This window comes from Arachis ipaensis, chromosome B4 (genome assembly GCF_059453495.1).
Source record: "Arachis ipaensis isolate K30076 ecotype BB chromosome B4, ASM5945349v1, whole genome shotgun sequence".
NCBI classification, from domain to species: domain Eukaryota; kingdom Viridiplantae; phylum Streptophyta; class Magnoliopsida; order Fabales; family Fabaceae; genus Arachis; species Arachis ipaensis.
In genome coordinates this window covers 119684877-119756965 of record NC_142439.1, presented here as the reverse complement: position 1 = coordinate 119756965, position 72089 = coordinate 119684877, and the positions used below count along the sequence as shown (strand labels likewise).

Genomic DNA, 72089 nt, shown 5'->3' with positions numbered 1-72089 from the left:
TTTTAGTAGAATCTGGTTACTTTTAGGGATGTTTTCATTAGTTTTTATGTTAAATTCACATTTCCGGACTTTACTATGAGTTTGTGTGTTTTTCTGTGATTTCAGGTATTTTCTGGCTGAAATTGAGGGACTTAAGCAAAAATCAGATTCAGAGGTTGAAAGAAGGATTGCTGATGCTGTTGGATTCTGACCTCCCTGCACTCAAAATGGATTTTCTGGAGCTACAGAACTCAAAATGGCAAGCTTCCAATTGCGTTAGAAAGTATACATCCAGGGCTTTCCAGCAATATATAATAGTCCATACTTTGCTCGAGGATAGATGACGTAAAGTGACGTTCAACGCTATCTCTCTACCCAATTCTGGAGTTCAGCAACAGAAATGGATCAAGAACCAGAGTTGAACGCCAGAAATGGATCAAAACCTAGCGTTCAACTCCACAAATGGCCTCTGCACGTGTAACATTCAAGCTCAGCCCAAGTACACACCAAGTGGGCCCCGGAAGTGGATTTATGCATCAATTACTTACTTCTGTAAACCCTAGTAGCTAGTTTATTATAAATAGGACTTTTTACTATTGTATTTGACATCTTTGGATCATCTTTGGACGCCTGGTTCTTAGATCAGAGGGGCTGGCCATTCGGCCATGCCTGGACCTTTCACTTATGTATTTTCAACGGTAGAGTTTCTACACTCCATAGATTAAGGTGTGGAGCTCTGCTGTTCCTCAAAGATTAATGCAAAGTACTACTGTTTTCTATTCAATTCATCTTATTTCGCTTCTAAGATATCCATTCGCACTTCAACCTGAATGTGATGAACGTGACAATCATCATCATTCCCTATGAACGCGTGCCTGACAACCACTTCTGTTCTACATTAGATTGAATGAGTATCTCTTAGATCTCTTAATCAGAATCTTCGTGGTGTAAGCTAGAATGATGGCAGCATTCAAGAGAATCCGGAAAGTCTAAACCTTGTCTGTGGTATTCCGAGTAGGATTCAATGATTGAATGACTGTGACGAGCTTCAAACTCGCGATTGCTGGGCGTAGTGACAGAGGCAAAAGGATAGTAAATCCTATTCCAGCATGATCGAGAACCGACAGATGAATAGCCGTGCCGTGACAGGGTGCGTTGACCACTTTCACTGAGAGGATAGGATGTAACCATTGACAAGGGTGATGCCTCCAGACGATTAGTCGTGCCGTGACAGGGCATTTAGATCATTTTCCCGAGAGAAGACCGAAAGTAGCCATTGACAATGGTGATGCATTACATAAAGCCAGTCATGGAAAGGAGTAAGACTGATTGGATGAAGATAGCAGGAAAGCAGAGGTTCAGAGGAATGCAAGCATCTCTACACGCTTATCTGAAATTCTACCCAATGAATTACATAAGTATTTCTATCCTTATTTTAGTATTATTTTCGAAAACCCCACTACTATTTTATATCTGCCTGACTGAGATTTACAAGGTGACCATAGCTTGCTTCATACCAACAATCTCCGTGGGATTCGACCCTTACTCACGTAAAGTATTACTTGGACGACCCAGTGCACTTGCTGGTTAGTTGTGCGAAGTTGTGAACCATGGTATTGGCATCATGTTTTTGGCGCCATTACCAGGGAAAGAAAGAGCGATGAATTTTACATAATCAAAGTGTAATCACAATTTCTGCGCACCAAGTTTTTGGCGCCGTTGCCGGGGATTGTTCGAGTTTGGACAACTGACGGTTCATCCTGTTGCTCAGATTAGGTAATTTTCTTTTTGTTTTTCTTTTCAAAAATTTTTCAAAAATCTTTCAAAAAAAAAATTTTCTCCTTTGTTTTCGAAAAAAATATAATAAAAATAAAAAAAATAATAAAAATATTTTCAAAAATATATTTTTCTTCAGAATTTTTAAGAATGAATTCTAGTGTTTCATGAAGCATGCGAAGCCTGGCTGGCTGTAAAGCCATGTCTGAATTCATTGGGACTGAGGCTTCCAATTTGTTATCAAGAGCAAGCTAGTTGGTGCTATTCCACCTACTACTGTTCATGATCTACCTGTTAAATGCTAAAGCTTGGCTGGCTATTAAGCCATGTCTGACCCTTTGATTGGAGCTTTAGACTAAAGAGCATAAGATTCCTGGAATTCATATTAAAAATTTTGGAATCCTTATTTTTCTTTTTCAAATAATTTTCGAAAAAAAAATACAAAAAAAATTAGAAAATCATAAAAATCAAAAAAATATTTTTGTGTTCTTGTTTGAGTCTTGAGTCATGTTATAAGTTTGGTGTCAATTGCATGTGCACCTTGCATTTTTCGAAAATTCTCATGCATTCATAGTGTTCCTTATGATCTTCAAGTTGTTCTTGGTAAGTCTTCTTGTTTGATCTTTGCATTTGCATGTTTTGTGTCTTTTCTTGTTTTTCATATGCATTCTTGAATTCTTAGTGTCTAAGCATTAAAGAATTCTAAGTTTGGTGTCTTGCATGTTTTCTTTGCATTAAAAATTTTTCAAAAATATGTTCTTGGTGTTCATCATGATCTTCATAGTGTTCTTGGTGTTCATCTTGACATTCATAGCATTCTTGCATGCATTCATTGTTTTGATCCATAACGTTCATGCATTGCATCATTTTTCTTGTTTTTCTCTCTCATCATAAAAATTCAAAAAAATATCTTTCCCTTTTTCTCTCTCATAAATTCGAAAATTAGATTTGACTTTTTCAAAAAATTTTAAAAATCTAGTTGTTTTTATGAGAGAAGAGAGGAGAGAGGAGAAAACCTAATCCTAGCTCCACCTTCAAATGCTCATAACTTTTGCTACGGAACTCTGATTGACGAGCCGTTTGCAGCCACGCGCCACTCTTCTCATCCTCTACAATTATATCTAAGTTTTTTGGTGATTAATCCACTGTCCTCTGCCCAGTTTTCGTTTTTCTCTTTAAATTCGAATTTGGTTTAGGTTTTGAGGAAATCTTGTGATTTTGGTTGTTTAGGAGTGCTCTAGTATGAGCCATTGGTGAGTTCCATCAACCAATTTCATAGATTAAGGTAAGGAACCTCTAACCCTTATGATTTATCATTTTCATAAACCCTAGGTTAATGTATATATGTAAAATTGGTTATGTTAGTGTATTTGGTGATTTTGGTGCACAATTGGGAGGTTGGTGTTGCTTGTGGAACCTTGGTGAGGTTTGGAGCTAAGGGTTGGTGGAGACTCTCAAGAAGAAGCTCAATTATTTTGGCTATAAGAGGTACGGTTTAAGTTTCATTTAAGTACCGTGTGGTGTGATGAGAATTCCTAGGCTAGATGCCCCTAGAATTAGGTTTGGATTGTGTAAATGGTTGGTACTAATATGCATAGTTGATATGTAATATAAATTAATGATTGGGTTGAGAATTGTGGGAATTGTATGTTTGGTGTGTTGAGAATTTGATGAATTGGATAACGAGTATTGGTTTGTGGAATATGCATTTAAATTGTGAATTTGGGCCGGAGGCCGTGAATTTTGGGTCAGAGGCCGAAAAGAGGTAAGAAAGGTAAGTTGATATGTGTATTGTGTGATGATATAAGAGATTGGATGGATTTTAGATATTGAATGTGTGAATAATTGGTTTGGTTATTGAATAATAAGGTTTGAGGAATTGAGGTGTGAAATTTGATAGTTTTGGGTGAAAATATGTAGAGGAGGTAGGTTTGGTTTGGTTGAGTATAATTATGTGAATGTGGTTGGGTTGTGGTTATTTGGATGAGTAGAAATGAATTTGGCTTGTGAACATTGAAAAAATTAGTGATTTCTATGTTTGGGTAAAAACTTATTTTTGACCAACTTTGGCGGTTCATAACTCGGTCCACAGAGTTCGGAATTCTTCAAAAATAGATTTTATGAAAGTTTATTCAAAGATCTTTCCAACGGTTCAAAAATGGTTGAAAAAAAAATTTTATAGGAGAAATTATGTGTAGTGGAAGTTTGAGGTTTAAAAATGAAATTCTGCAGCTTTTTAACTTAGTAAAATTTTTGGCAGATCGTACTTTCAAATTTCACTCCCCCACGCGTGCGCCTGACCGATACGTACGCGTCGATGTACTGATTCAAGTGGCCAGCCAAAGTTCCCGAGAGTTGTGCGGGTGTTGTGCTGGTTTTGTGCGTGGGGCACAAAACGCAACCACGCGAACGCGTGGCTGACGCGCAGGCGTCACTTTACTTTTCTCCCATCCACGCGTAAACGTGGGTGACGCGTACACGTCACTGTAACTTTTTGCTTTCCATGCGTGCACGTGGGCGACGCGCACGCGTGACCCATTTTCACCCCAAAGCTGATTTTGAGTTTTTAAAACCGAATTTCAGACTTCCAAGTCTCCATTCTCACCCTTTATATCCTAAATACTTATAGTATGCCTAGCGATGGGAATAGACTATGAGATGTGGTAACTTGTGGATGAAGTAAGAGGATAATTAATGATGAGTTATGATTAATGATGATTGTATGAGTTGCTGAGGATAATGATGGAAGTGCGGTGTATGCCATGAGCCAAAGGGCTGTATTTTATAATGATTATTGGCTGGTTATGGTTTATACCATGAGCCAGATGGATACGATAAATATTGATTTATGGCTGGAAATGAAAATATGGCTTTGAATTATTATTTTATCTTGAGCTCTCTTTCTCAGAAGTGCGACTCCAGAGAGATGAAAGAAGGTGAGGATCCCCTTCCTTATTCCTCCTGGTATTGTAAAATCGCCCCCAGCAAGATGGTGGAAGGTTAGGATTCCCTCGTTGGTTCCTCTTGGGCATATGAGAACGTACCTCCTGGGTAGATGCAAGGGTTGTGGTTGCACCCCACTTGCTCCAGGTTGGTTAGTATAGAGGCTCCTCGGGTAGATGCAAAGGTTGTGGTTCCGCCCCACTTTCCCCGGGTTATGATGAGTGATGTATAAATGTGCAATTATGTGATGTATAAATGACGATATGGTCATGATGAATGATTATGGAATGTTATGAATGAATGTGGAATGATTATCTGAGATACGAGTTTTCCTGGATGAAAGCAGTGACTAGCCACCACGTGCTCCAGGTTGAGACTCGATACTCTGCTGACCCGATGTCGTAAGTGTGGCCGGACACTGTGAAAGTTCTGGATGAGCTCGCCCCCGTGGATAAACACCAGTGTGGGTGTTGTATGGATAAATACCAGTGTGGGTGTTGTATGATTATGATTATGATCATGATTATGATTGAGAATAACTCGAGTTGGGAATGCACGACAGAGAGACAGTCTAATGGTTAGCTACCAGGACTTGTCGGGTTGGCTTTATAACTGACAGATGAGACTCATCAGCCATAGGGCAGGCATACATCATTTGCATATGTTTGAATTGTTTGGGTTTGCCTATTTGTTTTGGATTGCTATATCATATATGCTATGTTACCTGATTATGTGCTACTTGTTCTACTTGTACTTTAATTGTGTATTACTTGTCTGTATTGCTTGTGTTTGGACAACTGAGAGGTCCCTCATGCTGGTGTCGGTGGACGCTGAGGGCTGTTCTGGATGAGATGAGTTGTTGATGTAATTGAATAATGATGATGATTATTGAATGAGATAATCTGAGTCTCTTGGGTAGACGTAGTGAAGTGAGTTCCCTTGCTCTAGGTGAGGATATGATGTATTGATATAGAATTGTTGAGACAGAATAACTGGTGATGATTTTGTTTACGTTTCTGATTTGTTGGAGAGTTAGAAAGTTGGAAAGCATGAGGAAGATGAATTAGATTTAACATTCCCTTATGACAGTTGCCTATTTATAGATTAGCAAGAACATAGGGTGAATGTTTGGTGAAAGGAAGTTTAGGATGCTTAGTGAGTTTTTATTACAATGCATTGTATTTATTTGGCACTTACTGAACCGGGAACCCATGGGTCGGGGGTTCTCATTCTGTATATATCTCTTATTTTTCAGATACAAGTCCAGGTGCTCAGAAGTGAGCTATGATTTATCTGAGAGATGGAGAAGATCTTTATATTCTCTACTTTATATTTTGCTTAGAATCTCTGTACCTTTATTTTGAAAAGCTTATAATATATATTGAACTCTTTTGGACTTGCCTATAGAGACTTTTATGTTTCTTTGGGAGAGATTAGGAGATACTGTTGTCAACTACTGTTATACTGTACCCTAGCCAGCCTAAACTTCGCGGGTCGCGACTAGTGGCTATTTACTTATGTTATATATCTATAGATTGTTCTTCTCTTATCTCCTTTATGCCTTTATCCTTATAACGCTTTCGACTTCACGCTTTATCTTTTAGTTGTCGATGCGTGAGGGTTACGACCTAGCGATTTTATTTTTACTCTTTTCAGGCTTCTCATTTAATACTTCTTTCAATTATACTTATATTTATATATAAAAAATCCACCTGAGAATCGTACCACCGTAATAACATTGACTTATGACTCGAGCATAAGGCTTTGAATATTAGGGTATTACAGTCGATTCGGAGAGGAAATGGGATACCAAATTGCAATACTAGGTGCATCTTATTTTGTGCGTATTGGGTCTGTATATGGGAACATTATGTTACTGTCAAGTGTAATCCATTGCGATTTACATTCTGCAATGATAGCTCTGCTGCCTAGGTGATACAATGGCTCCACCCTGAATGTTCCTTCAACCCTATGAAATTAGTGGCGTTGTAAGTACCTGCGTATGAATGTAACTAAAATATGTCCATGTGCAGTAATTTACATCCCCATAATGTTTGTGTTTCGCAGCTTGAGGATTCTACACTCCACGGTAGAACGGCCGTCTCCCTTGCGGGTGGACCCTTTAACGCAATCGGCAGCTTGGTTAAGATGTGGGCAGATCAGTGGCAGCAACGACGGACACCGTGAAATCAGCTTCCTCGCAGGACGTACTTATCGACGGAACAGGGGAGCACATGGTGGGCCAAGGCAATCAGTTGCTTGTGGACAAAATAAGGTTCTGTGGGACTACAACATGCCCTCCAGAATCATTTAGTTTGTCACTTTTGGTATTAGTCAGCGTTATGTATTACCTTAACTTTCAAACCGAATTAACTAGTTTATTAGAACAATGTCTAAGATAGTTATAATTTAAGGAAAAGTGTAATTAGGTGTGGCTTGTTGCAATTAATGCTCTGTTGTGATAGTTGACTCTACCTTATTTGTCCTATGTTGGGATTGTCTTTTTGGCAGTATGTGCAGTGATAACTGGAAAAAAGTTAAGGATGAGACAAAATGAAGGCTGCATAGAGTGCTTCTTTACTCCCGCCGAGGTTTCTAATGCAGCAGCATTAGTTTATTCGTATTTTTTAGGGTGGTTGAAACTAACTTTTTGTCGCTTTAAACCCACACTGGAATAACCAGTTAAAAAATTTTGGATATAGATGCATGCAATTTCGAACTAAAGTGTAACCACATCAAGGTTGCCACTCCTCCCAGAAAATATAATAACCCCGTTTTTCCAATAATAAAAAAATAAACCTTTCTGGAAACATGCTAATATGTACAAGTGTATTAAGCGAAACAGTATCTAAATCATATATGCATAGTTTAGTGCGCTGTAACATGCATAACTGTGTATAACATGCAATTATTAACCCATATAAATGGTTTAATGCATACATGCACACTGTAATACATCATTTAATATCGGTGCATTAGGTGCTTTCCATGAACCCAACCAAGCTTGCCTTTGTCTTGCCACGCATGATGACAATTTGGACATTTAATGAAAGTATAATTGACCTTCCCTCCTGTTCTGAGCTCATCCTCGTCCAATGCATTGACAATGACCAGTGAGAAACTCTGTGAGTCTTTCACCTTAGTAGTAACTCCTTGGTGGAAACTTTATACGATACTCAGATGCAGCGTATACGGCAATGGAACTTCGTTGGAAATGTAGATAGCGCAAGATAACAAAACATTGGTTTCCTCCGGTTTAAAAGGCTTGTAACACAACAGGCATAGACCACCCATATTACTCCCACTAACTTAGTTTTTCACTGAAAAACAATGTTCAACAACATGGCCATTGTCGAGTCACCACTTGCCGATGGCCACTTCGAGATGACCGACGATTTGCCCGATATCCCCAAAGAGGAGACATTGACCCAGCCACCACAAACTATAAGTACAATGGTTAGCCGCCGTCTATTGGATACGTACTAAGGATGGCTACATGTAGATCGTCTATATGTGTTAACGGCTTCTTTTTTCAGAATCTTTCGTACAACGGTGACCTAGCCACCAGCGTAAATGATCTTGTCAAGACCGTACAGGGCATGTTATCCAAGGTTGATGAATGCGAGAGTCGTCAGCAACAGCGCGACGAGGCCGTGGGACTACTGTGTTCTGTCATCCACATGATTCAGCAGAACGTGGCGAAGTTGACATCCGATAAGACTGGGCCTGAGCCGCGACTATGTGCCATTTGCAAGAGAATGCGAGCCGCAAAAGGGCCTCTGACGTAAATGGTTTCTTTGGCGACAGCGCTCTCCCCTTCGTAAAAACATACACCTCTATCTACGGTGACCCTGATGACTACGAGACCATGTTTTTCATAACTATTACGGATGACCACGACACCAATTCTCGCTGGCAACATTCCCCCAAAGGGTGTGACAAACTACCAAAGCCAGACAAGCGTTAGTGGAAACTGGGGTTCAAAGGTAACCAGTCATATTTTCCAAATGATAATGTCTATCATGCCACTGTTTGTTATTCAGTTATATGTTCAGTTATTCAGTATGAGTATAGCCATTATTTGTCATCTTTCGTTCCCTCAATAAAGTCGACATCTTCTACAAATAGAATATCGGATGTATCTAAAGATATTGTCTTCATCCTATTAGGTATAAGTTGTTTTTTCCTTACTTTTGTTCAGGAGGTATAACTTTTTTTACATATGTGATATATTTTTTTATTTTCTTGCAAATATTTCAATTTTGTGTGGTTTCTTGTTGGTATTTCCATCGCCGTTTTCATAGAAGTTAAATCGTTTTTAACATAGGATGTATTTATAAATTTCTTGGCCAATATCCCAAATTTTACTTCATCATCGATGATATTAGTATATCTGTCGCCGTTTTAAAAAAAGACAGAAGGCCTTTTTTTGTGCTAACATTTGTGGTCTACTTGGTTGGCGTCCTGACCCAAACAATAACCCATAACTAACACAGGTTGTAAGGGACAGTTCGTCGTCTCATACAGGACAACCGTCACATTCACGTCGTATTGTAGTTCCAAATCTTATCTCAGGTAATGGGCTCCATTTTCCATCTCAACAGGGAGCATCCTCCTTCCTTCTAGGGGGAATTTATCCGACAACTTAGTCGTGCTGGATCTGCCACGTTTCCTGTTGATTGATCGACCGACCAAGATACAGAGAAAAAGTATCGGGATCTCCCATCCGTTGTTCCCGCGAAAGGGCACTGTTGGCAGCGGGTTGAAGTCCATTGTGTTAGGGGGCATCCATCATGGGAAGGGACTATCCCCAAATCGCCCTATTGGAATGGGTGCTCCAACGTAAAAGGCCTCACATGCCAACTCGCTGAAGCTGTTCGAAAGCCAGCTTAACACTGTGAAAGCACCAGATACAACACTGAGTGAGTTCCGAATTAAGGTCGCCACATATGCATTTAACCTTCAGGCAGACCCAATGTAAGCATTTTAATGTTGTATTGTCTTCACTATAGAATTGGTTGTGTGGCCCAGTTAATCGCGGATTTGGTGCAGGGATGAGCTAGTCAAATTGGGAGACATAATTGTCAGGAGAAAAGAACTCCTCGCACTCCACCCAGGGAAAATGCTTGACGATATCATTTTCTATGCTCTGGCCATGAGACTAACTTTGGGGAGTCAGACTCCGGATGGGCCAACTATCTAGTGCCTGCACATCTCACGTAACTCACATTGTGGCCACTAACAATTTGTTATGCACTTGGAACTTATTTTGTCCCCACTTTGTGTTTTTTTTTTTTTTAAGAATGACATTTTGGAGGCAAAGCTGCTGCCAGAAATGGTCAAGACTTACAAGGACACCTGGATGAAACCCTCCCACAATCTGGCTTATATGAGTTGCTCTGTTTCTGTTCCTTGCATGGAAAACATACCTAACCCTTAACATCCTTTGATGCATATTAGCTGATCTCCTTTACAGGCTTATATTCCAGTCAAAGACATATCAAGGCACTGGTATCTGATGGTGGTCGCGTTTGATGAGGAAAGCACCACACGGAAGATCATCATATGGAACTTAGAAATTTTTCTCCATGCACATTAGTTCTAATTCTTGTTGTGTATAAATATTTGGAAATAACCTTCACTTTGCACCACAGGGAGATGAACTATCCAGGATTATATCCACCCCTGCATACCCCGCCTATTTTCGAAAGAGGGCCAGGGGAGTGATGTGCTTCGGCATAGCAGAGCCAGATGGCCTTGCATCATGCCAACCCTGGTGAGTTTCGAAACATGTATGCAGTTCATGTTAACCAAACATCCTTCATGCTCATGCCTAATACAAATTCTTGTTGTGCAGTCATGTTTCTACTGCATGTGTTTTGGACTGGATGGCCATAGGGGAGATTCCACAGGAAATTCCAACAATAGGTTAAATCTGTTTACTTGGTTTTTCTAATTATGTCACCTCCGTTGCTAGTCTCTCGAATTAATGAACGTAATCGTTATTTCACAGGTGGACGACAAATTCATAAGGATGCAGACCGCCCTTGGCCTACGGTTGTCGCCCTTTAACTAACATACAGGCTGTATTGGAAAGTTTTTGGTCAGTCTCCCAGAATTGACGGTTGCAACCTATTTGCTGCGTTATTCTTCACTCTTTCATATATTTTGTTAAACTTCTATGGATATATATGTTATCCTGAAAACTCTTGTTTTGTTGTTGAACTATGTAATCTGCATTAGCTGTAGTTGTGCTCAGACCTCAGTGACATGTGAACCCACTCTTTTGAATTCGAATTTGTTGTATAATTGTTGTTTTTGTGAAATGAATTAGCATGTTTTGGGCCTAATTAACGTTATGGCATAAATCACGCTTTGCTGGGCCAGATCAACGTAATAATATAAGCCCAACAACTACTACTTACTCAAATACTCCTTTTTGCCCACAATATATGGTTCGATCAGTTTGTTTTGTGAACGGAACGGTTAAAGCCTTTTAATAGAGACTGATCCAACAAAAAAATGGTTTTAAAAACAAAACTCTCGGTAAAAAAAACCAAAAAAATTTAATGTGATCCATCAGGCACCAAACCTTTTGGCTTGTAGAAGACGACTACATCGAAGGATGATGGCACATAATCCTAACGAGTGGAAGTCTGACTACATTAATTAGATAGGATTCACCCATCATATCCGCCCGATTCACACGCTATCCATTGTGTTGGTGTTCTTGTAAGTTGTGACTCTCATCATTTTCCCTAATTCTCCGTGGTGCCTCGACGAAAAAATGGCCACAGGTAAAGCAAGATCCCCGCGTGCACAAGGGCAGAACGATGTGAAAGAAGACGTGGTTAGGGTAATCAAAGCGGCAGGAGAGTCGTCGCGACCGATGGTAGGTTATAGCTTCCTCTTCTGTTTTATCCAATTGTTGTGACTCTACTCTCCACATTTAGTTCTATCTGTTACGCTCTGTCTTAATATACCCATATCTGCAGCATCTACCATTAACAAATGGTCTCCTCGCCAATGCTAGCAACCATATATACATCACAGTCGCCAACAGGTCAGAGCGAACGTACAAGATTGCATGTAGCCCGAAGGGGTTGGGAGAGATCACTCTAGGGAGGGGATGGCAAAGGTTATATCATGACTACAAGCTACAACCTTCTAACATTCTACTGTTTAAGCACAATGGCAGGGATGACTTCAGAGTTCGCATCTTTTAGTCACCCGGAGTGGAGAGGACGTATGTTCTGTCCGGTGGTGACTCCGGCAACACGACAACCCCCCCAGGTGCCAGCGAACCATCTACACGCTCCTCCACCGCCCCAGCGTCTAATGGGGTGCATCAATATCCCCAGGAGCACGGCTGCTGCTGAGGTGGAGTAGACATTTCGATCCAACCACCCCTTCTTCATAATGCACATCACAAGAAGGCTGTTGGGCATCCACTTCCTGGTAATGACTTTCCCTCTCAACTATATATACATCTGTTACGTTGGCAGTATTTTTGGTCCACATTATCTGTTTTGTTCTTGTGCTGTTTGTTCTTTTGAAGGTAATGTGGCGGCTTAGGTGGTCCACATTAACTATTGTTCTTTTGCTGCTCGTTATTTTGTATTTGTTGGGCTATGTGGCGTTGTAGGTAGCAAAGACGGATCCAGAAAATTTTATCAGTGGGAGCAAAATATATATAGTATAAATATAATAATAATTTTATAATTATATTATAGTATTATAAAATATGATTACTCCTCAAATTATTTAACTAACAAATTAAGACAATAAAATAATTTACAATAGTAAATAATTTAAAATTCCATTCTTCTGGGTTTCATATTTTGAAAAGATTGAATAATCTTTTCATTGTCAATACAATCAAATGTCTCTCTTTCTATATAAGTCACTAAACAATCATTTAAAAATTCATCTCCCATACGGTTGCGAAGCCGACTCTTTATGATGTTCATAGCAGAAAAAGTTCTTTCAACTAATGCAGTTGCTACAGACAAAACTAAAGCTAACTTCAAAAGAAGAAACACTAATGGATAAACAATACTTTTTCGAGTCTCAACCAATTTCTGAGAAAGAGCACAAATCCCATTTAAGTTTGAGAATTGATCATCAGAATGCACATCTAATATGAAATTCTCAAGTTGACTATCAAGTACCAAAAGTTGAGTAGAAGAAAATTCTAATGGATAGAATTGAGCTAACTGGATCAACTTCTCCTTATCAAATGCAAGAAATGAATGTCTTGGATTCAGACAAGCTATACAAAGAAGCAATTCAGTATTCACCTCTGTAAAACGATTGTTGAGTTCTTGAAGTTGTCTATGATGGGAAGCAGAAGCTGGTGAATTAAAAATTTATTAAAATGGTTACGTTGCAAGTATAGTTCTTAACTCACCGAAAATCTGCCTATCAATTTAGAAATATGTCACAGAGAGTTTAAATTAAAATTACTGGGAGTTTTAAGTCCCAGGTCGTCTCCCAACGAGTTGCAGAAAAGTGTGCTGTTTTATTAATCAGATGTTCCAAGAAGTTGAGCTAGGTAAATTGGGAATTAAATTGAGGAATTTTAAATAATATAAATAAAAGCCTTGACTGGGAATTGATTGGTTGGAATCTCTATCATTGATGGTGTGATTGTAAGATTAATTTATAATTAATGGTTGTTCTGTTTGGTTATCCTTTACTAGGTAAAGGAAAGTCAAACAAGTGGGAATACCAGATCTGTTCACAAGTTGCAACCCACTTAGTTCAAAGGGATTGGCATCTGTGACAAGATAGCAATCCAACATTTAACCCAATTACAAATTTTCTTTTAATCCTTCCAACTCAAGAGTTCCTTTTAATCAACTCCCCATCAAGTAAGGGAACTACTCACGCATTGTAAATAAAGAATCCATGGCATATGAAAGGAAATTAAAAGAAGACATGATTATTGATATTGAAATTGAATTAAAAAGAAATAATCCTTGCATTAAATAATTATAAAAGTATCTGAGTGACAAAATTAAACATAACAAAGAACATGGAAGATTAGAACCAAGTTAAGAGAACAAACTAGAGTGATGATGTCTTGATGAGGAAATAACTCTTCTCAATGTTCCAATGCTAAGATCAATTGAAAATTAAAATCCTAAAACTAGAGAGAAAAACCTAAGAGAGTGAAAAATTAGATCTAAAACTACTGAATGAATGTCTCTGTTGTTTCTGCATATTCTCTGACTCTAGTCTGCTGTTCCGGGCCAAAAATTGGGCTGGAATAAGGCCCAAAATTGCCCCCAGCGGATTCTGCAGATTATGCAGATCGCACATGTCACGCGATCGCGTCGTCCATGTGGACGCGTCGCTTGCGCTTTTTCCTCTCCACGCGTTCGCGTCGTCCACGCTACCGCGTCACTAGCGCTTTCCAATCTGCGCGGCCGCGCAAACCATGCGGCCGCGTCGCTGCGATTTGCGCTCCTTCGCGCAGTCGCGTGAGCCATGCAACCGCGTCACTTCTCGCTGGTTATCTCCTCAAATTCTTGTGTTCCTTCCATTTTTGCTAGCTTCCTCTCCAATCTCCATCTCATTCATGCCCTATAAGGCCTGAAACACTTGACACATAGATCACGACATCGAATGGAATAAAGGAGAATTAAAAGTAAATAATTTAAGTCTCTAGGAAGCAGTTTTTAAACATGTACTGAATTTAGGAAGGAAATCTAAATGCATGCTAAATTGATGAATAAGTGGGCAAGGATCATGACAAAACCACACAATTAAACACAATATAAACCATAAAATAGTGGTTTATCAACCTCCCCACACTTAAACGTTAGCATGTCCTCATGTTAAATTGAAGGAGACAAGGAAATAAGTATGAACATGCAGAAACTCATGAAATGCAATGCAATCCTACGTATATAAATAAATGCAACTATATGATTATTGTCCACTTGATCAAAAGTAAATAATCCCTTCAAAACAGTTACAATTTAAATTCCACTAATTCTATCATTATACAATAAAACCGATAAAAGTGCAAGAAGATAGCTTATGAAAGCAGAAAACATGAAAATTCAAGCATTGAACCCTCACTGATAATGTATGTACGCTCTAATCTCTAGTGTATAGGGTAATCACTCTATTCTTCTCTAGTCATGTTTTCTAACTTTTGTTTTTCTCTTAACCAATCAACAACAATTAATATACCAATGCAAACATCATGAGGTCTTTTCAGGGTTGTAATGGGGCCAAGGTGCAGGTAAGGATATACATATGGCTAAGTGAGCTTTATAAATTGAATCTTTAATTAACCTAAGCTCTAACCTAATATACATATATTCTATATACTTTTAAATTCATGCTTAGCTACCCATAATTCTCTTTTTCAACCCATACTCATGTTTCAACTTTGTATTTTGATTCTATCATATGTGCATTGATATTTGAATTCTAAATTTAACATTGGGGTAATTTTTCTCCCCTTATTTATTGATATTTTTTTTTTGAATAAATAAAGTTTATCAATGCACATAGATTTTTCATTCTCATATCTTCACATGAGTAGGTATCCAAATTCCCTTTAAATCTTCATGACATATTCCCTCAACAACTTTTGTTCCCACAATTTCCCATACTTAACTAGCATACACAATTCTATCTTAAGCTAACCAAAGATTCAATTTGGGATATGCAATTGTTTTTCAGCTTAAGGTTAGTAATGTGATAAAATATAGAACAAATGGGGTTTTAAAGGCTCAAAGTGGTTAACAAAGGTAATTGAGAAGGGTAGGCTTGATTTGGATAAGTGAGTTTAAACAAATAATGGCCTCAATCATGTGCAAGCATGTAAATATAATAAATATTGGACATATAAGATAAAACAAAATATAGATTACAATCATAAAGAAGTAAACACATAAGAATAAAATGATTATGGTTAAATAATGTAACCATACATAAAGGCTTAAATCTTTCACAGGTTGTGTGTTCTTTAGCTCAAACATCATGTTTCAAATACAACTCAAGCGGATTTATCATAAAAAATTTTGAAAAATTAGTGAAATTTTGTTCCAAAGATAGATTTTTAAAAGAAACTTATTGTCTTTTCAATCAAGTAGAACATGCATGCAACTATTCTAACCTATGCAGTTTATTCTATTCTATAAAAGAAAGAAAATCTAACTAAAATATCCTAATTATTGGTGTCAGGGAAGAGAATTTACCTCCGGAAGTCAGGTACTGACCGACCTCCCCACACTTAAGGCTTTGCACTGTCCTCGGTGCCATCTATCAGAAACAGGGGTGGGCTGGTAGCAGTATCTCCACAGTCGGGACCATCATGGCTCCCAGTGCTAGTAAAGGAAGTGGAGTCCGGGGTGTCTGAGTCTCTGAAGCGTCCCTTGAGTTGCTCCTTGAGGTGTTTGAATCGGCGCTCGTTACGGCGCTCTCTCATCTTAGCTTTCAGTTCATGCCGATCCAACCGTTCGATTATCTACTGGAGCAATTTCTCAGTTGTAGATGCTTGTGGTGTTGAAGAAGGAATACCTTCAACTGGCTCAGTAGGCTGGCTTGTAGTGGCTGCTGAAAGTCTGAGGTATTTCCCGTGAGGGTTATATTGATCATCCCGTGGAAGCATGGCTTTGGTGTCCCCAGCTCTGTAGGAGACTCCGGCTGCTGAGACAAGATCTGAGACTAAGGCGGGAAAAGGTAGGTTGCCCACAATTTGTACGTGTTCCATAGCATTCTGGATATGTCTTGAGAGATTCAGAGGTTGGTCTGTAAGGATGCACCATAGTAGAACAGCCATGTCTGCGGTGAAAGAGGACTCATGAGTGCTCGGAAAGACGTAATGGGACATGATCTGTGCCCATACGCGAGCCTCCAAGGTAAGTGCGGAAGCCAAAATTTCCTTAGGGCGGGTACGGTGGTATCCGTAGATCCAACGGCTGCCAGGTAATGTAATGACTCCGAGAACGGAGTCCCAGTCAAATTGGTATCTCTGGCGCTGAAGAGTGGCTTCTTGAAAAGCGTCCATTCCTGCAGGAATAGGGGGAAGACTCAGAACTTGCTGAATGGCCTCTTCTATGATGGGGACTTGTTTCTGCCGGACATAAACAGACTGCAGGGTCGGTATGTAGAAGTTGGAGTAGAACTCACCTACCCAAGAAAGATTGACCTGCCTTGGCTGTTTCTGTAGGAAACCCCATTGTCTTCGCTCAATTTGCGGCTCAACAAAGGTGGCAATATTGGACGGGAGGATAAGAAGGTATTCATTGTTATAGTTCCTTTCTACTAGGATAGGGAACATCTGCTCACAGTAGCGATTGGGAAATCACGCAGAGTCCTTTGCTGGAAAGGCTTTCTCTTTGTCATCAACCTTTATTATCCTCTTAACTCTTTTTGTCGAGGGCTTGATTGCTGTTGAAGAAGGCTCTGCCACTAATGCTCTTTTAGTTCCTCTTCTTGCTGGTGGTTTGGAAGTAGCTTTCTCTTTTCCTTTCTTGGTGGCCATCCTGAAAGAAGGGAAGAGAAAGGGAATTAAATTCAAAGAGATAGAGCAAGGGAGAGGGTATTGTAAGTGATAGTCAATGCACGATAAAGATAAATGGCATTAACACATGGTCCGGATTACATGTGAAAAGCTCATCAATGGAAATATAACAAGTGCATGTAGGACAAAGGAATGCAAGAGGTTTATTGGCATGCAGGCAAAGGCATGAGTAGCGTAGACGAAGCATTACTTTGTAACAAACCATCACGTTTGTATTGATAATTGAATTCAATTAATAAAATAATAAGGGAAAGTTGTGAAAAGCAAGCATTGAATAGTATAGTAACATAGAGAAGTGCATAATGCTATATGGGCATTTTCACAAACACATGGCGTGCATGTTAAACAAGATATAAAAAGTATGAAATTGAACATGCAAGCAATCCCTTAAAGGTAATAATTGTCAATTGAATTGTAACAAGTCACAAGCATATAATGAGGGATAATGACTCAAAAAATTTCTAACACCATGTAAAAAGGGAAAAGAAGAATAAAGAAAAATAAAAGTTTGAAAAGAAAAAGAAAAGAAAAAAGGATATAATAATATATACATAATATAATAAGAATGATAGAAAAGAGAAGAAGGAAGAAGAAGGTAAAACCTTGTTAATGGGGGAGAGAGAGAGAGAGAGTGAAAGGTGAGATAGAAGGGGGAGGGGGGAAAGAAGAAAGAAGGAGGGAAAAGAAAAATTAGGATTTGGAGGAAAGAAAGATAAGATAATTTGGCAATTGAGGTTTAGCAGTGCGGAGCATGCGACGCGGCCACCTGGGGCACGCATCAGGGAAGGGGACGCGATCGCGTCGGTTACGCAGTCGCGTGACCTATGTTGCGCTGCTGGCGCGAGTGCAGCCTCGCTCCAGCACAACTCTCTGTTTGATTTATTTTAATTGCCAAAACTGGGTGACGTGATCGCGTGAGTGTGCGTCAGAGAATAGTCGACGCGGCCGCGTCGGCGACGCGGTCGCGTGATAAGAATTGTGCTTTCAGCACCAATCCAGCATCACTCTCGCACAATATAGCATTGTGCACCCTTTTAAGTCGAAAATGCAAGGCACGCGGCCGCGTGAGGCACTCGGTCGCGTTAGCGACGCGGTCGCGTGGGATAATTTGTGCCATTGGCACAATTCCAGCGCTCCTCCTGCGTAACTTTCTGTTCATTTTGATTTTTCCTTACTCCTCCTGCCACGCGGACGCGTCGCTGGTGCGATCGCGTCGCGCGGCGAAAATTTTTTTTTTAAAAAGAAATATAAAAACATGCATATGAAAGAGCACGGAAGTACTAATAAAGAGAAGAGTTATTAAAGAAGAAAAACTAAAAGTGAAGAAAAGAACGATCATACCGCGGTGGGTTGTCTCCCACCAAGCACTTTGCTTTTACGTTCGTAAGTTGGACACTCCTATAGCTCAATCTGCTGCGATGTGGGGATCTTCTAGGTGGAAGATCTCAAGCTCCTTATTTTTCTGCACCTTCTCACCATGGTATAGCTTCAGGCGTTGTCCATTAACCTTAATAAGTTCAGAGCTTGAAGGATGGCTTAGGTGATAAACTCCGTACAGTTCAGCCTTCTCTATTCTGTATGGACCTTCCCATTTTGATCTCAACTTACCGGGCATGAGCCTCAGTCGAGATTTGTAAAGGAGAACAAAATCTCCAGGTTGGAACTCTCTCTTCTTGATGTTTTGATCATGCACAGCTTTCATCTTTTCCTTGTATATTCTGGAGTTCTTATAAGCTTCCAGGCGAAGGTTCTCCAGTTCCTGCAGTTGCAACTTTCTTTCAGCTCCAGCACTCTCAATCCCCATGTTGCACTCCTTAACTGCCCAGAAAGCTCTGTGTTCTATTTCAACTGGAAGATGGCAAGCTTTTCCATAAACCAAGCGGAAGGGACTCATTCCAATGGGTGTCTTGTATGCTGTTCTGTATGCCCACAGTGCATCTTGTAGTCTGGTGCTCCAGTCTTTTCTATGAGGCTTTACTATCTTCTGCAAGATACGCTTAATTTCTCTGTTTGACACCTCGGCTTGCCCATTGGTTTGGGGATGGTAAGCTGTTGCAACTTTATGGATTATCCCATGCTTCTTCATCAATCCTGTTAGTCTCCTGTTACAAAAATGGGTGCCTTGATCGCTCACGATCGCTCGTGGTGATCCAAAGCGGCATATAATATAGTTTCTCACAAAGGAAACAACAATGTTAGCATCATCAGTATGGGTAGAAATTGCTTCCACCCATTTGGAAACATAATCCACAGCTAACAATATATAAAAATATCCACTAGAATTTGGAAATGGACCCATGAATTCAATGCCCCATACATCAAAAATTTCACAGAAAAGCATATATTGTTGAGGCATCTCATCCCTCCTGGATATGTTACCAAATTTCTGGCATGGGTGACAAGATTTACAAAACTCAGCAGCATCTCTAAAAAGAGTAGGCCACCAGAATCCGCAGTCTAAGATCTTTCTAGCTGTTCTTTGAGGGCCAAAGTGTCCTCCACTCTCAGATGAGTGACAGGCCTCTAAAATGGACTGGAATTCTGATTGAGGTACACATCGTCTAATTATCTGGTCAGCGCCACATTTTCATAAATATGGGTCATCCCATATATAATATTTAGACTCGCTTTTCAGCTTGTCTCTTTGATGTTTAGAGAAATGTGGAGGAAATGTGCGGCTAACTAAATAATTAGCAACAGGTGCGTACCAAGGGACTACCTCAGATACTGCTTGCAGGTTGTCAAAAGGAAAATTATCATCTATAGGAGTAGAATCATCCTTAATATGTTCAAGGCGACTCAAGTGGTCCGCTACTAAATTTTGATTACCACTCCTGTCCTTTATTTCTAAATCAAATTCTTGTAACAGCAATATCCAACGTATAAGTCTTGGTTTGGATTCCTTTTTAGCTAATGAATACTTTAAAGCTGCATGGTCCGAATACACTACTACTCTAGTACCAAGTAAATAAGCTCGGAATTTATCCAGAGCGAAAACAATAGCAAGTAGCTCTTTCTCAGTAGTAGTATAATTGGACTGGGCAGTGTCTAAAGTCTTAGACGCATAGGCAATAACAAAAGGATCCTTACCTTCACGCTGAGACAGCGCTGCTCCTACTGCATGGTTGGAAGCATCGCACATGATTTCAAACGGCTGGCTCTAGTCGGGTCCTCTTACAATTGGGGCTTGAGTTAGAGCAGTCTTCAGCTTATCAAATGCTTGTTTGCAATCTTCACTGAACTCGAACTCAATGTCCTTCTGCAGTAATCTGGATAAGGGAAGTGCCACCTTACTAAAGTCCTTAATAAATCTCCTGTAGAAACCTGCATGGCCAAGGAATGAACGGACTTCCCTCACAGAAGAGGGGTAAGGTAAACTAGAAATAACATTCACCTTTGCTGGGTCTACAGAAATGCCATTATTAGATACCACATGTCCTAATACAATCCCTTGCTTTACCATAAAGTGGCATTTTTCGAAATTCAATACAAGGTTTGTATCAACACATCTATCTAATACTCTAGATAATCCATCTAAGCAAAGGTTAAAAGAATCACCATAAACGCTAAAATCGTCCATAAAAACTTCCATACAGTCCTCAATAAGATCAGAGAAAAGGCTCATCATGCACCTTTGGAAAGTAGCTGGTGCATTGCACAAGCCAAAGGGCATTCTCTTATAAGCATAAGTCCCAAAAGGACATGTAAAAGTAGTCTTTTCCTAATCCTCAGGAGCTATATGAATCTGGAAATAACCTGTGTAACCATCTAAAAAGCAATAATGTGATTTACCTGACAGGCGATCCAGCATTTGATCAATGAATGGAAGTGGGTAGTGATCCTTACGGGTAGCTTGGTTGAGACGCCTGTAATCAATGCAGACTCTCCAAGCATTCTGAACTCTAGTTGCTATGAGCTCTCCATGCTCATTCTTCACGGTAGTGACTCCAGATTTCTTGGGCACCACTTGTACTGGGCTTACCCATTCACTGTCTGAAATGGGGGTATATGATACCGGCTTCCAATAATCTGGTCACTTCCTTTTTGACAATTTCCAAGATGGTGGGATTCAATCTTCTTTGTGGTTGACGGACAGGTCCTGCTCCTTCTTCTAAAAATATTCTGTGCTCACATACTTGAGGATTAATTCCCATTATGTCTGCTAAACTTCACCCAATTGCCTTCTTATGCTTCCTCAGTACATCAAGTAACTGCTCTTCTTGTTGAGAAGTCAGTTCCCTAGCAATAATAACCGGAAGCTTCTGCTCATCCTCAAGATAAGCATATTTGATATGTGGAGGGAGAGGTTTCAATTCTAACTTTTGATCATGGGTAGGCTCTGGATTATCTGGGACTTGCGAAAATGGCGAAGTGTCCTCATTGTCAGTTAAGAGGGTCCCCACACTTGGACCTTGTCCAGTGTGCCTCTCTTCAAACTCTTCTTTTTGAACTTCAGCCACACTTTCGTCTATGACATCACACTGAAAGATAGAACGATCTTCTGGGGGGTTGTCAATGACTCCATTCAGATTGAAGATCACTATGCGGCCATCTATTTCAAAGGAGTATGTTCCTGAAAAAGCATCCAATTTGAATTTTGATGTCTTCAGGAATGGTCTTCCAAGTAGGATTGATGATGGCTTATCTGAATCATTATGGGGCATCTCCAAGATATAAAAATCAGTGGGAAATGTGAGCCCTTTAATGTTCACCAAAACATCTTCAGCAACTCCAGCCACTGTAATAATGCTTTTATTTGCTAACACAAAACGAGCTGCCGACCTTTTTAAGGGAGGGAGCCTTAAAACATCATATATAGACAAAGGCATTATACTGACACATGCTCCTAAATCACACATGCAATCATAAATTACTACACCACCAATAGTACAACTAACTATGCAAGGACCTGGATCACTACATTTTTTAGGTAATCCTCCCATTAAAGCAGATATAGAACTACCTAAAGGAATAGTTTCTAATTCATTAATTTTGTCTTTATGGATACATAAGTCTTTTAGAAACTTTGCATATTTAGGTACCTGCTGAATAACATCAAAAAGGGGAACAGTTACCTCAACCTTTTTGAATATTTCTACCATTTTAGGATCAGGTTCCAGCTGCTTCCTGGGCTTCCTTGCAAGTTGTGGAAATAGAATGGGAGTAGTGTTTTCTGTGGTGCCTGCGCCTTTTTGTGCTTCTTCCTGTGGTGGAGCTATCTCTTCTTCAGCCATGTCCTGTATATCCTCTTCCTCTTCAATATCTTCGATTTCCACCACCTCTTCAGCTGAGGCGTATTCTGGTGAGCTTGGTTCCTCCTGATTCCTCTCCTGCAGTGTGGTTCCGGATCTCAGGGTGATGGCATTAATGCCTCCCTTTGGAAAGGATAATGGTTGAGAGGGGATTCCAGTGGTGCTTGAAGATTGGTTACTGGAATTTTGTGCTGAACTAAGCTGTGACATAAAAGCTTGCAGAGTAGAGGTGAAACCATTCAGACTGGCGTTAATATTGTTCACGATGGTATTTTCCATGGCCAGTTGTCTTTTCTCAAAGGCTTGTAATAAATCTTCATTAGAAGATACAGAAGAATGAGTAAATTGAGAGGTTTGCTGCTGATTGTTCGGTGGTCCTTGGTTTTGCCTCAGGTGAGGTGCTCGGTAAGGTTGATTTTGTTGCCTGATGTTGTTATTATTCCACCTCTGATTTCCCTGATTATCTCTGCCTCCTCTATTATTGTTGTCCCTCCAATTCTGGTTTGAATTGTCCTGCCATCCATGGTTATTATTTCCACTTTGATTGTACCCTTGGTTGGGGCGGTCATAGAAGTTGTGAGTGGATGCAACCATGTTGTCTTCTTGTTGGAGCTGCGGGCATTCATCAGTGTAATGACTGTAATCAGCACAAATTCCGCAAATTCTTTGTGGGACTAGTTGTTGGTTTTGCTGCGGTTGAGTTTGCTGAGCTTGTTGATTCAACTGCATTTGCTTCAGCAGGTTGGTCATCTCACAGATGCTTCGATTTAGAGCAGCAGTCTCTATGCCAGAAGATACTTCTGCAAGGGTGATGAGCGGATAATTTATACGCTTTTTGGCATTATTTTTAGTATGTTTTTAGTAGGATCTAGTTACTTTTAGGGATGTTTTCATTAGTTTTTATGTTAAATTCACATTTCTGGACTTTACTATGAGTTTGTGTATTTTTCTGTGATTTCAGGTATTTTCTGGCTGAAATTGAGGGACTTGAGCAAAAATCAGATTCAGAGGTTGAAGAAGGACTGCTGATGCTGTTGGATTCTGACCTCCCTGCACTCAAAGTGGATTTTCTGGAGCTATAGAACTCAAAATGGCACGCTTCCAATTGCGTTGGAAAGTAGACATTCAGGGCTTTCCAGCAATATATAATAGTCCATACTTTGCCCAAGTTTAGATGACGCAAACTGGCGTTCAATGGCAGCTCTCTGCCCAATTCTGGCGTCCAGCGCCAGAAACAAGCTGCAAAGTGGAGTTCAACGCCCAAACTGGCACAAAAGCTGGCGTTCAACTCCAAGAATGACCTCTCCACGTGTAGACTTCAAGATCATCCCAAGAACACATCAAGTGGGCCCCGGAAGTGGATTTATGCATCAATTACTTACTTCTGTAAACCCTAGTAGCTAGTTTATTATAAATAGGACTTTTTACTATTGTATTAGACATCTTTGAATCATCTTTGGATTATCTCTTGATCTATTGATCACATTTTGAGGGCTGGCCTCTCGGCCATGCCTGGACCTTCACTTATGTATTTTCAACGGTAGAGCTTCTACACTCCATAGATTAAGGTGTGGAGCTCTGCTGTTCCTCAAAGATTAATGCAAAGTACTACTATTTTCTATTCAATTCAACTTATTCCACTTCTAAGATATTCATTCTCACTTCAACCTGAATGTGATGAACGTGACAATCATCATCATTCCCTATGAACGCGTGCCTGACAACCACTCCCGTTCTACCTTCGATTGAACGAGTATCTCTTAGATTACTAATACAGGGGACCGAGTCCGAGATATTGGGATCTTCGTGGTATAAGCTAGATTGATGGCGGCATTCATGAGAATCCAGAAAGTCTAAACCTTGTCCGTGGTATTCCGAGTAGGATTCCGGGATTGAATGACTGTGACGAGCTTCAAACTCGCGATTGTTGGGCGTAGTGACAGACGCAAAAGGATAGTAAATCCTATTCCAGCATGATCGAGAACCGACAGATGAATAGTCGTGCCGTGACAGGGTGCGTTGACCACTTTCACTGAGAGGATAGGATGTAACCATTGACAAGGGTGATGCCTCCAGACGATTAGCCGTGCCGTGACAGGGCATTTGGATCATTTTTCCGAGAGAAGAACGAAAGTAGCCATTGAAAATGGTGATGCATTACATAAAGCCAGCCATGGAAAGGAGTAAGACTGATTGGATGAAGATAGCAGGAAAGCAGAGGTTCAGAGGAATGCAAGCATCTCTACACGCTTATCTGAAATTCTACCCAATGAATTACATAAGTATTTCTATCCTTATTTTAGTATTATTTTCGAAAACCCCATTACTATTTTATATCTACCTGACTGAGATTTACAAGGTGACCATAGCTTGCTTCATACCAACAATCTCCGTGGGATTCAACCTTTACTCACGTAAGGTATTACTTGGACGACCCAGTGCACTTGCTGGTTAGTTGTGCGAAGTTGTGAACCATGGTATTGGCATCATGTTTTTAGCGCCATTACCAGGGAAAGAAAGAGCGATGAATTTTACATAATCAAAGTGTAATCACAATTTCTGCGCACCAAACGGCCCTTGAACGGCCTTGCTTCTGTCTGTGGTTCCGAGTAGATTCAGCTAAATCACTGATCAATTGCCAAGCTTCATCAGTGGTCTTGTACTTCTTCATAGACCCATTGCTGGCACTTTCCAATGTGGTCTTATCCTGGGGCCTCATTCCTTGTGTGACATAGCTGAGTAGCACGATCTTGTCAATCATGTGGTGGGGGCATGCTTCCAGAAGATTATTGAAGCGCTCCCAGTATTCAAAGAGAGTCTCATTGTCATCCTGAACAATTGTAGAGATCCTTCCTTAGTTTATCAGTAACTTCAGATGGAAAGAATTTCTCCAGAAACTCCTTTCTGAGTGTATCCCAGTTGGATACATTTGCTAGAGGTTGAGTGTAGTACCACTCTCTTGCTTTTCCCTCAAGAGAGAACGGAAAAGCTTTCAGCAGAATTGAAGTTTCATCAATGCCATCACGCCTGACAGTAGAACAGGCTGCCTGGAAATCTCTCAAGTGCTTGATAGGCTCTTGAGCAGGTAGGCCATGAAACTTGGGCATCAAATTTAGCAGTGCGGTCTTTATTTCAAAATCCATAGCTACCGCTGGATGATGCGCTTGAAATGGTTGCATTGTAAAATCAGGAGCTCCTTCCTCCTGAATGGTAACTCTTCTAGCTGCCATGTTTTTTGCACGTAAAACAACCGAATCAGTAGAACGGGAGCTGGTTTCTTTCTCAAATTCACTTTCAGATCCGCCCTCAAAGCGGGCTAACCTACGCTGTTCTCGCCTTATTCGTGAAATTGTCCTTTCAATTTCAGGATCGAATATTAGCAAGCGCGGATCAGAAAGTGAACGTGTCATTTGACGGAAGAAACATGTAGCTCATAGTAGCAAAATTAAATAAAATGCAAATAAATAAATTCTAATTAATAAAATTAGCACTCTATTGCAACATCCCCGGCAACGGCGCCAAAAATTGATGGGAAGCAGAAGCTGGTGAATTAAAAATTTATTAAAATGGTTACGTTGCGAGTATAGTTCTTAACTCACCGAAAATCTGCCTATCAACTTAGAAATATGTCACAGAGAGTTTAAATTAAAATTACTGGGAGTTTTAAGTCCCAGGTCGTCTCCCAACGAGTTGCAGAAAAGTGTGCTGTTTTATTAATCAGATGTTCCAAGAAGTTGAGCTAGGTAAATTGGGAATTAAATTGAGAAATTTTAAATAATATAAATAAAAGCCTTGACTGGGAATTGATTGGTTGGAATCTCTATCATTGATGGTGTGATTGTAAGATTAATTTATAATTAATGGTTGTTCTGTTTGGTTATCCTTTACTAGGTAAAGGAAAGTCAAACAAGTGGGAATGCCAGATCTGTTCACAAGTTGCAACCCACTTAGTTCAAAGGGATTGGCGTCTGTGACAAGATAGCAATCCAACATTTAACCCAATTACAAATTTTCTTTCAATCCTTCCAACTCAAGAGTTCCTTTTAATCAACTCCCCATCAAGTAAGGGAACTACTCACGCATTGTAAATAAAGAATCCATGGCATATGAAAGGAAATTAAAAGAAGACATGATTATTGATATTGAAATTGAATTAAAAAGAAATAATCCTTGCATTAAATAATTATAAAAGTATCTGAGTGACAAAATTGAACATAACAAAGAACATGGAAGATTAGAACCAAGTTAAGAGAACAAACTAGAGTGATGATGTCTTGATGAGGAAATAACTCTTCTCAATGTTCCAATGCTAAGATCAATTGAAAATTAAAATCCTAAAACTAGAGAGAAAAACCTAAGAGAGTGAAAAACTAGATCTAAAACTACTGAATGAATGTCTCTGTTGTTTCTGCATATTCTCTGACTCTAGTCTGCTGTTCCGGGCCGAAAACTGGGCTGGAATAAGGCCCAAAATTGCCCCCAGCAGATTCTGCAGATTATGCAGATCACACATGTCACGCGATCGCATCGTCTATGCGAACGCGTCGCTTGCGCTTTTTCCTCTCCACGCGTTCGCGTCGTCCACGCTACCGCGTCACTAGCACTTTCCAATCTGCGCGGCCGCCCAAGCCATGCGGCCGCGTCGCTGCGATTTGCGCTCCTTCGCGCGGTCGCGTGAGCCATGCGACCGCGTCACTTCTCGCTGGTTATCTCCTTAAATTCTTGTGTTCCTTCCATTTTTGCTAGCTTCCTCTCCAATCTCCATCTCATTCATGCCCTATAAGGCCTGAAACACTTGACACACAGATCACGGCATCGAATGGAATAAAGGAGAATTAAAAGTAAATAATTTAAGTCTCTAGGAAGCAGTTTTTAAACATGTACTGAATTTAGGAAGGAAATCTAAATGCATGCTAAATTGATGAATAAGTGGGCAAGGATCATGATAAAACCACACAATTAAACACAATATAAACCATAAAATAGTGGTTTATCAGTCTATCAACTACTTGATAGAATATCTCAACTTGAAAATGATGCAAATTTGAGATCTTTTGAGCTTTGCGTCTTGATCTTCCTTGTGACACAAATATATCATCCATTTTTGGAACGGTAATATTATGTTTGTCACAAAATAATGAGACTTCATCAAGTAAAAGAGACCAACCATCATCTCTTATAGTTTGCAATCGTTGCTTAGACACTTTAACCAATGCCATAGCATTTACAATGTCTTGATCATTCCTTTGTAATGCTTGAGATAATTCATTAGTAACTCCCAAAATATTTTTCATCAAGTGTAAGTTGAAAATGAATTCAAAGGATTGAATGACATTCAATAAATGACATGCTTCAGCTCTTTGTTCTGAATTATTTCCATCTTTCTCAACATATTCAAGAACATTGACCACGGAAGGAAACAAAGAAATTAATCGAAGTATAGTTCCATAGTGTGAACCCTATCTAGTATCTCCAGCTCTTTTCAAAGCTATTTCTTGATTCAACCCACGCCCACTAGAAATTTCTCCACTTTGTAATGCTTCAATTGTCTTAGTCATTTGACTATCACGAAGCATATCTCTTCGTTTACACGAAGCTCCAACAACATTGCACAAATTGGTTAACAAATTAAAAAGCAAAGCAATTTCAACTTGTTTTTTTGCAACCGTTACAAGAGCTAACTGAAGTTGGTGGGCAAAGCAATGTACATAGAAAGCATACGAATTTTCTTTCAATATCAAAGTTTTCAAACCATTAAATTCTCCTTGCATATTACTTATACCATCATATCCTTGGCCACGTACTCTTGATAAACTTAAATTATATGTTTCTAATAATGACTCCAATGCTAATTTTAGAGATAAAGCATTAGTATTAGAAACATGAACAAGACCAAGAAAATGCTCCCTAACTTGCCCTTCTTTATTCACATACCTTAAACAAACAGACATTTTCTCCTTAATAGAAATATCGCGAGCTTCATCAACCAAAACAGCAAACAATTCATCCCCAAGATCATTTACAAAAGCTTTTGTCGTTTCACTTGCAGCCGCTCTTACAATATCTTTTTGAATTGAGAGAGCTCTTAGTTTAAGACTCCCACGAGCATTTTTAAAAGCACGATCAATCTCTTCATTATGTTGTGCAAGAAAGTTTAGAAGTTCTAAAAAATTTTCTTGATTAACAGAATCATCTGTCTCATCATTACCACGAAAGGTCAATCCTTGTCGCAAAAGAAATCTAATACAATCAATTGTAGCTGTCAAGTGAATTTGATAATTCTTTTTAGCCTGCTCAGATTTTTTTCAATAGCAGCACTAATGTGTTGTTTTGGCTTCATAAGTGCTTCACATTTTCTCCAAGCTTGATTATGAGCACTATCATGAATCCCAACATGAGTTTGTAATCTCTCCTTTTTTTTTCCAATTTGAAAAGCCATTGGTTACAAAAGCATTGCCACCATCATTCTCAAGTTTCATAAGATAACAACAAAGACAAAAAACAGCATCTTTTGATATACTATACTCTAACCAATTTCCATAATCATCAAACCAACTAGGATTGAATCTTCGAAAAGAAGAACCACAAGCAGTTTGCAAAAAATCATGAGTTCTCGGTTGACAAGGACCTCTTTGCAAATACGCGCATCTAACTTTGTCTCTGTCATTCGGATGATAACTTGAAATCTTTGGTCGTTGTCCTGGATCTGCTATGAGACTCTCTACTTCAAATTCTAAAAATCTCCTCTTGTTAGAAGAGCTCGATGAATTGTTTTGGGATCCAATCTCCAATGATGAAGTTCTTTTGAAATATTTCTCCATCACTAATAGATTAAAATTATAAATCTAAATTAATTCATTAATAAAATTAATTTACAATTCTTCCCAAATTGAGAAGTTCAGCATAAAAATATAAATAAAAAATTGATCCATTAACAACAACAGCAAGCTAGCAACTAATAATATCCCAAATTTCTAATTCAAAATAACTCAATACACAAAAATAATTAACGAATTCAATCACAAATTCACAATTTCAATCACAAATTACATCAGAACAAATTCAATCACAAATTCACAATTTCTAAACCAACTATATAAAATTTTCATTTATCAAACAATGAAACAAATGAACGAAAAGATGAATGAAGCAACTAAGTGAATTAAGTATATGAAAACCAACACAAATACCATAGTTATCAAACTCGGACCGGACCGGTCGGTTCAACCGGAAAACTGGTGAACCGGACCATAAGCCGGTCCGGATTAACAATCTAACCGGATAAGCATGCGAACCGGTCAAATTCGAAAAACCCGATCAAACCCGGGGCTCGAACCGGGCCGGTTGATCCGATGGCGTCATCACACAGCCCGATGATGTCAGCACGCGTCACTCAAATTTCAAAAATTTGAAGCATATGCCAGCGCTGGGATTCGAACTTGCATCAGTCAAGTTATAAAGGGAGCCTGTTACCACTAGGACAAGCTTACATTTTGTGTTATAATTTATCTTTCTATGAATATATTATTAACTATTAGATATATCCTAATTAATAATTTATATATTAATTCTTTTAGCCATGCAAATTTAATATATTTTTTATTTTTTTGTTCTAATGAATTGTTCATATTAATTTAATTTATTTTTATTTTATATTTACTCTTTCTTAGATTAATTATTTTTTAATTATATCATTATTAAAATAAAAATTAAACTTTGTTAAATATCAATAAATTAAAAAAAGATAAGCAAAATTTTTTTTATTAATCATGACATATTTTTGTTACTGATAATTATATGACATCTATTAATATTAATATTTTTTTAACATATATTTGAATAATGTAATAGATACTAATTAATTAATGAATTAGAAAATAAGTTAATTTGATATAAAAAAATTATATAATTATTTAATTATGACCGGGTCAACCGGTTGAACCAGTGACCCACCGGTTGAACCAATGACCCAGTGACCCAGTAACTTGGCCGAGTCGATTGCCGGTTCGGTTCTGATAACTATGACAAATACACAATACCACCTGACCTAAGACCTATTGATTCTTAACTATTAATTCTTATTCAGTCACAAACCATTCCTTTATTCTAAATCCACATTCGACCATTCCCCACCCCAAAAGCTTATTTATTTATCATATACATATGCTATAATTAATTGGTTACAGGGTAGACTTGAGAATTGTTTGTTGTTTATCACTCTTGATAAGTTGAAAGGTTGATTTGGGTTCCCAATCATGTACCAAGAGGCAAACTAAACTTCAGGAGGATGACCCAGACACCCAGTAGCGGTGTGGCGCTAGTGGCAACAGAGAAGAGGATTGTAGAATAAAAAAGAACCAGTCAACCAGAACTCCAGAAGCCCAGAAGAAATGGATGTTCGTTGAAGAAGAAGGCAGAATCGCAGAATCAGATGCCGAATTGCTGAGTGTCAAAGGAAGGAACGCAGAAGAGGAACGCAGCAGCAGATCCACCAAAATCACAAATCATAAGCAGTGGCGCAAAAGAAGGTAGAACCTAAGAAGTGAGAACTCCTAGGCGCGGCGTGGCGGCGATGCAAGGAGAAACCAACAGAGACGGAGCCACGCGGGAGAATCGCGGCGATACAAGGAGTCGTGAAGACTGCGGAGTCGCGAGGAGCAGAAACGCGGAGTGACAGGGAGCTAGTGACACTGCCACACAGCCCACACTGGCGGTCTGGCGGAGCCACAGAGCGGCAAAAATGCGGAGTCTGGTCTGGCGGCAGTAATTCTGGGGCTTGGAGGTTGGAAGGCAGAGGCTGGAAAAGTTAGGGATTTGGAGAGAAAGAGAGAAGAAGTTGGGCTGGGGGCTGGGAACAGTTTAGGGATTTGGGGCTGGGGCTTTGGGCTGGGAATAGTTTAGGGATTTGGGGCTGGGGCTTTGGGCTGGGGGCAAAAGTAATTATATAATGGGGGCAATCTAGACATTTCACTAAGAAGTACTCTTTATTATTTGAAATTTGACTGGGGGCAGTTGCCCCCACTGCCTTATACATAAATCCGTCCTTGGTAGGTAGTCCACATCTTGTGTGTTGTTGTTGTGCTGTTGATTAATTTTAATGGTTGGGTTATGTGGCGGAGCAGTTGTTGAGTTGAAATTCATTAGACAAATTTGTTGGTAATGCCTTTATTTTGTTGTTAAATTCCAATTTATTAACAAACAAGCACCGAATTGCATTCTAACTATTCATAATGCCATCATTAGTGGCAGATTTATTCTAGTTGACTTCATGCACATTGCATTCATGTTACACATGACTTTAAGTACATCTCTTTGTCGTTGTTGGTTTGCCCAGCCAAATGTACCGCACTTTGGCGACGACGTTGGCGACGATGTGATACTCACTTTGCGTGCAGGGGACATCTCCGTCTGGGCCGTCTACGACCGATACGGGGGCAAGCGAAGGCGCAATTGTGGCACAATCAGCAGAGGGTTGGCAGAATTCTTGCGCAAGTGCAACATAACTGATGAGAAGATGGCTGTCTTTGAGATCTCCAGGACCAACGCGGACGTCGAGCTCTTGGTCCAATTTGTTGACTATGAATGACTACAACTAAAATGATGAACATGCTGACCATGTTATTTTGGATTGCCTTTTGTTATTTGACAAACAAATTATCCCTTGATATGATACAAATTACTCCTTGACTTAACTTTTTGTAGATGATACAGTGTTTGACTCCTTTTTATGACGTTTAAGTACTTTATTATATACCGTGTTCTTTATCTTGAGTTTCTAGAGTTAATCTTGCCTCCTACAGTCTCATACAGCAACATGGATGCTCTAGATTAATTTGCAATTTCAATATAGCGCATAACAAAAGAATGTCATATCACGGCCTCAATATGGTCAATTTTCAACTATAACAGTCCAGAACAGAGTCTCCTATAGCTACCCATTCTTTTTCCAAACATAGATCATGATGCAAGATCTACTGAGAAACTAAAACACCTACTGCATAACGTTTGCATAATATGAACACCAATTACACGACCCACGTTCCCACTGGAGTGAGCTGTGAACGCACTAACTAGATGAATGGTTACCAAATTGTGCCCTGTGAATCATAGTCCTCGTCCAAGCCAACGTCCACTACATCGTCCCATGCCAGCTATAGTGATACATTCCATTAGCCATGAACTACCAATCGATAAATGCTCAAAACATTCAACAAAAACGACGACTTAACAAATTTATTGACATTGTGTTACCTCCTCAGGCGAGTCATCTGTTGTCCCAGTTTCGCCCTCACCCTCAGCACCAAAATATGATGCACCCTCTTGTGTATTCATTCGGCTGTTGGGATTTAAGTGGCAAGATAGTCGATTATGCCCTGTCTGGCGACAAAGACCGCACCTCTTCATCCCCTTCACCGATTCCTTTCTTTGCCTCTTTCGACACCGCGCCATGTGTGGATCCCTCACGCAACCCTCTAGTGTTGAAGCTTCCCTAACTTCATTGCGACCTCCTGTATCACCACAATCCTTTATCTCTTTCAGCCGCGCTATCTCATGAAGAACTTTATCCATCATGTCGGCAAATTCAGCTTCGTCACGACACACCAGAACACACATTTCTCTGCATAGATCATTCAACATCCAATTGCGGCAAGTGATTGTTGAATCCCAGCAAAACGGACCTTTCTCCACAAACGCCCTTACTTTGGAGCAAGCACTCTTGGACCAACGATCAAGAACAAGACTGTCTGGTATGTCAATCATCTCCAAATGTACAAGCACTACTACAATGTGATCACACGGTATACCAAGGGGCTCCATTCGCAAGTACGAGCACTTGAAAATGTTGCTGTCACCATAGTGACACACTTGCCACTCCCTACGCGCATTAGCTGACCTCGACAAAGTAAATGTATCACAAGTATGGTTCCATGTGTATGTCCGTACCTTCAATGTGCAAGCGTGGAAAAGTATGGTCCTGAAGTTGAAGAAAATCGCCCTTGTGAGCTTCTTTGCAACTGACCTCTCCAAATCATGAAACGGACTCTGTAGCACTGGTTCCCCAACCACGGATAACATATCAGAGTGTGCTTTCCTGGACCTCATTTAGGATATGCAATGCATAAACTACTCAACAAAGTCCCTCAAATTATGGTGAGACTGGACAAATTTACCGAGCATTGAGTGTAACCCTTTGCACCTTGACGTTGTACGAAAACCCCCAAAGAAGTTGCTTCGTATATGTGCAGTTGCGCACATACTTCTCCTAGGGTAAAGGTCAGAAACCCATTGATTATCAGACAGACCCAGCGCATCGACCATATAATGCTAATGATCTTCAAACTCCGAAATCTCATAATCGAACAGCATGCATTTCTTAAATTTAGAAGTAAATGTGAGGTTGCTTAGGTTAGAAGTGGCATTCCTCAGCGGATGCCACGCACACAAACGGTGATAGGCCCTAGGAAACACTGCTTTGATTTCTTTTTTCATCGCTCTATGCCCATCTGTTATCACACACCCAGGTGCTTTACCCTTCATGGCGTCCAAGAACTGTTGCAGCAACTAAGTGTAAGTCTGCTCATTCTCATTTGCAACTAGCGCAACGGCAAACTCAATTGTTTGGTTATGGTGATTGACTCCAGAAAACACAACTAGTGGACACATATACTTATTCTTCCGATATGTCACATCAAATGCCATGACTTCCCCAAACAAACCATAATCCAGCTGACTGCAATTATCTGACCAAAACAGGTGCACCAAACGACCGTCCTTATTCGCCAAATTACGCACAAACATTCCTGGATTCGCATGCACCGTTGATTCCAAGAACTTAAGGCAAGCCGTGGCATCCCTGCCAATGACCCTCCGTTGCTTGCCTATCTGGTTATACATATCCCTCTTTAGAAATGGAAGGTTTTGGAATCCCCCGGCAGTGTTCACAAAATATGAATAAATCTATGGCGTTTTAATCCCAACTCTAAGCATCATGTTCATTTGTTCCAGGGCGGCTGCATCCATTTTCCTATGCCCCGGTAGCGAAAGTCAGTCTATTGTCTAGCAACTCGTGGTTGTGAATGTCCTGAAAGTACGATATTATCCATCTACCACTTTCCGAGTGCACGTGGACGCGCATTTCTACTTCACAGCTGCATCTGGTCTCTGCCTTTGGCTCACGTTTCCGTCGCATGCCGTCATTAACAGACCCCATTTCTCTGAACTCCTGCCGGAAACATACAAATTCTTGTTGTGTAACCTCATTCCTCACATTTCGCCAAATCTTATTCTTCCTCACGGCGAAACCATTCATCTTCGCATACAAACTGTAAAACAAGAATGCCACCGATCGATCCGGAAAATGGCACATCATAATCTCCTTTGTAGTTATTTCCTTGAAATTGATACACCCCAGCTCTGCAATACCGTCGACTGCTCTCTCTTCCCAGTTGTCAAAGAAGCTGTTCCTGAAATTCTCATGTGCATCCGACTCCACCCCTAATTCCCCATCCTCAACTTCGTCACTGAATTTGTCGCCACCAGGACCAAAGGCCTCGCTTCCATCACCTCCCTCTTCTTCAGCAGACAACGGCCGATAACATTTGTCTGCCGCGGATTCTCCCTCCATGCAGGCCTGCGCAGAAATGGCGTTCACAGATTAACATATTTTTACATAATACATAATACTCTGTAACATAAAATTGGCAAAACTCTACCATGCTCTATCCTAACTTGTTTGCCACCAGAAATTAGATTTTGAAACAATATCACCGCCAACAGCCACAGAAACCACTCAGCCTGGATCCATTACATTTAGGGTTTCGTCGTCACTTGAGACGCTGGTTTATGGTCATCGCTCTTTATCTCGTCGCTCTCCCAAATGGGCTAAATCTCAGTCAACAGCCCATTCATACAGGGGGGTTCGAATGAAAATATGTATAAATTTAGGTGTCATAATACTATATGCAGTAGTGTATAGGCAATGTTGTAAAATACCTAAAGACCTGACACCAAAGCAAAAACTTGTGTCAGTGGTCACCGGTGCATCCTTCTCCTCAATTGGACCGGTGCAGGCTATTACTCGCCATTAATATATTTGTAAATGATAAATATGATGTTCATAAAAATTAGACTTATAATAACAGCAGAGATGATACTTTGATATGAAAGACCCTTACCAAAGTTCATAAACTGAGTACACGATTGGCCAATAAGATCAAATAGCATAGCAAATAAAGCTTCTGCCTCGTGTTATATATACAGTAAGTTTGCATGTGTGTTACACAGTATAAGGCACACCATGCAACTGGATCAAAAAACTTTAGACATAATTATCATATTTACACAGTTTCAAAATAGAAAAAGAGCATATATTTCTATTAGCTTAATTTTATTAAGTAAAAAGGTATATTTTTGTTTGTAGTGATTCCGTTTCACTATGAACCTTGTTAGGCAGAAGCATAATAGAGCATGTATAATTTCCCTTCTTGAACTCCAAAACTGTAGTTTGGGAAGAGGCTGAACAGAAGAGCTTCTGCCATTTCCAAAAGAGAAACCAAACATGCCACAGGTATACTATTTCTGGGGTTTACTACCTGGTGTAAGCAACAAGTTTTTCATCTCTTTGTAGCCATGAAACTCTTCCAATGCATCACTTGTTGTTTTCCTTGTTGCTGTGAGCCCAGAAGACATCATGCTTGCTGGCACTGTTGTTTCTAGAACTTGAATGTTGTTAACATTCCAGGTTTCGGGGTGTGTGCTGTGTGACAAGTGTTCAGAAGTAGAGAAATCTTGCCAGAGAGGTGGTGCTTTCTTCAGCATACGTACAAGCGCACCAACAGCAGCATCCTGGGACTTTCTGATGGGAAGGAATCCTCCAGCTTCAAATGCCTCAGCCATATGACCATGATCAAATGATTCCGCCCTGGTTATGCACAAGGGTTCATGTTAACGTCAGAAAAAAAAGTACACCTGACAAATTTAAAGTCACCCACAACTTCAAAAAGGCCAAGGAAAAAAAACTCAGATTATATATTATATATTACAAAATTTACAATTGTTTAAAATCTGACTCTTTGTCAAGAAGTCATAGATGAACTAGTAATTTGAACGCCTATGAAAATTAAGTTTTGAATTGAATATCAAATCTGAATGACCGAATGGACACTGCTATGCACCCAGGAGAAGTGGAGAATCCAACCTCTAAAGCTAGCAGTCAAAGAGGGGGCAAGGGGGAGAACCACCCTACAGTGTCTCTCTAACTAGCAAATATCAAATACAACACTACTCGACGTGGTATTTTGCACTTTACAGCACTGTACTCAGCGATACATCACTCAGCCTATTCACATGTAGACATACACACACACACAGCTAATGGGATGTGATGCACACACTATATGCCAGCGAGCTAACTCATGGAACCAATCCCTTCCCCTGGCCACCGGGCGCAACAACAAAAAAAAGTAGCTAGTAGAACAGTGTGGATGCAACCAATGTTGAATTGAGTTATTTAAATATGAGACACCATTAAAGGGAAAAGCTGAGCCAGAAAGCTGATTAATTCACAATATACATATACCAGATGAATCTATTCCGGAATAGATAGCATTCAATACTGAATGCGGATTAAAAGAAACACTCTCAAAGATGAGCCGGAATAGACAAGAATATACAGTGCATCTAAGTCATTTCAGTCTCTACTCATTGGTATATAATCTTAAAAATATGAACAATTTGAAGGAGCAAGTGGGAAGAACAAAAAAGAGGAAAAAAGCATGCAAGTTTGCTGCACAAGCAGTGATGTTCACCAATTTATAATAATAACTACTATAAATACTACTTTCCCTTTTTTTTATCTCGTATCTATAATTCGACCTTTTCCATTTTAGCTCAATGGACAACAATTAGTTGAGCTCAAAATCATAGTTACCAAGCATGCAGTATGGATCCATGTGCGTCCTATGTTTTTCATCCTGGTATTTGGATTGTCATTTTTTTCATGCTTATAGCGCAACTATTTAGGGAGGGAATCCAACATCCAAGATACAGTGTGGGGGAATTACAGTAAGCAGGATTCTTGAGAGAACCCAAAATTCTAATCAAATTTATTAGGTTGTTACTTATTATTACTTTATTAGTATTATGTCTCACATAGCATATAATTTGAAAATTGAAATCCAATCCACTAAGAAGTAAGAACCTATTAGTATTACCCTAGACTTTCCTGGACCAAACATGACCTTCCAGTTGCATATAGGTCACCTAATAAACCTGAGTTACCCTGATTATATAGTACTTATGCTATTTTCTTTACAAGTTCAAACAATACTATTGGTACCATAAGCTACTTGACAAAGCATATATCTTATGTATGAGATTGACATAAAAGGAAGGCGCAAGTCTGAGCAAATTCACATAGTACCTGCTGCCTGGATCTGTCAGATCATCATCATCCACATCAAAGGGGCAAGTAAAATCAGTTTCATCAAAATCATCCTGATAAGACCTACTTGAGCTTCTGGAAATTGAAATTTGTGGCGAACTGCAAGCTGATATCTTGATTCCAGAGTATTTCCGGGGCTCATCTTTTCCAAGAGGAAATAACTGCAAAAAGTGTAACAGATTATTAACAAATCTAATATGTTTGAACCAACGAAAAAGTTCCTATGGTTAGTATGCAGCATACCTTCTCAGCTGTTGCACCTGTTTGCATTGTGTTCACACCTCTATCATTCTTAGAAACACACCTTAAACCTCTAAGTGGAGGAATTGACGGCAAGTTATGCCTGTTGTGGTATCCAGGGAAATTTGCAGCTTCAGCATTAGGTATGCTGACTGGAGCACTTTCAGATCGTAAAAGCGTTTTAGATGGTAATGACCCAGGATAGTATATTGAAGGTGATGGAGAGGGATAATACTCATCAAAACCTGAACTCTTCTTCTGAATCAAGGACATCTCAGTTGGATGAGGGGGCAAACTTGAAGGTGGTAAACGCCTAGAACTTGCATTAGATACAGACGTGTGCGATTCTGAATATGTTGGTGAAGGCGAACAAGTAATGGAAGGAGACGAGGTTCTACAATGGTTGTGACTCCAACTATGTTGCCTCGAAAATGGCAATGACGACAGAGAGCCATGTGATGGCGATCCTGATGGGTACCTCCTCAATGGATCTGCCAGTGGACTGCCAACATAGTCAGTTATAACTTGTGGGGATAACCGAGTTGAAGATTCAGAGCTCAAGTCTGATGCGCATGGGCGATACATCACCGAAAGGCACAGCCTACCAGAATAAGTATCCACAGGGGTAAACCCAAATTTCATCATTTCAGCTTCCTCTTTACGGGTGAAGGGCTCACAAAAGGAAGATACCCGGTGAGCAAGAGTAAAGGGACGAATCTGTGCAGACGAATTGAGCTCTCTGAAAAGTTTATAAGCAGGTAAAAGTCTAACTGTGGCATACAAGGACCTTAGAAGTAAAGTTGACTTCTTATACAAGGCACGCAAAGAAACGTTACTTGACCTCCTATTACCAGAACTAGAATCCCTTGTTTTTCTGCTCTCATACTGAACCACCCATCTCTCTAAAATCTTTTGAGTGTTTGCGTCGAGTCCCAATTCTTCCTGATCAGTATTCCAGCTCAAAGGGTATCTTTCCTTGAGGGAAGAACTCCTAGGAAGAACCCCTTTGGGGGAAAAACTCACGGGGTCCCAGCCAAGAGGCTTTTGCACTAAAATAACATCAATGACTATCAAGTCAAGATTGTTGCGGCGCGAGAGGTCAATGTTATCTATGGCGGCAGGGCAATCGTGAAGAGCCAAATTGAACCATTTATCCCTGGAGCGCACACTGGGGGAGGATGAAGATGAAGAACATGGAGAGGAGATAGCTTGATCAAGACAGGAACTACGTGAGGAGACAGAAAGAGCCCTTGATTCAAGTATTATATGAATGCTTTTGGCAAAGAACTCTCTTATAATTTGTTCCATCTTTGCAGCTTCCGAGTGTGAGGATGCCATTGAATGCACCCCGAAGATTAACACTACTATGTCGTTGGGGAAATTAAACAAACACAACAACGACACAAACAGCAGCACAGTTTTTAAACAGAATTACAAAATCTGAGAAAGCAATAATGAATAAATAAATGGAGGGAAATTGTAGGGAAACCCAAAATAGCGAAAGAAAAGAGAATTTACTTGAATCCTTCGCGACAAGAGAAGAAAAGAGTAGAGTTTATTTTCCCTTCCCTTATCTTGGATTGAATTTGGAAAAGAGAGTATTAAGGAGTGGACTCCTTCATCATCAAATCATATCAACACTTTCACTCTCCGGAATTATTTAATTAAATACCTTCCGTTAATGTCATCAAAATCTTCTTAAGTCAATAATATTCAACAAGATTCTAGGTACAAGATAACAGGACTTTAACTTTTACCCCATAAATCTTGTCTTTTGGAATGTTCCCAAGTCATAACAAATATTTAAATTAAAAAAGATTGTGACAACTGACAAAGATAATTAGGAGCTGCTCACCCAAAAAATCTACAGAGATAAGAACCAATTAAAATTCGATGAACAGATTAAACTAACGACCACTTTTATAATTAATAAAATCTAAAAACCATTAATAAAATATATTTTTATATGTAAATATATTATTGAATTATATTTCGTTAAATTCTAATCAAATTTTATTAAAATTTCATATTTTCAATTTTTTTATTTTACTCGATGGACCATAAACCTCAGCCGAAACAAAATCAACAAAACGGCTATGAGGTGAGCTATAAATCGACTATCAGGTGTGAGCCATAAATCAGGTAACAAAACACGTAACAACTAAGGAAAGACTCAAAAAAAACAACCACAAGGAAAATAATGGAAGAGGCCAAGATAATAGAAGCTGGGCACAACAACCTTTTCCTCTATTTAAACTACAGAGAACAGCATCAGTGGACACCTTTTAAAAAAAGAGAAAAAAACATATACTAAACAACGAACTCTTTTTCTATTATTATTATTATTGAAATCTTCTTTTAACTTGAGCGTTGAAGGCTTTTTTGGAGATATTTCACCCCAGTACTCCGAGATCAGCTGACCTATAACTCAACCAAGAAGTATTAATACAACGTTAAAAGCTTGGATCAACTATAGATAGGTTCGTTCGTCTCAGATGTAACAACTAGTTTAATAGTCGATTCATTATATAGCACAAATGTATTTTTTCTGCATTTTATGTGGAAATCCAGGGTGTTAAGGTATGTGAATATGTTTATAGTACAAGCTAAGAACGAGGGGATTATGATTTAAGATACATGTTTAAGGTAATACAATAATGCAAGTATGCTTGGTTCATAGATTTCAATATGCAATGCATTGTTGTATTGCTGGAAGGTAATGGTTTCTTGTACATAGCTTTTGATAAGTGAAATTTAGTTACTACTTACCCCGGTGATTAGAAAATAATCAAAGGAATAATGGATAAATGTGCATATAAAAAATCATACGGTAAACAAAATTATGCACAAATTATTTAATGAGTTAAGTATACACATGAATTTTATGTTTTATTAGCTATATCTACCATTTTATCAATAAAAGTGTGTCTCTGTTGGTAGAATTGTACATGTGTCATGTTTTTTTTATCCTAATACTATGTAGTAAGCTATAATGCAACCAATAATTCAACCATAAAACTAATGAGTGCGCTAGAGAGAGGGGTGGAAAAACACTGGGCGTGGTAGGGCTAGGCATGTCCAACATCTAGACAATGATCCAAGGGTTTAGAATCGGGAAGCGTTTTTTCGTTTGGAACAAGACTCTTTCACCATTTTTTGTCGACAGGCTACTGGAAAACATATCAAAAAAGGAATTGTTTGGTTTGTTTTCATGGATGGGGAGGATTAATGACATTTACCTTTTCAGGAAGCTGAGAAGTGGGGTGGTGTATTTGTTTGCGTTCATCCATTATACTATGAAGGGTAGAGCTTTAAAGGCAATTTCATATATGAATCGTATGAGGTTAAGGGGAAAAGAGATATTGTCGGCGATGCTAAGTTCAGGAGGAATGCCACTAAAGGGAGGACGGTCCTGGAAAGTGATGGTATAAGGAGGGGTACAGACACTAGAGAGGATGATTCTGGGAAAATTCATGATAAGGTTGGGGATCCTTTGGTAGATAGGGTGAGTGATTGCGGGTTAAATCTTGCTCGGTCCAACGAAATATTTGGGACATGAGAATGACCCCCTGCGGAGTTGGAGGCCGAAGGATGATGAAGACCCGGGGGAAAGGGTCATACAAGCTTCGATGGCTGAGTATAATTTGGGCTGGTTGCAGCGGAGTATTGTTGGAAGTACCTTGAAAGCTATTGACTTCCGCTTGCTGAACGCCGTAGCTCGAACGGAATGGCCTCATGTAGTTAAGGTATGCAAATTGGGAGCCTACAAAGCCTTGCTAATCTTTTATAGTACTCGATCCGCAGACAAGGCTCTCACTTTTAACATGAATGGCCTGTTGAAGTTCTTCTATTGCGTTGGTCGGTGGACAGAGAATGATTGGTGTGATAAGCGAAGACTTTGGCTCGAGTGCGTCGGTGTCCCAGTACATGTATGGTCCGAAGCTACATTCCGCTCGATTGGTGAACAGTGGGGAGAGGTGGTGGTTTGTGATCCTGCGACAACTTCATGCTCCGCGTTTAGTGTGGGTCGTGTGTTGATTAATACATGTAGGTATGAGGTTATTCTTGAAAGAATCCGCATCTCTGTAGGCACGGCTATGTTTGATGTGTTTGTCTCAGAGGTGGGAAGCGGGGATTATCCTTCACTGGGTAATGCGTGGAAGGAAGGGAAGGGAGGTAACCAGGGCCTCATTATCAAAAATGAATGCGCGAATTCGAGCTGTGCAAATACTGGTGCTAGTAATTGTTGTCATGGGCAGCTGGAGAGCAAGGATGCAGCGGCGGAGTTGATGACGGTGCCGGAAATAGAGGAAGAACAGATGAAGGGTAGAGTTGTAATCTCCTTGGAAGATTTGAATGAGTGGAGTAACAAATATTTGAATTTGAAAACGGGAAGGACTATAGTTAAGGAGTCTGATCCCAATATGATGAAGGCTGGATTTGCGGGATCCATAGTTCATGATGCGGAGAATGATTCAGAGAGGACTGTGTCTTGGGAGGTGGCTAATGGTGCGGGTTCTGAAGTTGACGTCACTAGCATTAAGAGGTGTGTGGATCCAAATGTAATCTCTATTGTTCCTAATAGATCAATGGCCCAAAGAGTGCTAACTGAGGCTAAGGAAGTTCAAGTGGGCCTCAAACTATGCAAGCCACAAGATAGGCATGCCTGGAGGCATGAGATGGACCTGGCAGGATATACCTTGGAGCAGGAGGCCTGTTGGGTCGGGCCGGGATTTTGCGTGACTGATGGAAAGCGTACTGAGTGGGGTGAGATTCTCCAAGGCGGTGCAGACATCACCAGACTCAGGAGGGGGCCGGCAGCTAGTGACGAGTACAGTCTGGAGGGAGGGGCTGATCCTGTGGGTGCAAACGGAGGCATGTGGTCAGGACTCTCGACGTTGTATGGAGAAGGAGTTCGGGTGAGCCTTGACTGTGATGGCGATGGGAGAACGATTCGGGCGATGGCGGGCGATTTACTTGCTAATGGTGGAACGGTGGTGTGGGACTGCGGGTGGTGTTGAATAGTAGGGATGGCCGGGAAGGAGACCTCATTGGTGCGGAGACAGGCATGAATGGAGAAAGGGTGGGGAATCATGGGACTGGGGACTTGGATGTGGCGGTTATGCACGGGATTGAAGGGGGAGTGGTGGCAGGTAGACGTGGACGGGGAAATCGCTCTGAGTTTGTTGAATCTGGTAAGGCTGATGAATTGGGTAGACTTGGGTCTGAGCATGAACGGGTTGTAACGATGGAAGCAAGTTGCGCTAATTGTTTCCAATGTCAAAAATGTTTATCAAAGGATAAAGTGGATACCACCCCAGCCGCGGTTGAAACACATGATGTGTTGATGCAATCGGTGTTAGAGAGTGTGGGAATTGGGGAAGGCCGAGTTGGTTTGGGTGATGAACAATTTGATGGTGAGAGCGACGCTGGTTCTGATACGTTAGAAATCGAACGGGCGGAGGAAATGCAAGAAAACAGAAAAACGTGGGACCTAGCTGTGGAATCGGGAGCTGTGTTGTACAATGAGGAATAGGATATAATGGCGATACTTCAGGCCCAGAATGTGGAAATAGCACTGAAGAAGAAGTAGGCTAAGCATAAAGAGAAAGCTAGAAGAAGTCGTCCGAAAAATAGAAAAAAAGATGCGTACAACTATTTTAAAATGAGTTTTGCATCTTGTAATGTCCGGGGGTTGGCGGGGATTGAAAAGTTGAGTATGATCAAAAACTTTAGAAAGAAGTTCAATTTGCATATGTTAGGTTTGATAGAGACAAAAAAGGAAGTGGTGACTAAATTTAATGTCGTGCAACTGTGGGGTAATGATGTAGTGGGGTGGGAGTTTGTGGAAGCGGAAGGTGCGTCTGGAGGCCTGTTGTTGATGTGGGATGCAACAGTGTTTAAGTTAAGTAACTTTTATAAAGGAGTTAGGTGGTTATGTGTAGAAGGAGTACTGATAAAGAATAATTTTCGGTGTGCGTTCTGCGTAGTGTATGGTGAGCATGTTAGGGAGGATAAGCTCGTTTTGTGGGAAGAGTTGAGCTTCTTGTTTGGGTTATGTCAAGTTTCTTTCTGTTTTATGGGGGATTTTAACGAGATTGTTCAAGTCGAAGAGAGGCAAGGGGCTACTTCCTTGCCGAGGTCTGCAGCAGAGTTTAAATCCTAGATTCACGATATGGAGCTAGTGGACCTAGTTTTAACTTATCGTAGGTTTACTTGGTTTCGGGGCCAGTCATGTAGCCGGATCGATAGAGTCCTGGTTAATCTGTAGTGGTTAGAAGAGTTTCCTGAAACAAGATTAAGAGGAGGGCCAAGAGATTTGTCAAACCATAGTCCAATGATTATGAATGTCACAAGGTTGGGAGGGGGACCGCGACCTTTTCGGAGTCTGGATTCATGGTTCACTCATGCTAGATTTCTGAGGATGGTGAAGGAGGAGTGGAGGAGCCTAGGGGAGATTCAATTCATGGACAAGCTGAAGGCTTTGACGGTACCACTGGGTAGGTGGCATAGAGAGCACTTTGGAGATCTAGATATGAGGATTAATAAGTTTGAAGAAGAGATCAAGAAAGTTGATGATTTGGTGAGCAATGGAGTATATGATGGAACAACGGAAGCTAGAAGGAAGGCGCTTGTGAGCTCTTGCAAGAAATGGTATATCAGAAAGGAAATACATTGGAAGCAGATGTCACGGTCCAGGCATGCTAAGGAGATGGATAAAAACACTAGATATTTCCACAATTTAGCCTCGGCTTGTAGGAGGAACAATCGGATTGATGCCTTAAGAATCCATGGCCGACTAGTGCGGAATCAATCTCGGATTAAGGTTGCTATAAGAGATTTCTATAAGGAGTTGTACCATTAGGAGACATCACCAAATATTGGTTTTCGGGAAGGGCTGGTAAGGCAAATAAATGAGGACGAGGCAACAGAGCTGGAGATGATGCCGAGTGTTGAAGAAATAAGGTCTGCAGTGTGGGATTATGAGTCAACAAAAGCTCCAAGAAGCGATTGGTATAACATGAATTTTATCAAGAAGTGTTGGGCAGAAGTTGGGAGGGATTTCACGGGAGCAGTGATGGGGTTCTTCTAATCAGCAATGTTACCTACAGGGTCGAATGTCACGTGGGGTTGGCACCAAAATTTGTTGGAGCTACAGAAATAAAGGACCTTCGGTCGATTAGTATGGTGTGTTGTGTATATAAGATCATATCTAAGGTGTTGGTTCGGAGGATGCGGAAAGTGATGTCAGGTCTAGTAGGCGAGACTCAGAGTGCTTTCGTGAAGGGTAGGAAAATTCACGATGGGGCTTTGATAGCTTGTGAAACAGTACACTGGCAAAGATCAAGGAAAAGGAGCTCAGCAATAATCAAACTGGATTTTCAGAAGGCTTACGATAGGGTCAAATGGAGTTTTGTGGATATAGTACTGTAGAAGATGGGCTTTGGACATAGGTGGCGGGGGTGGATTAAGGAATGTGTTTGTTCTGCGTCTATGTCAGTTCTCATTAATGGATCTCCCTCTAAGCCCTTCAAAATGGAAAGGGACCTACGACAAGGAGATCATTTATCTCCCTTTTCTGTTTGTGCTAGTTGTTGATGTGCTTCATAGAATGATCGGTGAGGCGGTGAGGAATGGACGCATATCACCGCTGCTGGTTGGACGGGATAACATTGAGTTGTCACACTTACAGTTTGCGGATGATACGATACTTTTCTACCCTCCAGAGGAAGAGACCATACGGAATTACAAGCGCCTAGTGCACTGCTTCGAGCTGATGTCTGGGTTGAGTATTAATTTTGAGAAGTCCAGCTTCATTCCGGTTAATTGTGATCAGCGGTGGGCGCGCAAGATGTGTCTTTTGCTGGGATGTAAAGAGGACTCACTCCCTGTTTGGTACCTTGGCATCTCTTTGGGAGCGAATCCGAGGCTAGTTAAGACGTCAAAACCAGTGATTGATAAGGTGGAAGAAAAGCTGAGTCTGTGGCAAGCAAAGACCCTCAATAAAGTAGGTAAGCTGGTACTCATTAAATCTGTTCTCAATAGCCTGCCTATATACTATCTCAGTTTTTACAAGATGCCAAAAGTAGTAGCAGAGGAGTTGATTTCCTTACAAAGACGGTTCTTATGGAGTAAAGAGGATGGGAGGACCGGGATGCCACTAGTGAAATGGGAGGTAGTAATGGCTCCTAAAAAGGCAGGTGGTTTGGGAGTGGGAGATACAGTGATTTGGAATACAACTCTTCTATTTAAATGGTGGTGGCGGTTCTCGAAAGAGGATTGTCCCTTATGGAAGAAAGTAGTGTGCTCTTGTAATCACATGAATCCTTTTGAGATGCTGCGTGGTCAGCCTGTTCCTCCAAGAGGGGGTCCGTGGAAGGACATTTGTCAGCTACAAATAAGAGAGCCGCAAATTAGAAAGCAGATGATTAGAGGCTTGTCAATGGATGTAGGGAATGGCAGAACAATCCGATTTTGGGAGGATGACTGGTTAACTGGTGGTGTTTTGAAAGATCTGTTCCCTAGACTTTTCTCGGCCTCAAACCTAAAAGGATCTGTTATAGGGGACTGCGGGTTTTGGGATGGGTTAGTGTGGATATGGAGCTTCCAGTGGAGGAAGGAGTTATTTCAGTGGGAGCTGGAACTTTTGAACCAACTCCATGAGCTCATACGTTCAGTTAAGCTAACAACTGAGAGAGAGGATAGGGTGATTTGGAAATTTGATAGAACTGGTATTTTCTCTACTAACTCTTTTGTGCAGGTGTTGCAGGAAGCAGTCCTTCCGGAGGAAATAACAAGCTATAGCTTCACTAGTGCTATTTGGAGGGGTTTCGTCCCACCAAGGGTCGAATTGTTTTCTTGGTTTGTTTTGATTGAGAGGGTGAATACTAAAGAAAGACTTTGCAGATTAGGTGTCATTAACCAGCTTGATAATTTGTGTGCTCTATGCTGTAAGTCTGTGGAGTCTGCTTTTCACCTGTTTCTTGGCTGTCAGGTCACTTGGCAAGTGTTGGGTGCCTGGCTATACGCTCTTGGAAGAGAATGGACCGTTCCAGGTACACTAAAGCAACACTTTGAGAGTTGGACGAATGCTGCACAATGAAAGAATGAGAGGAAGAGGTGGTTGATTGGATTCTTTGTGGTAATCTGGACAATTTGGTTGGAAAGGAATGGTAGAGTGTTCAAGAATCAAGGCTCAGATATAGTGGAAATCATCAACAGGTCCTTTGTGCTTTCCGATGAGTGGCTTGGTGGTGCTCCCTTTGGTTGTTGATGGCAATGCCGAAGATGACTAGGGGTTGCTTAACATTCTTCAGTTAGTGAATTTTATGTTGAATTGTACTTTGATACTTGGACTCTGTTTGCTCCACCTAGTGTGTTGAGCTTTTTACTTCAAAAAGAAGTAAGCTATAATGCACGAATACTAATACGGATACGAGACATGATATGACACGAGATATGCGGACATACAAATTTTAAAATTTTATAAGATACAGGATACAACATATATATAAAATATAAAATATTTTTTAGATAAATTATAATGATATTTTAATATTTTATTGATATTAAAATATAAAATAATTTTTTAATTGTTTTTTATGTCTTCTTTTAATTATTAAAAGTATTTAAAATATTTTTATTTTAATAAATAATAATATATATTATTTTTAAACTCATTTTAAGAATACATGTTAAAAATAAGGTTAGACACATTGATACGTGATGGTATTTAGGCGTGTCCAAGTGTGTCCGGAGAAAATTTTTTCATTTTTTATTAAGACACAGTTGGACACAGCAAATACACGTGTCGGGCGAATGTCGATGAGTATCGTGTCTAAAATGTGTCCGGCACGCGGACACGACAACTCAGTAATATGTCTGTACTTCATAAGTAGTGAGTTACGTGACTATTTAGTAATTAGAAGGATATTTATTTAATATTTTTAAACTAAAATTGAGATTAAAAATTCTTTTTACTTTCACCCTTTCTCTCTCTTTCTATAACCAAAAATTGGAAGAAAAAAAATTGTGAAATCCTGACAAAAAAAGGTTACAACTTAATAGAAGAAGAGACCCATATTCCTTAATTGCACTAGTATTTTCGGTGACTCCTCTTTGTTACTAAAAAACAAGAAAAAATAATTTGATGACAAGTATTTACACAACTTGATACAGTAATACTAAAATTTAGAACGGAATAAAATCCTAAAAGATTGTTTCTTTATCTACCGTGGGAGGTATGTTGTGGCGTTGTGTTGCTGTTGTAATTCCTTTTAGTTCTATGATTTATCTTTCTCCTCTGCTCATTTTTCAAATTGCACAGAAGATTGAACATAGATGTAAAAATTTTGTATGTGCTAATGAAATTGGAGATAGTGAAAAAAATTTGAGTTCTATAAAAGAATAAAAAAAAGTCCATGGGAAAATTCATGTTCCAAAAAGTAGAACTTACTGTTAGTGCATTAAAGAAGAATGAAAATATATGCGAAAAAATTACTATTCACAATTATTTAGATTATTGAAGAACTAAAGTGTGTTAGAAAAATAATACAGGATATTTGCTTAAAATTGAAAATTTATGCTTTATTGTTGCTTACGGTAATTGTTCACAAATAAAATTTGGAATTAGGTTATTTTTCTTTGTTAGGTTTCACTTTCACAGTTTCTCCAATTTTTGGTCATGAAAGAAGGAAAGGTGGATGAAGGTAAAGAAGTTTTAATCTCAACTTTAATTTAAATATATTAATTAAATATTCACCTAATTACCAAATATCCATAGAAAAAGTTTAAGGGGCAGCAATTTTATTAAATTCTGGTCAACATGTAACCAGCAAAGAAAAATGAGCTATTGGATGAAATCTCACACCATTAAAATATCATTAATGACTATTTGATGGTTACAAATCACAAAAATTACTGTCCCCTAAGATTTCTCATGGCCATATTACTCATCATATAGTACTAGAATGAAAAAAAAAAAAAAAAAAACGCAACACTTGTGTAGTTCTATTAACGGCAACACATTTCTATTGATGGAATAGTAGATGTAACCAGTAAAACGTAGAATTCATGTGTACACTTCACTTGTTAAATAATTTGTGTTTAATTTTGTTCACCATTTAATCTTTTATGTATACATTTGTTCATTCTTTTCTAATCAAAATATTTGGAGTTTTTATTTTGTTTGCACTTTTTAAAAGTAGTTTTATATTAGAGTCCGGGTCATGATGATAATTGATAACTTCAATTTGCCAATCCATATTTCTTCGTGCAGGCTATTTAAGCAAAACTGTAATGTCACAAATGGAAAAAAAAAAGTAGTTGGTCAACAACTCAAGTTACAACTAGTGCCCAATAGAAAAGGCCTTAAAGAATAAGGCAATTGTTTTGGACCAAAATATAGAAGTCCATTATTCAGTGCTCACTGTTCACCAAAAACACTGGAAGCTTTCCCATTATCTTCGATAGAAAGCCAATTTCAGTGACTTTATTAATACATCAAATGCATCCCTATAAAAATATAACTGTTGTGAATTAATTATTTGTTAATTAACAAAAATATTAATTATTAAAAAATATTAATGTTAAAATAATATATAATATAAAAAATATAAATATAATAAAATTGTATAAAATATATCAATATAAAAAATAAAAAAAATTTTGAGTTTATGGTCCGTTCTACACCAAAAGGATTCTGATTAATTATTTTTTCTTTTCTTCTTGAATAATGAGATTTAAGCAATATTTTAACATTCATCTCATTAATTGTATTAATTAATTAAGCCATATTTGTGTATCACATGAGAAAAATATTTTTATTTGTCTATTATTAGAGTATAATTAAAATCAATTAGTATCAATTAAAATTATTTAGTATATCTGTGTATATTTATTATTTTAATTCTTCTAGTACTTATATATCTTTGTATATTGTATCATTTATATCACTCTCAAATAATACACAATACTTTCTTTAAAGTACTCTCTTATTTCTAATATAGTATCAAGAGCATAAAATTTTCTTTCCATAAAACTTAGTCCATAGTCCTTTTTTTTCTTTCGACGGTGTTTTGTTTTTGTTTTTTCTTATCACTTTTTCGACATTGTCTTATCACTAACCATACCATCATCTTCGTCTCGTCACTAGAAATTATCGGATGCGTCGCCACGCGCTATTGTAAAGTTAATGACCGCCCTAAATACATCTAGCACCGAGATCAACGACCACAATCAATGGTCCAGAATCGCCATACGTGTCCAGGATCCACGCCTCCCACCAACCTACGTCTCGCGTGGCTCGACCTATTCGTTGAACTGCGTTCCACATCCTACTGAGTCAAGGTTGACGTGTCTTCTTCTTCCGCTCAAGCGTCGCCACATGTTTGCCCTCTACTGACATGGCAAATAGTGGGGCTCGTCCTAATGCTTTTTAGTAAGCTCTTTTCGATTTTGTCTTCTATTTTTTCGATTTTTACTCCAATCTTATAGTTTCTTTCCCTTTTTTGTCTTTGTATCTATTATTATGGAAAAATTATAGGTTTTTAGCCTATTCCTATTATCCTTAATAGCTTCAACTATGTTTATTGGGTTAAAGCTATAAGAAAATTTTTTAAAGGGCTCAAAATATAACACTATGTGAATGGTGATGTTGTGTGTCTTGTTAAGCAAACTGTGACTAAAAAGTCAAAAGATAACACTTCCAAATCTAAAGATACTGATAAAAGAAAAATTAAAAGATTGGGATAGTAAAAATCACCAAATTGTCACTTAGTTTCTCAACATTTTTACTTAAAACATTCATTTATAATTTGAGTGTTTTAAAAAGAGGTGTGAAATTATTTGACAAAATATTACATCATTTCTTATTTCTCTCATTAATACCAACTGCTAAATGAGCTTCATAATTTTAAGTAAGAACATGGATAAACAATTTTTTATTTTCTTACTCAAATTAAAATTGTTTGAGATCAATTGACTTTTTGTAAGCCTATTCTTAAATATACAACTGATGTTAAGACATATAAGGATTATCACAATTGAATAAGTCTCAACAGTTTCTCATGACACTTACTAATGACAATGGGCCAGGTAGAGCTTCTCTTCTTCATCAAAAAATTTCATATCATTATCTATTATTCGTCAGATCTAAATTAAAAGTAAAAAAAAAAAAGAAATAACGAAGCTGCTAGTCTCGCATCGTAATCCAAATCATGGGGCCTTGGGAATGCTTCCGGGTGGTAATGGAGAGACATTATTCTTTGAACAAGGAAGACCAGCACAGCTTCCATCATTGAAGTTAATATGAGTAACCTCCATTCATTCTGGCAATGTGGCAGGGTCAACCGCATAATTGTGGTTCTGCCAGTTTATAAAGCAATTTATGATTATATATACAATACGATAACAATTAACCATTTGTACACGACAAAGACATGGACTAAGTTCCTAAAGCAGATTTACAAACTAAAAAAAGTTTTTCCATTCAAACTGCCACTACTATAGTGTAAACGTAAGGTGAAAATTCGCATGCAAAGTTGTCTTTATGAGATGTTGATATTTGAAAAATTATTCAATTGTAATTTAGTTAAACGTTAAATCTTTTGACAATTTTCAATTATCAACTTCATATAAAGATAATTGCACGCGAGTTATTACCAAAAAGGAAGTACTTCTTCCATATTTAAAAGTGTAAACAAGAGATTTATTGAATTTTTTTATATAGAAATATGCTTTTAAATAAAGTTTCTGTTTTGCGGATATATCCAATATATAGAAAAGTGCGGATCGGATTGGTTCCGACCCTTAAAAATGCGAAAATTATATCCAATTCGATCTGATGAGAATTGTGCGAATTGAATTGAAATTTCAGCTATATCCAGTTCGATTACTATGTCAGTGTTATTATTGTACACCAAAAATTTTTTATTTATTATTTAAAAAATATAAATCCAATCCAATCCAGTCCAAATAATTTGTAATTGGTTCGAATTATCTTAAAACTTTCAATCCAAATCGTATCGTATATAAAATCAGTGTTCGAATCAAAATTTTTTTTTTGTCTCAATACTGATTCAACCTGCATTACAAATAACCCTACTTCTAATACGATTTCAACTACGAAACAGAAAACAAAACGGTTTAAATAGCAAAAGATTCAAGACAAGTCAGAAATTTTATTAGATTGATATAATTCATAAACAAAACGGTTTAAATAGCAAAAAGATTCAAGACAAGTAAGTTTTTTAACCCACCGGATGTATCAACTACTTCTTGAAATAGAAATAACAGAGTAAGAAAATAAAAGAATACCAAAATGTAATAAAACAGAGAAATTCTGAAGCAATAAAGATACTGAAGTTGAATCTAAACAATTTACTTGTCTCTGATAAATGGAACCCCAAAATTAATAGTTTGCTAGGAAACATATCATGTGATCAAAGTGTGGCTATTAGTACTTGAAAAAAGCAACTTAGAAAAATGCGCCTTGGATGAATGAAAAGAAATACATGCAAGAAGGAAATCCTTGGGAAAAGAAACTGAACGAAAAGAAGTTTGTAATTGAAGAAAGAGAATGGGTGTGTTTGGGTTAGTATTTAAAATATTAAATATATGTTTAATTTTTTAAAACGTTTTATTTTTTTGTTTGTTTTTTTTTTAAATATAAATGTGATTTTACTCTCTAATTTATGTTTATCTAAAATAAAAAATGTACTTTTATTTTTTTAATTAGATTGAAATTTATTTTTTATCTATCAATTTTATTTTTCATTGTTATGAATTTTGTTACTTTTTTATCATATTTTTTTCTAATGTCATGCATATTATTATTTTTTATAGAATTCTTATTATTTTTTATTTATATGAGTTTTTTATTTACTATTGTTATTTTTTTTGTATAGAATATTTTTTTGTTTTGTATTATGATTTTATTAGAATAATAAATAGTACTGAGAATACTAGAAAAAAAATATTAAAATTTATTTAAATATAAATAATTTTGAATAATATAATTTAAATAATATTTAATTTATTATAATTTATTTTAGAGTAAACTACCATTTCTACCCACGAAAGTCGAAAACGTTGACAGATCTATCCATAAAAAAAATTATCATTTGTACCCATAAAACATGGGTTTCATAAAACAAAATTATCCAAACACTAAAAAATCACATAAAAATCCCAAATTACCTTCATCATCATCGTTTTCAACTTTTCGTTGAACTCAGAATAGAGTGCTACCACCTAATGCCCCTGCAACAAATCAATGGCCAAACTCAAACAAGCCATGTAGAAAATTGAACGAATTGAGCAATCCTCACCTGAGCTAAACTGTGAGAGGCATGGGTGAGCTTGTTCTGTTTCAGCTCTGTTTCGGTGAGAGAGACGCTAGCTACGGCAGTTGCTCTGAAGGTTCAGCGACTGAGAAGCTGATGATGATGGTGACGTCACCGGCAGCCCGTTGGAGTAGAAGAGAGAGTGAGAACAGGGGTTGAGTTAGGGTTCGGTGGAGGAGGTACGAGACTGGTGAGTGGCTCGCTGGCAGTGGTCTGGACAGACAGAAAGAACGACTGGGACCGTGAGGGTGGCTCGGGTTCATCGCAAATGTGAAGACGATGGTGGTTCACGGCGGTTCTAGCGGATGGAAGTGCAGACAGTGATAATGGCAGGGCTGTGATGGTGGTTTGGAGGTCTCTGGTTCTCGAAGAGGAAAGAAGAAGAGGAGAATGAGAAGTGAATTAGGGTTCGGTGGTTTAAAACAGATGGCAAAAGAGACAAAAAGAGAGAGAGAGCTCGTCGCGGCTTTGGTTCACAAAGGGGACCATGATGGTAGCGGCTGGCACAGTGGCCCATCGGCGGCACTGGTTCGGTGATAAGGAGAAGGTAGCCACGGTAGGTGAGGGTAGTCGACAGTGAAGAGAGGAGAGACGGAGCACTGTGTGGCTCTAGGGTTGCTGGTAGCAGAGAAGCAGGGGCTGGTACGAAGATCCTCTGGTCAGCGAGGGCGAGACATGGAGGGAGAGAAGGAGGGGTGGCGGCAGAAGGAGGACGGCAGTGGTGGTCGCTGACGCTGGAAGCTGCAGGAACAGAAACAGAGGCTGCGACATTTGTCACGGAGGAGGAGAGGTGGCTCGCAACTGAAAAGATTGCTGCTAGAATTGTTAGAAAATCAAAAGATTAGTGGTGAGAGATAGAGGATGGGGTTAGTGGTGGTGGTGGTGGTGATAAAGTGATGAGCAGATAGGGATGATGGAGTGGTTAGTGGGGAGAAAAAAGATGATGCGGATGATAATAAGGATATTTTGGGGTTTCATGTGATTTTTTATTGTTTGAATAATTTTGTTGTATGGAACTCATATTTTGTGGGTACAAATGGTAATTTTTTTATGGATAGATCTGTCAGCGTTTTCAAGTTTCATGGGTAGAAATGGAAGTTTACTCTTTATTTTAATATAAAAATGGTTAAAATACACATAGTTAACACTAACTTATTTTTAATCAAAATTAATTTTATAAACTTTTATTAATTTTATATAAACTTATGTTTATAAATTTTAATCCAAACACACAATAAAAAACGAGAGTGATAGACGAGATGAGTATGGTTGAGTTTGGAATTCAAGTAAGATTCAACTTGTTCCTTTGTCACTCCCATATCAGACGCTCAACAATTTCCCTTCCCCATTTTCGGTTTTTTATATGCGGAGTATGCGTCAAATTCACGCATTTTCATTTTGCGTTATTCACATGTAGATAACATGACCAGTAAATGCCAAACTAGTCTCCAGACTTTGCTCAAGAGATGTACATAAAAATAGTAGACGGATCCAAGTTCAGATAAGTAAAAGTGTCAGTGAACCATCTATTTTTTTGCAGTCGACACGAGATGCCCTACACAATGCTCTGTACAAGTACGTCAGGCATGCCGATTCTCAACTAAATTGTATGATTTCAAGGAAGTTACGAAACAACGGCAGAAATTTCTAGTGCACCATTGTCCCATACTTGTCTTCAAACAAAATGGTCTCATATAATAACATTATGTGGCACTTTGCGTACCTCTGAATGTGAATATCATCACTTAAGACTATACGATCTTTCTGTCCCTGAAACCACGTCCACTTTATGAAGCTCCCTCTGCAATCTGTCTTCCTAGGTGTAATACCAAATTGGTGCAAGCATTCGACCTCTAAGGCCTCATAACTACTCAGATTTGGTTCTATAACTGGAAGACTATTTGTTGAAAGAACAAGAATTATCGGTATATCCTCCAATGTCACAACACACGCACCAACCGAAAAATAAAATGTGTGAGTCTTAGGATGCCAGCTCTCGACCAGAGCATTAACCATTGCCGACTGACATTGGATTACTCTAATCTGGGAAATGTGATAAAAACCAGTCCTCCGTAAATGTCCCTCCACAATTTGATTGTACGGATCCGGCGGCATTAAGTGGTTACATGTTAATATCCGTGAACCCTATAAAACATAGCCATATCTAATACTAAACTATTAATTGAAGATTTTCAGGTAGTAAAAATCTAACGTGTCTTGAAGGAGAGGGTTTTAGAGTTGGATTAATTATGGTATTCTCTCTGCAAATTATATCATCTGTGGTCTCTCATCCCTTCATTTTTTCTGCATCACTATTCTTTCATTCTCTCAGTTATTCAAGTTTTACTCTTTCTCTCATTCTCTCAATTAATTTTTTGTCTTTCTGTACCTGTTTTCTCATTCTCTCATTTACTTTTATTTCATTCTTTGCTTTAACATTTATTTTCTTCACATAACAAGTACTAAAAAGGTGAAATTTAAAATTTAAAATTTGAATCACAGAAAAATGGTATATTTTTCTCCTTTTCTTCATTTTCTCTCTCAATTCTCTAATTCTATTTTTCTCAATTTTTTTCGCTCATGTTCTGACTTGAAGGTGGAGATTATAGGGTATATTTTTTTTGCACCAAGAGGGTTGATGTCAATACCTGATGGCTCCAACCTTCAGGGGAGTCGTCGCGGTGGAAGGGACAACAGGAGTGGTGGATAAGGTGGCAACGACAATAATTATGGTGGTGGAGGAGTCTAAGGCAGCGGTGGTCCCAACGGGTGGTGGTTATGGTCGACATGTTGGTGATGGACAAAGTGGAGGATGTGATGTTGGTCGTGCATGCTAGAACTATGGGGATTTCTAGGCATTTTGCAACCGACTGACCAACAAGTTCTTTGAGAAAATGAAAATATGAGATAAGTATTATTGTTGATAGATGCGCAATTCGTTTTGTTGGATTTGGAATTTGAATATTAATCGAAATCTTTTTGTTTTGCAATTTGGGTGACTTATTGTTTCAACATTTTTGTTTTTTTTTTATTTTATTTTTTTATAGATTTACAGATTTACGGTTGAGATATTTTGTTGGCTATCTGCATTCTTAATGGTTTAACAAACTTCTTTCATTTGCTTCCTAACTTTTAATTTTTATCTCATTCATTATTGTTCTACTATTCCTTCTTTGTTGCGATCATCATTTCTTTGCAGATCTTTGCTTTAGTCTTCACGATTTTCTATTTTCTGCTATCTACTTAGTTCAATTCATCGAATTTTTTTCTCTTGGATTTTGTATTTTTATCGCTTTTTCCTGGTTATTGTCTTTCAGCTGCTGAAATAGCATTTTGTTTTCAACTCTTTTTCTTGATGCATATGCATGATTGGTTGATACTGCAAAACAATTTTCATTACATGTAATAGTGAATTGAATCATTTGTGCACTTTCAATTGTGGTAGAAGCTTGAGTTTACATAAATTAATGGGAAAGCCATCTTTGATGAATCAGTATCCTTTGGTATTTGATTGTCTTCAAATTTATTTATCTTTGTTTAATTTTATTGTATTTTTTGTTATTTAATTTTGTATGGTTTAACGCTATAACAAGGGGCTTCATATTTTTATATTTCCCTAATAAATATAATTTAGAGATGTGAATAAGTAGTTTAACAATTAGTACAAGAAAATCATTGGAGGAGATTTTTTATCAAAGGAGGTGCAATTTGAAGATAGACTTTTCACTTTACAGGTTTGTGATTAGTAATTAGTTGTGCTTTTTTATTTCTTTTTCCTTTTTTGGTGCTTCTGTGTGTGCTTGAGCATATCCATATGCATAAGCTGGATAATTAAGGAATGTTGTGAATTTTGGGGATTTAGTTGATCAATTAATAGAAAAATATTATGTGTTGGATTATTATCTATCTTATATAACTCTGATTTTTCTGTATTTTATATGTTATGTTACATAATTACACACTGATATTAGGTAAAGAACCTAGGCTGCCATCTCTTAGGCAATGTTTGGTTTATGTATTTCTTGAGACAGAGACACAGAGAGATAGACACTAAAGATATGGACACAAATTATTAGTTTCTATGTACTATATTTGGTAAACATTGACACAAGACACAATAAAATTAGAAAAAGTCCATATTATCCTTATAAAACAAAAAAAAAATCAGCCACCATTGCTACCACTATCATTCACCATCTCCACCACTATAGATTCATCATCACACACGATTCACCACAAATCAATCAACAAAAATTTTACAAGAATCAACGAGAATTTTTATTTTTCAAAAGAAAAACAAAAAGGGAGGATATGGTAATTGAAGAGCAAACTGTGAAAGGAGAAGAACCAAGGTAGAGGAAGAGGCGGCAATGGCAAACTCGAAGAGAAAGATGGAGAGGCGGCCGTGGGAGTCGCGAAGAGGGAGGAGAGGTGACGCCGCAAATCTGGATGAAGGAGGAGACGTAGTGATGGTCGGATAAATGCCGGTTAAGAATTTCTGAAATGTATTTTCTAAACAGCGTTACAAGTACAGCCTTAATCGACGAAATTTCTACTATCAATTTTAAATGTGTCATAATTAATAATAAATAACTGGGAGTAAAATCCCGGGTCATTTTCCTAAGAGTTGACACAAGATACAAATTATTGGTTAGGATTTTTCTGAATAATTTTTTTGAAATTGAGAATGGAAAAATAAATAGCTAGAAATTAAAACAATGGATAACTAGCAAGAGTTGATAACTAATCAAAATAAAAGGCCTTGGTTAGGGGAGAGAATTAGAATTTCTATCCTTGTTGTCTTTCCCAAGTGTAATGATAAAGGTTCATTGCTCCCACTTAATTATCCTCTAGCAATTGAAGAAAAATCAAGTGTGTGTCACTAACTCTATCACATAAGTCCTAGTCACTTCATGGGGAAGGACTAGAGTTGGTGAGATTTGAGCAATTTCCAATTACAGATTAATACTTGAGTATAACAACTCAAGGGATTCCAATTACTCAACCCCCACCTAAGTTGGGAAATTTACTCCATTAACATGAATGTCATTTTCACAAACACATGGTAGGTGTAAATAAAAGACATGATAATTATAAAAAATTAATTAAATCAAAATTAGCACTAACAATAATTAAAAATGATCAAACAAGCAATAAAAATAAACATAAAAATAATTCAATGCATTAATGAAATTCAAGAGTAACAAGATCCAAACATGAATTCAATAACCAAATGAAAAGAGTATTAAGAAAATTAAAGAAAAAACTAGAAATAAAATGATGAGGAATGAAAGTAGCAGCAGCTCTCTCAAGATCCAATTTAAAAATCAAAATAAGAATGCCAAAACCCTAGAGAGAAGTAGTAGTTTCTCTCACTAGAATTCAAAATTAATCATGTAAGACCCAGGCATTTTAAAAAATAAAAAATTATTTACGATTTATTATATTTAATTAAGATTATATTTTTAAGAGATTTTATATATAAATTAAGCAGCTTCTTATTTATGATTTAAAACTTTAGTAATTGAATGATAATAAGGATTTTATATACTTTATCTTGAATAATTAGATTTTTAGTTCTATTTTATAACTTAAAGGAAATTAATTTGATTATTTCTAAATTATTGAATTAGAATATTGAGTTAAAAATAATTTGTAAATTGATAATTAAATAATAATTTTATGGATATTATTGTTGGATTTAAAATTAGTTTTCAATTACTCTATTACCCCTTAATTTTATTAAAATTACTAAACTACCCAAAATCCTCAATTTCACACACAAAACCCTAATTTCCAAATTAAAACCCTAATTGACCTAGTCCTAACCTAACACTCACCCTCACTCCTTTATTGCATCAACATCGCCTCAGTCGCCACCTTCCCACCCCTTTTCCCTTCTCAGCTGCAATGCATATACCCAAACAAAAGAAAAAGAGAGTGAGATCTGAGAGGCATCAGAGGAGAAGATTGAGATCTGAGAAAGAGAGGGAGCACGAAGAAGAAGACGTGCCAGAGCTGTTTGGCCGCGCCGCCGCTGTCACCGCGCCTTACCCCTCCATCATCGCTGTTCTATTGAGCCACCGCCATCCCCGAGCCTGCCACCGTTGCCTTTGTTGCCAAGCAAGGGGGAAGAAGCCACGTGGCAGAGGAGAGGAGGAGGGAAGCTCACCGTGTCGCCGTCGCCCTCACCGCGTCGCACCACCGCAAAACTGTCAGTGTCATCGAGTCCGAGACGGAGAAGGGAGCGCACTCGATGAGTGAGAAGGGATGGAGGCTAGGTTTTGTTGCTGTATTACTCCATTGCTACCTCTGTCGTGCCCTGTTGAAGCTTCTGGAGCCGCTGCCGTCATTGCTGGAGCGGGCTGGAGCTCATCGCGGAAAGAGAGAGACTAGTGCTAGCACCGTTTTGCCTGGTAAGAACCCATAACTGCTGCTGCTCTTGCTCTGTGCTGTTTTGTTCTGCCCTCTGTTTAAGGGCTATTCTAGGTGCCTTTCTGTCCGCCGGAGCTGTTGTCGTCGAAGTCTGAGCTAACCTCTCCCTGCCCGCAATCCGTTCTGCCTAACACCCACTGCCACTGTTTTACTTTATTGTTGAGTCCAATTTCTACTAATTATATCAAAAATAAGGTAAGAAATTTATTTTAAAAATTGCAGTTTCTAATATATAAATGTTTGAAAAGTGCATATGAGTTAGTTGTGGCTGAGGTTTTGCGGCAATATTTGACATAGAGTTGAGTATCGGTGCTTGTATGTCGTGCTTGAGGTCACTGTTGTTGCCTCGGAAGTGGTCCGAAGCTGTGGTTGTGGCAGGCCGCAAGGAAAAAAGGGCTTTGATGCGTTTGGTTATGGTTCGACTAACTAAGGTAGGGGTTTTCTTAAAATTTATTTTATCTTATAGAGTTGTTATAAATAGATATTAATGAGAGAAACATATGTCTATGATTATGATTGTCTTATGAATGTGGTTGTTTGCTGGACTGAATGACTGATTGCTTGATTGCTTAAGTCGTGTGTGATTGTTGAAAAGAAATTAGTTTGAAAAGTTATTTAGTTGATTATTATGAAAAGTGATTTTTCTTGGTTTTGAAGTTAATTTGATAAAGTAAATGAATCGGCTTTGAAAATAATTTGAGATATGAAAAGGAATTAATTTTGGAAGCGGTTTAATTTTGAATTAGTTTGATTTTATAAATGATTTAATATTTGAGCTGGTTTAATTTTGAAAAAGATTTATTGTTGGAAATGGTTGGATTTGAAAATAATTTGATATTAGAACTGGTTGAATTTTGGAAAATGATTGAGATTTGGAAATGGTTGAGGAAGGGGTTGAGGAATATTTGGATGGGACCCGAAAAGGGTGGCAAAGTCCGAGTTTTAGAGGAGATGCTGCCGAAATTTTGAAAAATTGGAAGTTTCGTTTGAAGTAATTATTTAAAAAGATTTGGTTTTAAATATTATATATTTTAAAATTGATTTATTTAGAAAAGAAATAATTATGTTTTGGATTCGGATTGTTAATGAACGGAATGGAAAAAAGGATGATGAGAATTGACTTTGAAATATGATTTTTGAACGAATTTGAAAATGAGATATGGATTGACGAATGATGATCATATTGAGAATAACTTAGAAATTGATGAATGTTGAATGAATTATTCATATGGCTTATGAATTTGAATTATCTGAGACACGAGTTTCCCTGGGTAGACGCAGTGGCTTGCCACTACTTGCTCCAGGTTGAGACTCGAAACTCTGTTGTCGCTATGACGTAAAGGTGACCGGACACTTATAAATTCCCGAAAATGGTACCCCATTGAGAGATTTGATATATATATATATGAGAAAAAATTATGCATAGACTCATGGGATGCGCGTCGGGGGACAGTCCAATGGTTTAGCAAACCGGTCTTGTCGGGTTGGCTGTATAACCGACAGATGAGCTCATTAGCCATAGGATAGGCATGCATCATATGCATTTGTTTGCTTTGCTTGGGTTTTGAATTTATTTTGGTTTGCCTAATTGTTAAACTGTTATTAACTGCTACCTGAGCTATTTGCTGTAACTGTTACCTAAACCTGTGCTTTCCTTGTCTGTTTGCTTGTGTCTGTCTTGGTGTGCTACTTTAGAGAATGAGCTTTGGTACTGAATTGATGATTGTGTTGATTGATTTTGTGGTTGATTTCTGATTAAGATTTTCTTATAAGAAAAGAAAGGTTTTGGAGTTCTGGATATTTAAATATTGATTTTCAAAAAGGGTTTTTGGATGACTAGTTATTGGTTTTTAAAAGATTCAAAGGACGAACAATAATCACTGAGCTTAAAATAGATTCTCTTTAAATATCTTATTATGACAATTCTGAAATTCTGTGGTGAGATCATGTGGTTAGGTTCTCACCCCCTACAGCTTTACCTTTTCAGGATACGAGCGACGAAACTTCAGAAGAGTTATATTCGTTTTCTATTTATTCGACACTAATTTGTATTACCTCAATTTTTTTTTATTTTTCCCTCGCCTTTATTTCTAGCAATTTTTGTATGTGGGATAGGAGTTGTATGATTTGTATGTATATAATATGTATTAGTTACTTGAGTAAAAAGTTTTATATATGTATATGCTTGTTTGTTTTATTTAAAAAGTATTCTTTTTCCAGTTTTCAAAAAGAACAGTGATACGATTTCGAGTCAAAGGCTCCTATTTTATTATTAAGTATATAGAGTCGTCGTAAAACTTCTTCCTATCAGAGTAGCGCAGCTGGAAGCGTGACATTCTGATAGTGAGGGTGTTACAAATCACAAACTAAAGTGAAAAGTGAAGTGTCTTCAGTCTCAGCTCCATTCCAGCCTCTACTCTGCGTTTTCGGGCTTGAAACTAGGTCCAAATTAGACCAGAAATCACACCCAACGAGTTCTATTGAGTGCAGCGCATGACGCTCGTCACGCGTACGTGTCAGCCATGCGTATGCGTCGCTGAACCTTGCACGTGGCCACGCGCACGCGTCATCCATGATGTGTGGAAAACGATCCAACACAAAACTCACCGGCAAGTGTACCGGGTCGCATCAAGTAATAATAACTCACATGAGTGAGGTCGATCCCACAGGGATTGAAGGATTGAGCAATTTTAGTTTAGTGGTTGATTTAGTCAAGCGAATCAAGTATTGGTTGAGTGGTTTGTATTTGACCGAAACTAAATTGCTTGAAATGTAAAGGGAGAGGGATAAATTGCAGGAAATTAAAGAGCAAAGAAAGTAAATAAGCTGAATCTTAAAGAACAAGTAATGTAAATTGCAGAAACTTAGATTGCAAGAAATGTAAATGGCTGAATCTTAAAGTGCAAGAAATGTAAATGACTTGAATTATAAAAGGAATTGGGAGTTGGGATTGCAGAATTTAAACAAGAGGAAGTAAATTGCAGCAAAACAGAAGAGTAGAATGTGGATTGAAGTAAAGTAGATCTAAACAGAAAAGTAGAAATACTTGAAAAATTAAAACAAAAAATGACTTGTGCTTAAATTGCAGCAAATTAAAAGAAGTTGAAGATCTCAGGAGTGGAAGAGACTAGAAAACAAGTCTAGATCTCAAATCCTTCCTTGATCCAACAAGAGCAATTGCAAAAAAATGAAGAAAAGTAAATTGCAGAATTAAATTGCAGAGAGTAGAAGAAGATGCAGTAGACAGAAATTGAAATTCAATTATGCAGAAGAATTAAACAAGAGATCTCAAGGTGAGATTGAAACAGAAGTTCTTCAATTCTTCACCCAAGATCAAAAGCAAGAAAATAAAAGAGTGCTCAAGCAAGAACAAGGAAGAAGAGAGATCAATTCTCCTTCCAAATTCTCTAAGATCTAAATTCCAAAGTAAAAGCTCCAAATGAAAAAATGAAAGTTCAAAAGAAAAATTTAAAGTAAAGTCTAGAGGTGTCAAAAAAGGTAAAAAAAAAAGGTTCCTAATTACATCAAACTAGCTCCTATTTATACACTTCCTAATTTGGATCTAAGAATTTGGATGGGCTCTAAAATTTGGTGAAGAAATGAATTAATTTGGATTTTAGATGAATTTTTGGCCCATGGTGCACCTCCCAGGGAAGAGTTTGGCTTTTGGCAAGAGCTTTGGCCAAGAGCTTTGGTCCCCTTTCCTTCCAATGTGTTGCGCACGGTCCAAGAGAACAAAGCTCTTTGCAAGAGCTTGAGAGCTCTTGGCAAGAGCTTTACTTGTCCTTGAGGTCCTTGGTTCAAGTCTTGGGTGGAGCACTTGTGGAGCTAATTTCCTTGGCACTAGAGAAGCCCCCAAAGTCTTGCTTCCTTGAGGTGCCCGGTTCAATCCTTGGTGAAGGAAAACAAGCCAATTTTCCTTGGCACATGAGTGGCGCATAAGACCTTGCTTCCTTGAGGGACTTAGTTCGAACCTTGGTGAGTGAAAACAAGCCAATTTTGGCTTGTTTTTTCTTGTGAAGTAGCGCTGGCCCCCCTCCTCTTGGTCATGGGTTCAAGTCTTGGTGAGTGCATTAGTGAGCTTTTCCTTCTTGATTTTCTCCAAGGCATGCACGAAAAAGCTCTTTGGCAAGAGCTTCAAAACTCTTTGCCAAGAGCTTGGCTCTTGGTTCCTTCTTCATGTGTTCTTGATAAAGTTCTTTGGCAAGAGCTTCAAAGCTCTTTGCCAAGAGCTTGGCTCTTGATTCTTTGAAGGAAAGCTCTCCACAAGAGCTTTAAAGCTCTTGGCAAGAACTTTGTGCCCTTGTTTCTTGACTTCACTCACGCTTTTCCTTCCTTAAGCCACGCTTCCTTTTCTTGTGCCACACTTTCTTTCTTTGCTTAGATAATGTTCCTTAGGCTACGCTTTTCTTATTTTTTTCGTTTCTTCACCTACAAGTAATCGAAACAACCAATCAAAGTATCACCAAATTCACAAGGTTTATAAATCATTAAAAATCAATTAAATTTAGCTCAAACCTCATGATTTAGCATCAATTAAATGGTGGTTGATTGATTCAAAGAAACCATGCAATTTCATTCTAAATTACTTACTTACAACACAAGAAAGTGCATAAAACTAAATAAAAACAAGGAAAAAGGCTAGTAAAACTAGGCTAAGATGACTTGTCATCACAACACCAAACTTAAAACTTGCTTGTCCCCAAGCAAGCACTTAAACATAAGATAAGATAGAATGAAATAGATAAGTATGCATGTCCTTATTAGGCAAAGAGTTGAATTTGGTTTATGGGGTTTTATGCAGATCAAGAATAGCTCATTTATTACTTGCTGTCAAAACAAACAATGTTCCCTCAAGGGTTCACCAAGGTTGCTGCTACAATGCCTTACTTTTTAATCATTTCCCTTGTTAGCTTTTCTTCTTTCTTTTGCATAAAGAGCTTATTACTTATTAAAGGCTTGGTGGCAAATGTTGCAGTGGCCTTTGGCTTATTTTCACTCAACATTTTTTTTACCACAGACACATGGCTCACTTTTTTTTTCTTCCTAGGATCATTGATGCCCAGCATCTCTTTGGATCACTAAATGTTTTGTAGCTAGGTTACTCTTTATTGTGGACTTTCAGTTGGCAATCCCAAATCAGTTGATCTAAGTTGCCAAGTTTTAAAATATTCCTTAGAACCTACTTGTCCAAGCATATCCTAGTACATAAACACCACAGGCATATGTCCTAGGGTCCAAGCTATTGGTGTCTAGCCTTGTTGTTTGTTTCTTTGCCAACTTTTGGCTTTTCTTCTTTCTTTTTCTTTCTGTTTTGGTTTATTTTCAAGGGGATTTCATTAATTAAAGGATCATAGCAGCAAACTGGCTTAAGCTTCAAGTAACAAGTCATTCTTCAGCATTTATTCTATGAGCTATCAATTGAATCAAACACACACCATCACTAACTTTCATTCTAACTTTTGCAACATTGAACAATTACTTTTCTAGATCAAGCATCTCTCTTTTATTCAGACAGCATGGGGAACAAAACAAAGCATTCAAGCTGATGAGTGATGACAATCATTATGCAGATAACTTTCAAGCAAAAATTATGCAGATAGCTTTCTTCAACATGTACTTCCACTTGCAACTAAATAATCATTCCAACCAGACATAAAGGACTTCTCTGAATTAGATCATTACATAACAACAAAGATCAAGAATAGATACAACCTGTTGAGTTGCAGTTTTCCATTCTTCCTTCTATTTGCTCCTTTTGAGTTGTAATTCAGGTGTTCTTTTAATTTGTTGGCTATTTTTCTGCCTGCTCCTCAAATGTTGCTTGCTGTTCAACCCTTTTAGGTATTGGCAAATCTGCAAAGCTTGTGTGTGGGCTCTTGAACTTACTTTGGTGTGTGAACACCAAACTTAGTTCCTTGCCAATATTTCTCATGCAACAGTTTATATGTGAATTCTTTTTCTTTTTTTTCTTTTTCTAAAAAGAAATAAACTAATGACTTGGAAACAGCAAAATAGTTAATTAGTTTATCTAAATGCTCAAAGCTAGCATTATGCAGGAGGTGAGAATATGTTTTATGATGAGATTTTGGTGGAACACCAAATTTAGAATCCTTCATTCTCCCTCGTATTGTTTTGGTGTGCAACACCAGACTTAGCTTTTTGCAATATAGATAAGGCTAATTGACCTTTTTATTGAAATAACTATGAAAAGAAACTACCTCAGGTTGGGTTGCCTCCCAACAAGCGCTCTTTTATTGTCACTAGCTTGACATCCTCTGTGTTTGTTCAGTTCAGATACTGAACTTCCTTTTCCTTGTCCCATTGTCCTCCTAGATAAGGCTTTGCTCTATGTCCATTTGCTGTGAAGTGGTTCTGTGTAGCTTCATCTAGCAGCTCAAGACTTCCATAAGGAAAAACTTTTGTTACTAGATATGGACCTGTCCATTTGGACTTGAGCTTGCCAGGGAAGATCTTGAGCCTTGAGTTATACAGGAGCACTTGCTGTCCTGGCTTGAACTCTTTCTTTGAGATCTTCTTGTCATGCCACCTCTTAGCTCTCTCCTTGTATATCTTAGCATTCTCATAAGCTTCTAGTCTAAACTCATCCAACTCATTTAGTTGTAGCAACCTCTTTTCTCCTGCTTCCTGAGAATCAAGGTTGAGGAGTTTAGTGGCCCAAAAAGCTTTATGTTCAAGCTCCACAGGGAGGTGACAAGATTTTCCATATAATAGCTGAAATGGGGACTTTCCAATGGGAGTTTTGAAAGCTGTCCTGTATGCCCAGAGTGCATCTTCTAACTTCCTGGCCCAATCTTTCCTTGTGCTTCCCACTGTTTTTTCTAAAATTTTCTTCAACTCTCTGTTTGCTAATTCAGCTTGACCATTAGTTTGAGGATGGTATGGTGTGGCTACTTTATGGATTACTCTATATTTGTGGAGGAGTTTCTCCATTTGTTTGTTGCAGAAGTGACCACCACCATCACTGACAAGACCCTTGGGCACTCCATATCTAGTGAAGATATGCTTCTTAAGAAATTGAAGGACAATTTGTGCATCACAAGTGGTTGTGGCTATGGCTTCCACCCATTTTGAGACATACTCTACTGCTACCAATATGTATCTGAAAGAATAAGAAGGGGGAAAAGGTCCCATGAAATCAATGCCCCATATGTCAAATAGCTCAACTTCCAAGATGAAATTCTGAGGCATTTCATTCTTTTTTGTCAATCCTCCAGCTCTTTGGCATTCATTGCACTGGTGAACAAACTCTCTGGCATCCTTGAAGATAGTTGGCCAATAGAAACCGCTTTGTAATACCTTTGCAGCTGTTCTCTCTGGTCCAAAGTGTCCACCGTATACTGAGCCATGACAATGCCACAGTATGTCCCTCATTTCATTTTCATAGACACATCTCCTAATCATTCCATCAGAGCACTTCTTGAATAAAAATGGTTCATCCCACAAGAACTTCCTTGCTTCATTGAGCAGCTTCTTCACTTGTTGCTTAGAACATTCTTGAGGTATCTTCCTTCCCACTTTGTAATTTGCTATGTCAGCAAACCAGGGTGTTTGTTGAACTTGGAACAGGTGCTCATCAGGGAAGTTCTCATTTACTTGTTGTGGTTTATCTTGACAGGCTTCTTGTGGTACTCTTGATAAATGATCCGCCACTTGATTTTCACTTCCCTTCCTATCTCTTACTTCAATATCAAACTCTTGGAGTAGCAGCACCCACCTAATAAGCCTTGGCTTTGAATCCTGTTTAGACATTAAATACTTGAGAGCAGCATGGTCAGTGTACACTATAACTTTGGAGCCAATCAAGTATTGTCTAAACTTATCAAATGCATAAACAATCGCCAAAAGTTCTTTCTCAGTGGTTGTATAGTTTTTCTGTGTTTCATTTAACACTTTGCTGGCATAATATATGACATGGTGCAACTTGTCTTTCTTTTGTCCCAGCACAGCACCAATGGCAAGGTCACTCGCATCACACATAAGTTCAAAAGGTAAGTTCCAATCAGGGGGTGTGATGATTGGTGCTATGATGAGTTTTCTCTTTAAGGTTTCAAAGGCATGCTTACAGTTGTCATCAAAGATGAAAGGGTTGTCAATCACTAGCAAATTGCTCAATGGCTTTGCTATTTTTGAAAAATCTTTGATGAACCTTCTGTAGAAACCAGCATGCCCAAGAAAACTCCTTACTGCTTTCACATTAACGGGTATAGGAAGTTTCTCAATAATTTCTATTTTAGCTTTATCAACTTCTATACCCTTGCATGACACTTTATGCCCAATAACTATCCCTTCAGGAACCATGAAATGGCATTTTTCCCAGTTCAAGACCAAGTTGGTTTCTTGGCATCTTTTCAAAACAAGAGTTAAATGATGCAGACAAGTATTGAATGAATTTCCAAAGACAAAAAAATCATCCATGAAGACTTCCAAAAATTTTTCAACCATATCTGAGAAAATGGAAAGCATACACCTTTGAAACGTGGCTGGGGCGTTGCACAGCCCAAAGGGCATCCTCCTGTATGCAAAAACTCCAAATGGACATGTGAAGGCAGTTTTCTCTTGATCTTTAGGGTCCACCACGATTTGATTGTAACCAGAATACCCATCTAAGAAGCAATAATAGGCGTGGCCGGCTAATCTTTCCAGCATCTGATCAATGAATGGGAGAGGAAAATGGTCTTTCCTTGTGGCATCATTCAGTCTTCTATAGTCTATGCACATCCTCTACCCTGTCACTGTCCTAGTAGGGATCAACTCATTCTTCTCATTGGTGATGACCGTCATTCCTCCCTTTTTTGGTACAACTTGAACCGGGCTCACCCATGAGCTGTCAGAGATTGGGAAAATTATTCCAGCATTCCATAACTTCATGACTTCTTTTTGAACTACCTCCTTCATGGCTGGGTTGAGCCTTCTTTGGGGTTGAACCACATGCTTTGATTCTTCTTCCAGCAAAATTTTATGCATACAAATGGCTGGGCTAATATCTTTGATATCGTCAATTGTCCAACCCAAAGCTGCTTTGTGAGCTTTCAACACTTCAATCAGCTTTGTTTCTTCTTCCATATTCAAGGAGGAGTTAATGATCACTGGTAGGGTCTCTTCTTCTCCCAGGAACACATATTTGAGGTGAGGAGGAAGAGGCTTCAACTCCTGTTTTGGCTTCTCTTTCTCCTTGTCTTCACTGGAGATTTCTACCACTTCTTCTTCCTGTTGCTCATGACAAGTGGCTTCTAACATTTCCTCCACCAGACTTTCTATCATGTCCATTTTCATGTAATTTTCTTGTTCAGGAGGGTGTTGCATTGATTTGAAGACATTGATGACCATTTGCTCATTATGCACTCTAAAAATCATCTCTCCCTTCTCTACATCAATAATGGCTTTGGCTGTGGCTAAGAATGGCCTTCTCAAGATGATTGAGTTGTTTCCTTCTTCCTCTGTATCCAGAATTATGAAGTCTGCTAGGAAGATAAACTCCCCAACCTTCACTAACAGGTTTTTCACAATGCCATTGGGTGTCTTGATTGATCTGTCAGCCATAACCAAAGACATCCTGGTAGGTTTGAGTTCCTCTATGGCAAGCTTTCTCATCATTGATAACGGCATCAGATTGATGCTAGCACTAAGGTCACAGAGAGCTTTGTCTAGGGTCATTTTGCCTATGGTACATGAGACTACAAAGCTCCATGGATCTTTGAGCTTTGGTGGGATAACTCCTTGAATCACAGCACTACATTCTTCAGTGAGAAGTATAGTTTCCTTCTCTTGCCAACTCCTCTTCTTGTTGATAAGTTCTTTCAAGAACTTAGCATACAGGGGCATTTGCTCAAGTGCTTCAGCTAAGGGGATATTGATCTCCAACTTCTTGAAGATTTCAAGAAATTTTGAGAAGTGTTGGTCCTTAGTCTCCTTGTTGAACCTTTGAGGATATGGCAAAGGTGGCGTGAAGTTCATTCCCTGCCTTTGTTCCTTGGTTGGCACTTCAATTACTTCCTTCCCTTTCCTTGATTTCTGTGGTTGATCTTCCCTTTCTTTGAGCTCCTCTGAGGTCTGCTTGCTTGCTATTACATCTTCACCATTGGCTTTCTCTTCTTCAGCTTGTTTCTTGTCATTTTCCTTTGGCTTCTTGGTCACTTCTTCATTTTTCACCAGAATTTTTCCACTCCTCAGTTGTATTGCCTTGCACTCCTCTTTTGGATTAGGAATGGTGTCACTTGGTAGTGAGCTTGATGGCCTTTCGATGGCAATCTGCTTGGAGAGTTGTCCAATTTATCTTTCCATATTTTTCATAGAGGCTTCCTGGTTCCTCAATGTCATCTCTTGATTTTTCATCATCTTTTCCATTAAGAGCTCCAAGTTGTTAATCCTTTGAGATTCTTGTGAGATTGGTTGATTGTGGGGTGTTAAGGGTTGAGGGTAAGTGTTTTGATTTGAGGTTTGATTATTGGATGGGTAATGGTTGGAGTTGGGGTAGTTATTTTGGGGTTTTCTGTAAGGGTTTTGGTTAGTTTGCTACTAGTTGTGGTTTTGGTTGTTTCTTGAAGTGTTTTGATTTGAGTTTCTCTGCCATGGTTGTTGATTCTGGTTGTGATTGTCTCCCCACCTAAGGTTTGGGTGGTTCTTTCAAGAAGGGTTGTAAGTATCACCATAGACTTCATTTGGCCCAGAATTTTGGTTGTGCATGTACTGGACTTGTTCTTGCTGCTGCTCTTCTTGAGTTTCTTCATTTTGCCCCCATGTGGATGATGGTTGGCTTGTGTTAACTGCTGCAACTTGGAGGCTATCAATCCTCTTGGCCATTTGCTCAAATTGTTGTTGAATTTGCTGCTGCATCATTTTGTTTTGAGCCAAGATTGAGTCCACTCCTTCTAACTCCATCACTCCTTTCCTTTGTGAGGGTTGGCGTTGCCTTTGGTGAGCAAACAAATACTGGTTGTTGGCCACCATATCAATGAGATTTTGGGCTTCCTCTACAGTTTTCATTAGTTGCAAAGAGCCTCCTGCTGAATAATCCAAAGCCTCTTGAGATTTCAGTGTCAAGCCTTCATAGAAATTTTGCAATCTGTCCCACTCACTGAACATTCCTGGTGGACACTTCCTGATTAGAGCTTTGTATCGTTCCCATGCCTCATACAAGGGTTCAGCATCCATTTGTGTGAATGTTCGCACTTCAGTCTTCAATCTAATAACTCTTTGAGGTGGGTAAAACTTGGCAAGGAACTTGGTTACTAGATCATCCCAATTGTTGATGCTGTCTCTTGGGAAGGATTCCAACCATTGAGTGGCTTTGTCTCTGAGAGAAAATGGAAATAGCAGTAGCTTGTAGTTGTCAGGGTGCACACCATTGGTTTTGATAGTGTCACAGATCCTCAAGAAGGTGGACAAGTGTTGGTTAGGGTCTTCAAGTGGTCCTCCTCCATAAGAACAATTATTTTGAACCAAGGTGATGAGTTGTGGCTTTAGTTCAAAGTTATTTGCATTGACATTTGGGGTAAGAATGCTACTCCCACAATGTCTAGGATCTGCACATGTGTAGGAGGCCAAAACTCTTCTCTGTGGTAGGTTATTGTTGTTATTGGCTGCTCCTTCTGCTCCATTTGGTGGATTTGTTAAGTGTTCCTCCATATCTTGGAACTCTTCTTCTGAATCCTCTTCTCCAACAATGTTTTTTCCTCTTTCAGCTCTTCTTAATCTTCTGAGGGTTCTTTCGTCTTGTTCACAAAAAGTGGGTATAATTCTCCTTGTACCTGACATACAACCAAAGCATAAGAATCACACAACACCAGAAAGACAATAACACTTCAATCCATTGCTGAAGTGAAATGTTAGTTGGCTTAAGCAAAAGTTCAAACAGTTAGTGTGTTAGTTAAAAATTAAAGAAACAAAAAATAAAAAGTGCTTGATCTAGATCTCCACTTCACTTAATCATTGTCAATCTATTTCAATCCCCGGCAACGGCGCCAAAAACTTGATGTGTGGAAAACGATCCAATACAAAACTCACCGGCAAGTGTACCGGGTCGCATCAAGTAATAATAACTCACATGAGTGAGGTCGATCCCACAGGAATTGAAGGATTGAGCAATTTTAGTTTAGTGGTTGATTTAG

General features: G+C 38.6%; 3 protein-coding genes and 1 pseudogene across 5 annotated transcripts; 1 reads left to right on the top strand and 3 right to left on the bottom strand.

Moving 5' to 3' along the window:
• Positions 1–27956: 27956 nt before the first annotated feature.
• Positions 27957–29318, bottom strand: LOC107636879 (uncharacterized). Its single transcript, XM_088484839.1, has 2 exons — positions 28944–29318; positions 27957–28787 (listed from the first exon to the last, which is right to left on the bottom strand). Exons 1-2 carry the CDS (start codon positions 29316–29318, stop codon positions 27957–27959), a joined length of 1206 nt encoding a protein of 401 aa, XP_088340965.1.
• A 4741-nt stretch (positions 29319–34059) lies between these two features.
• LOC107636881 (protein FAR1-RELATED SEQUENCE 5-like) lies at positions 34060–35122 on the bottom strand (annotated as a pseudogene).
• Positions 35123–35697: 575 nt separating this feature from the next.
• LOC107639650 (autophagy-related protein 13b-like) lies at positions 35698–40015 on the bottom strand. 3 transcript variants are annotated; one of them, XM_088485700.1, is made up of 4 exons: positions 39698–40015; positions 38183–39619; positions 37919–38100; positions 35698–36418 (listed from the first exon to the last, which is right to left on the bottom strand). In XM_088485700.1, exons 2-4 carry the CDS (start codon positions 39515–39517, stop codon positions 36070–36072), a joined length of 1866 nt encoding a protein of 621 aa, XP_088341826.1. In that variant the 5' UTR covers positions 39518–39619; positions 39698–40015; the 3' UTR covers positions 35698–36069. The 3 variants fall into 3 exon arrangements, with proteins under 3 accessions (XP_088341826.1, XP_088341825.1, XP_088341828.1); XM_088485699.1 differs by having other exon boundaries at positions 38183–39543; positions 39698–39989; XM_088485702.1 differs by having other exon boundaries at positions 38183–39540; positions 39698–39955.
• Positions 40016–44603: 4588 nt separating this feature from the next.
• LOC107636882 (uncharacterized) lies at positions 44604–45272 on the top strand. Its single transcript, XM_016340355.1, has 2 exons — positions 44604–44981; positions 45045–45272. The coding sequence occupies exons 1-2, from the start codon at positions 44604–44606 to the stop codon at positions 45270–45272; spliced, it is 606 nt and encodes a 201-aa protein (XP_016195841.1).
• Positions 45273–72089: the final 26817 nt, after the last annotated feature.

Coding starts and splice junctions, on each gene's coding strand:
- LOC107636879 (XM_088484839.1), bottom strand. CDS start 29,318: ATGGAGAAATATTTCAAAAGAACTTCATCATTGGAGATTGGATCCCAA. Junction 28,788..28,943: donor ATGATGGTGGCAATGCTTTT/GTAACCAATGGC, acceptor AAATCTGAGCAG/GCTAAAAAGAATTATCAAAT.
- LOC107639650 (XM_088485702.1), bottom strand. Junction 38,101..38,182: donor CAGGTGCAACAGCTGAGAAG/GTATGCTGCATA, acceptor CACTTTTTGCAG/TTATTTCCTCTTGGAAAAGA. Junction 36,419..37,918: donor CTGACAGATCCAGGCAGCAG/GTACTATGTGAA, acceptor GTGCATAACCAG/GGCGGAATCATTTGATCATG.
- LOC107636882 (XM_016340355.1), top strand. CDS start 44,604: ATGGTGAAGGAGGAGTGGAGGAGCCTAGGGGAGATTCAATTCATGGAC. Junction 44,982..45,044: donor TAAGAATCCATGGCCGACTA/GTGCGGAATCAA, acceptor TTGTACCATTAG/GAGACATCACCAAATATTGG.